At 38.3% G+C, this 72,089-nt stretch overlaps 1 protein-coding gene and 1 long non-coding RNA gene across 4 annotated transcripts; both read right to left on the reverse strand.

Annotated features, from left to right (window-relative positions):
• Positions 1 to 30,491: 30,491 nt before the first annotated feature.
• On the reverse strand, positions 30,492 to 53,906 carry LOC104212917 (uncharacterized). Its single transcript, XR_011405096.1, has 4 exons — positions 53,690 to 53,906; positions 52,809 to 52,856; positions 52,338 to 52,414; positions 30,492 to 31,015 (listed from the first exon to the last, which is right to left on the reverse strand). It is a non-coding gene; the product is annotated as an uncharacterized lncRNA (long non-coding RNA).
• A 7,453-nt stretch (positions 53,907 to 61,359) lies between these two features.
• On the reverse strand, positions 61,360 to 71,013 carry LOC104212918 (nucleolar complex-associated protein 2). 3 transcript variants are annotated; one of them, XR_707476.2, is made up of 14 exons: positions 70,906 to 71,013; positions 70,691 to 70,815; positions 69,371 to 69,442; positions 68,724 to 69,287; positions 67,709 to 68,017; positions 67,315 to 67,371; positions 66,125 to 66,454; positions 65,821 to 66,027; positions 65,515 to 65,601; positions 64,257 to 64,351; positions 64,034 to 64,171; positions 63,549 to 63,885; positions 62,486 to 62,665; positions 61,360 to 61,661 (listed from the first exon to the last, which is right to left on the reverse strand). XR_707476.2 is itself a non-coding variant. In XM_009762289.2 (12 exons), the coding sequence occupies exons 1-12, from the start codon at positions 70,922 to 70,924 to the stop codon at positions 63,621 to 63,623; spliced, it is 2,268 nt and encodes a 755-aa protein (XP_009760591.1). In that variant the 5' UTR covers positions 70,925 to 71,013; the 3' UTR covers positions 63,245 to 63,620. The 3 variants fall into 3 exon arrangements, 1 of the variants encoding a protein (XP_009760591.1); XR_707475.2 differs by lacking the exons at positions 61,360 to 61,661; positions 62,486 to 62,665 and adding an exon at positions 63,245 to 63,449; XM_009762289.2 differs by lacking the exons at positions 61,360 to 61,661; positions 62,486 to 62,665 and having other exon boundaries at positions 63,245 to 63,885.
• Between the last annotated feature and the right edge of the window lie 1,076 nt (positions 71,014 to 72,089).

The raw sequence follows: 72,089 nt of genomic DNA on the forward strand, positions 1-72,089 counted from the left end.
GGTCCATCCCGCAGTCTAAGCAATTTTAAAGCAAATATTTACTGAGGGTCCCGCAATTTTGTATTTTTTATTCGGTGAGGCTCATCTCATTCTTATTTTTGTTTCAAAAGGAATTTGCAACGTCATGGGCACGCATCTCGAACCACGTCACAATCAATGTACCTGTGATTAGTGACACATTTCGACTCCGCTGAGATTTGGATTTGGGTCACATAAATGTGCACCCGAGTTTAAGAGAGTAAGATTAATTAAGACGCGTCCTAAAGAAACTAGCGTGTTGTTATTTTGGGTAAGGCCGTGGAGTTTGCTAAGCGGCCTATCCAGAATTCTAAGTACTTAATACATACATTTTTGTGAGGGCCCCGCAATCTGTGCGTTTTATTTGACGAGGCTCATCTCATTTTTAAAAGGATAAACCTATAGTGACTATGTTTTTTTATTAAGTTTGTCTCTAATAGTGAAAGAAGAAGAACGGTCCAACTTTATTTACATGCTTACTACCTGGTTACACTATCCTACATACATTCGGCATTTGAGAGGCAGAAAGGTAAAAATGAGAACATATAATTGAACATATTATCGCGAGTTAGATTAGGTGGTTCGATGATTGAGCTAGCTTAAATTGTCCAGCAGTTAATTACCTAAGGCCTGTCGTGCTTTTGAGACTGATTGTCTAATAAGCAAATCGAAGTAACAATACGTTAAGGAACACACCATCAATCCCTTCCTTTAACTATAAACAAAACATGGAGTTCATCAACTAAACGACATGTATAAATGTTCAACTACACCATAGCTAACTATACGGTCTAGGAGAGAAAGCGGACTACCCTACAGGCAACCAATTTTCAGTACATTTTTAAAGCTAATTCGAAATAACTTCAACTCTTCAAATTTTCTTTGTATTCATGCTTCAAATTTCAGCTTACATTGACAGTGTATCAGTTGTGTACCTGGTATAGGAAAGCAAAAGAAGAAAAGGAATGATCAGTGGAAAGCAGTAGCTTGCACAGCAACACAACAAGCAGGAAAGCAGCAACACAACCCCAGCAGTCAGATTTTTGTTACCAACAGCAAACCCAGCAAAACAAAATCCAATAATACCCAGTAGGAGAAACCAGCAACAGATTTAAACCAAGCAGAAGACCAGTGAACTCTCAAACCAACAGAAAACCAAGAACACTCAACTGAAACAGTGTTCAACAAGTAAAGGACCCAGTTTGCAGCCCAGCGGCATCAAAACAAATACAGGCTAAGCAGGGAAGGAAACAGATGCAGAAAAGAAGTAGCTTCTGATTGTTATGTTCAAAAATCCAACACACTCTTAACTCTCTATTACTCTGAAACAGACTATCCTCTAAAGGTTGGAAGACCAGCCTTGTTTTTTCTTTTCTTTTCTCTTTCTCTGAACTTCTCCTCTTTGCCCTTAACTCTAAATCAGCCTATTTATAAGCCAGAAATGGCAAGCCCCCAGGCTGCCTTGATCCCTTCAGCCTTTATTCTGCCCATACCCCTTAATCCCCCATGCCTAAATATCTTTTCTTGATGCCCACTATATTGTTCCTCATGCTTGTCTTATTTGTTTTAATCAAGAGTTATGGGTTTATTATAATATTCACTTAATTCCCATGCTTGTTGTTTTGTTCCCCATTGTCATTAAATAAGTTTAACAAATGACCCCTAGGCAGACCCCAACTTTAACAGCCTGTTAACATGCTACTAAACTCCCAAAATTACCCCTTAACCCTTTGCATATTACTGCGTTACCCTAACCCTTAATAGTCAGTATATAAACCCCTCTAAATTCAACTAATCACTGATTACTAGCTAATCAGCTTAAGCCTAACACTGATTTCAGGTTGATTTGTTAAACTTCTACAGTTATGCCCAATTCTCAACCAAAGTTCAACCAATGATTCAAACTTCATCAAACAAAGGTGCCAATCAAACGGTATGAGTTGGCCATATTGAGAGCCAATCCTGAAGAACTCAGAGCCAAAAATGCAAAAGACAACAACCAACAGGCTAAGATCGAGGCAGTAATGAATAATGAACAGGCTTTTATGAAGATCATGAGGTTACTGAATGAGGGAGTAGTCTAGTTCAACGACAAAACTAAACATATTTAACAGGTTCATTATAAGTTAGTATATAGACGTGGTGCTGGCAAACATACATGGAGGACATTACTGAGCTACGGTCCTGTTTCCTCTAATTTCAAACAAATTGATTGACGACACTTATTTAAATGACTATACAAGCTATAATATACAGCATGTAATCATTAAAACACCAAAACAAACTAAACATTACCTCAGGATTCACAGAGTTTGACAGGAAATCAGAAATAAACCAAACTAAACATAAAAACAAATAGAATTCATAGGAGGACAAAAGAAAAGGGAAAAATTACCTCAGGGATTTGAAAAATCAAAACTGACTCAGGTTTGAACTCGTACTCGACCATTTTTGGGGTCGAATGGACCTTAATCGAGTGTTCTCAACTGAGAACACTTCGACTAAGGTCGATTATACCCCACGTCGTCTTTCAATTCGGACAGACCTCAACTTTTGGCCTTTTTAGGGTTCTTGGTGGTCTGATTTGGGATTCGTTCAGTTCTGGTCAGATTCGAACGGAACCAACAGCGTTTAGGGTGTGAGGGAGGTCAGGAGGTGTTGTGGTATGAGTTTGGGGTCGGTGGGTGTAGATATGGTTTTTGCTCGAATCTTCGATTGAAGATTCGAGAAGCTGTAAGGTGATTCGAGGTAAATGGTTAACGGATTCGTGTTCAGGGTGGTTGGGTGCATCAGGGGTGTTATTTTGGTAGTCATAGGAGTCGTGGTTGCCGGGTTTACGGTGGGGGAATCCTAAGGCGGCTAGGGTTTGAGAGGGGAGGGGGAGGTTCTGGGACGAAGATGAACAGTAGGCGAGTGGGGGTTTGGTTTGGGGCGTGGGGTTATGGATTGGGTCTTATATACGGGGTGGGTGGTTTAATCCTGGCCGCTGGATCAATCAAGATCGATGGCCAGGATTAGGGGAGTTAACCAACATGGCGTCGTTTGGTTAAGGGGGGGGGGTCGGTTCGAACCAGGAAACAGGTTGGGTTCAGGTAACGGGTAAGGGCTCATGGCCATTGGATTGATTTAATCCAACGGTTCCGATTAAAAGGAGCCAATACGACGCCGTTTGAGGCGTCTCGAAGCTTGACCAAATTGGACCGGGTATGGGGTTGTTTTGGACCTGGATTTGGGTCCACTTAGGGTGGCCCAATCCCGATTTCCTTTTATTTTCACCCATTTTCCTTCTTTCTTTTATTTATCAAAATTAAACAAAAATCCTAAATAAATTATAAAATCAAAATATAATTACACACATATTATTTAACACCTATAATAATTAATACACAATATTAAAAAATAAAATCACACAATTACAAGAAATACACGTGCATATTTTTTGTGATTTTCTTTTAACTAAATTATGGTTCATTAATTCGTAAATGCACCACTAATTCCTAAATGCATGCAACATGTATTTTTTTATTTTTAACTATAGCAAGGCGAACATTTACGGATAGACAATTATCAAAATATTACGCAAATTCTCAAAATTGTACCCGAAGGTAAATTGTTTTATTTCTTTTTCGATTTCTTTTGGAGTAGTTTCCGTGAAGCAAAAATCACGTGCTCACAGCTGCCCCTCTTTGACCGAAAACACAAAGAGCTTTCGTGCAATGATGAAGTGAGCGGATACGAGCGATTTTTGCCCGGTTGGAGTACTCCTTGTGAAGCATTTTTGAGAAGAAGATTTAACCGAACCTTTGCTTCAAAGGTTTCCTACATATCCCTAGCTAAAGGGAAATCAGGTTAATGTAGTTCGGGAAGTGTTGGTAGCTGGGACTACCATGGGACTGCGATTTGCTGTTACTTCTGCTGCATGTTGTTACTACTGCTTACCGATCTCCTTATTACATCGTGCTTAAAAGAAAAATCAAGAAGCTAGGCTAGATAACGGATTACAAGATCCCATCTATCCTCCATTTGTTCTTGACGCCTTGCTTTCTTGTCGGCTTGCGTCTATTCCAGTGCTTCTTTCTTCCGAGAAACTGACGGGGACGATACCGGCCTTTTGCTTCTCTGAATACCAATTTTCACTGTCTGGTTCTGTCCGCTGGGGATACGGCTTCCTTCATTAAGCTTTTGCTATGCTGGGAATAATTTGATGTTCAAAAGCCGCTCTCCTCGAGATTTGTCTTATCTCCCTTTTGGCTCAAGCGCTTGAATTTGCGCTGGGATCTCTAGTTGCAACCTTCTGTTTTCTGGTGAGTTGCTGGTTTCAAGGCCTGAAAATGCAAAGACTGAAAAATATTCCTCTTGTTATACAGGTGGGCGCCTATTTATCTAAGACATAAAACTATTCCTCTCATTATACAGGTGGGCGCCTATTTATCTAAGACATGAAAATATTCCTCTCATTGTACATGTGGGCGCCTATTTAACTAAGAAATGAAAATATTCCTCTCATTATACAGGTGGGCGCCTATTTAACTAAGACATGAAAATATTCCTCTCATTATACAGGTGGACGTCTATTTAACTAAGACATAAAGATATTCCTCTCATTATACAGGTGGGCGCCTATTTAACTAAGACATGAAAATATTCCTCTCATTATACAGGTGGGCACCTATTTAACTAAGACATGAAAATATTCCTCTCATTATACAGGTGGGCGCCTATTTAACTAAGACATGAAAATATTCCTCTCATTATACAGGTGGGCGTCTATCTATCTAAAGCATAAAAATATTCCTCTCATTATACAGGTGGGCGCCTATTTAACTAAGACATGAAAATATTTCTCTCATTATACAGGTGGGCGCCTATTTAACTAAGACATAAAAGTATTCCTCTCATTATACAGGTGAGCACCTATTTAACTAAGACATGAAAATATTCCTCTCATTATACAGGTGGGCGCCTATCTATCTAAAGTATAAAAATATTCCTCTCATTATACAGGTGAGTGCCTATTTAACTAAGACATGAAAATATTCATCTCATTATACAGGTGGGCGCCTATCTATCTAAAGCATAAAAATATTCCTCTCATTATACAGGTGGGCGCCTATCTATCTAAAGCATAAAAATATTTCTCTCATTATACAGGTGGGCGCCTATTTATCTAAGACATGAAAGTATTTGAATTTGTTTCCTCGTTCCTCCGAGAAAATTTTCGACAACGGCAGAAAATATTCTGCCCCGGTTTTGGTGACCTTCCTTGTGGCGTGTCTTTCTGCCATCATCAACCTTTATTTTCCTGTAGCAATCAAAGAAAATTTTGTTAGTTTTAACATGGTGAGTGGCTGTGTCACTCCTGCTGGGGGATGATTTTTCCTTTCCCTTTCCCTTGCTCTGTGCTCCCAAAACTGGTTGGGGATAAAGTTGCTTGCTGGGGAGGATATGTCTGTTGGGGATGGTATTTCTGCTGGGGATGATTTTCCATTTAACCCTTCCCCGCTCTTTTGTTTCAAAACATGCTGTGGGAGTCCTCTTCAACTCCAAAACTACTCCCTTAAAAGTTTATTTTCTCCCAGCACTGCAGGGCATAAAATGTTATCACCTGGAGATAACGTTATTGAGGTTAGGACTGTTGGGGTTATCTTGCTGCGAATTAATTCTCTCTTCCTCCTTCCCCCTTTCTGTGGTGTCTGACCACCTTGGACCTTGGTCCGTGATCTATCGAAGTTCTGTTGGGAATCTTCTTGGGACTTGGTCCATAAGTCCCTCAACCGTCGTTTTCCGCTTTTCTTCATGTTCCCCTTAACTTTCTAGGCCAGTTTGTCATTTGGTTTTGCAACAAACGCCTTTTGTCTTATTGCCTTGGCTTTGGCCTGTCCCCTTCGCATTTTGCTTTGTACCATTTTATCCCCTGGTAGTAAACTCTGAAAAATCCTTCTCAAAACAAATTTCTGGAAAAAGTCTTTTTAGACAAAAGAAATGAAAAAGATAGAAAAAGAGAAAAATATTTCTGAACAAATGCTGGGGGAGAAGAAAAGGAAAGAACTTATCTGGACGGTATAATTGGTCCAATGATCATGTCGTGCATTATGGATTAATCGACCCAGTTTATTTGTATCAATCAATCTTCCTGATGGCCTCGCTTGCTGGGGATAAATAGGTGCCCACCTCTTTGCAAATGCGGATCCTTTTTGCCAATATATCTTGTCGCCTTATAGTGCCCTTAGAGGGGTTTTCACTAATAAGACTCCCTCCTTTCTCTCAGCTCCCGTTGCCTTATGGTGCCTGTAAAGGTTTTCACCGAAAAGACTCTCTCATTTTATTTTTTCAGCGGGGGATTGGAGTGCTGCCGATATGACTCTCTCTTCTGGAGATTCTTTTCGGCTATCAATTCATTTCCAGTTTATGATCCTCTTCTTTGCTGGGGATCAGTGCATTATTCTTGGCTTTCATTTGCCTGATTTGGCACCTCTCGGATATTGATCGGGAGGTCTTTTTTGGACATCGATGTTGGTTTTGGCGTGGGGTTAAAAGAAAAGGCTAGCAAAAATTTAGAAATAATTTTGATGGGTAAAACATTACAACTCTTGGAATCAAACCCTTTTTTGAAACTTTAAAACATAACTTCTGCCCCAGTTTCTTTGCTTGGGGGATTTTATTTTCGTTACACTATGTTGAACTATGCACACTATGCACACTATGGTGCACTATGACCGAGCCGTGAGGCGCCTACGTATCCTCTTTGAGGAATCAGGTCAAACGTAGTTCCCACAGTTCCTCTGTTTTTCTTATGACCTTTATCTTGTTTTCATTTTTCTTTTTCTTTTTCTTTTTTTCCATATATTTTTCATTAGCGACTCCAAAAGAGGGGTATGAAAGAATAAATAAGGCTCAAAGGGGGAAGCGAAGGTTAAAAGTGTTTGGATAGAAGAAAGAATTGCCTCCGTCATTTCATTATCCAATAAGTACCAAGTACAAACAAACGAACCAATAACTATCATAATCAAAGAAATTACGCATAATATCTTTTGACTGCATCAGAATTGATAGCCATGTCGACGCATCTTCCTTCGATATCTGTTAGACATAAAGCGCCGTTGGACAACACTCTGGTCACGACATAAGGCCCTTGCCAATTTGGGGAGAAATTGCCTTTTGCTTCGATCTGATGCGGGAGGATCCGTTTCAATACTTGCTGCCCTACTTCAAATTTTCTGGGGCGTACCTTCTTATTGTATGCCCTTGCCATTCTCTTCTGATACAACTGGACATGACACACTGCTGCCAATCTTTTTTCATCTATTAAGTTCAACTGCTCCCGTTGGGTTTTGACCCATTCATCGTCGTCAATCCCGGCTTCAGCGACAATTCGGAGGGACGGAATTTCGACCTCTGCCGGTATTACTGCTTCAAATCCGTATACCAATAAATAAGGAGTTGCACCTACGGAAGTCCGGACTGTAGTGCGATAACCCAACAAGGCAAAGGGTAATTTCTCATGCCATTGTCTAGATCCTTCTACCATCTTCCTCAGTATCTTCTTGATGTTCTTATTGGCTGCTTCAACTGCTCCATTCGCCTTGGGACGATATGGGGTGGAATTGCGTTGTGTAATCTTAAACTGTTGGCATACCTCCCTCATCAAATTGCTGTTAAGATTTGCACCATTATCCGTGATGATCACTTTTGGGACCCCAAATCTGTAGATGATATGGGAGTGAACAAAATCCACTACTGCCTTCTTGGTTACCGACTTGAAAGTTTTAGCTTCCACCCACTTGGTGAAGTAATCGATGGTCACCAGGATGAACTTATGGCCGTTGGTCGCTGCCGGCTCAATAGGCCCAATGACATCCATGCCCCATGCAACGAATGGCCATGGTGCTGACATTGTATGCAATTCTGTCGGCGGAGAATGAATCAGATCTCCGTGTATTTGATATTGATGGCATTTCCTCACGAAATTGATACAATCATGCTTCATAGTGAGCCAATAGTACCCTGCTCGAAGAATCTTCTTTGCCAATACATATCCGCTCATATGTGGCCCACAGACTCCATCATGCACCTCTGCCATAACTGTCGTGGCTTGATCGGCGTCTATACATCTTAGCAATCCCAAATCTGGGGTTCTTCTGTACAACACTCCTCCACTGAGGAAGAAACCATTTGACAAATGCCGAATGGCTCTTTTTTGGTCTCCGGTGGCCTGCTCCGGATATATCCCCATCTTGAGGTACTCCTTTATGTCATAAAACTATGGCTCGCCATCCACTTCCTCCTCTACCACGTAGCAATAAGTATGATGATCACGAACCTGAATGTGCAATGGGTCAACATACATTTTGTCGGGGTGGTGTAACATTGATGCTAAGGTGGCCAATGCATCGACAACTCATTATGAACTCTTGGGATGTGTCTGAATTCCACTGATTGAAATCGCTTGCTTAGATCGTGCAAACATTCTCTATATGGTATGAGTTTCAAATCCCGTGTTTCCCACTCACCCTGAATCTGATGCACCAGGAGGTCCGAGTCTCCCAAGACCAGAACGTCCTAGACATCCATGTCTGCAGCTAGTCGCAGACCCAAAATGCTTGCTTCATACTCGGCCATGTTGTTGGTACAATAGAAACGTAGCTGAGCTGTAACATGATAGTGACGTCCTGTTACAGAAATGAGTATCGCTCCTATCCCAACCCATTTCACGTTTGTGGCTCCATCAAAGAAAAGCTTCCAGCTTGGTTCCTCGGGTAATTCCAGCTCACCTGTATGCAATACTTCCTCGTCTGGAAAATACATCCTCAAAGGCTCGTATTCTTCATCAACGGGATTCTCAGCCAAGTGGTCGGCCAGCGCTTGGGCTTTCATGGCCGTCCTCGTCACATAGACGATGTCAAACTCTGTGAGCAAAATTTGCCATTTTGCTAATCTCCCTGTAGGCATAGGTTTCTGAAAAATGTACTTTAATGGATCCAAACGGGAAATGAGATAAGTAGTATATGAGGACAAATAGTGCTTCAACTTCTGATCCACCCAAGTTAGGGCGCAACATGTCCTCTCGAGTTGAGTGTACTTGACCTCATATACTGTGTAAGCATGTGATTTTTGCTCTATATGAGAATTACTCCCAAAAATTCAAAATAAAATGATTTTTCTTGGGGTACAAATTTTGAGAATATGCGTGACATTTTGATAATCGTTCTGTCCGCAAACAAAAATACAAAAATACATGTTGCATGCATTCAGGAATTAATGGTACATTCAAAAATTAATTAACCATAATTTGGTTTAAAGAAAATCAAAAAAATATGTGCATGCGTGTTTCTTGTCATTGAGTGATTTTATTTAAATTTATGTGCTAATTATTATAGGTGTTAAATAATATGAGTGTAATTTTATTATTGATTTTACAATTTTTTAGATTTTTGTTTAATTTTGGTAATCCTAAATGGGTAGAATATCAAAGGAAACCTGGTTTGGGCCAGGTAGAACAAAATTTTCAGGCCCAAACCAACCACATGGATCCAGTCCAAATCCAGGCTGCCCAGGCACGGCCCCAAATGACACTGTATCAGTGTCCCTGTCTTGAACCATTGATTTGATTCAAATGAACGGTCCCGATCATGCCACTCATTTAACCTCAACGATGCCCTTTCAGGCAAGTTGATCTGAGCCGTCCAACCTCATTGATCCAATGGATCCAGGCTTTCCTCTAGACCCGTTAACTTGACCCGACCCACTCCCACACCCGGCCTCACCCACCACTACGCCCAAACGACGTCGTCCCCCTCCTGTGAATAGATCCTGGCCATCAATCTCACCCGATCCAACGGCCAGGATCTAAACCCCTAATTCGTATATAAACCTAACCCTTTTACCCCGCCCCTATCCAAGCACCCCACCCTGTTCCTTCGTCTCCCTCAGAAAGGATCCCAAACCCCCCGAAACCCTAGCAGCTGCCCAGGTTCCCTTTCAACATAAACCCGGCGGCAAGGACACCGGTGACTACCATAGTTACACCACTGGACCTACAAGTCACCCTGAAAACAAATCTTTGGCCACTTAACTTCGAATCACCTCCAGGGTGCTCGAATCTTCAATCAAAGATTCGAGCCAAAACCCTAAGTCACCGGATGAGTTCCAAACTTACACCACAACACCCCCTGGCCTCCCTCATACCCCAGATGCCTTTGGTTCCGATCGAATATAGGTAGAACTCTTCGAACCCCAAATCTGAGCTCAAGAACCCTAAAAGCCAGGCCTGGTTCGTTTTGATGTAAGTTTCCGATGTAATCTTCTTTTCTTTCCTTCTGTTTATGTGTTATTCATATGTTCGTAGATTTGTTCTGGATTTTTGATTATTTTTCTGTCAATCCCCCCATCTTCAAAGACCCTTTTGTTTGGTCGATTTCTTTTTCTTCAGTGTTAAGTGTGTGTTATAAGATGTCTATTCGCTTCGATTGATGTTGTCGACTAGTTAAGTTTCGTAAACTCCATGTTAAATGTCCCGAGTATTGAAATAATTTGGTGCCCTGTTTAGTCGTTGTTGTTTGTCGATTGATTGTTCATATAATGGTATGTATAGTCGACTTGAGTAACGTCGTCGTACGCTAATTAGTCGCTAAATCAACTAGGATCAACTTAACTCTTACTGTCTGACTTTGGTTGAATAGGTTATTGTTTGTTAGCTGTGGGGGGTTCGAACTAGGTTCCACCTAGTTATAACTGGCAGATTCAACAGAATGAAAGGGTGGGGGCAGGGCAATAATGATCAGGGGTTTTGTTGGATAATTTTGGTGTCAAAGACTGACAAATTTAGGATTAATGGGCTGTCAATTGGTTAATCAAAAATACTATTAATCTAGTATTAGTGTGGACAAAACATAAGAGCATGGGAGTTTAAAATGAATACTTTATTGAACCCATGACTCTTGAATGAATCAATATGACAAGCATGCTATAGTGGGGAACCAAATGACTTGCATCAAGAAGATGCTTAGGCGTGGGAAGCTAAAGGGTATGGGGAGGAAGTCTGGAATAAGGGGCAGTCCTGTGAAGGTCTTTTAGGCCTATAAATGAGCTCATTCTTTTAGCAAGAAGGGGTCGGAAAATTGAAAGAAAAAAAAATAGAAAGAAAATTTCAGAAAAACTGTGAACTAAATATTGTCTGAAACTGCATAAAAGACTAAGGTGGTCAAGCTACTTTTGCCAAGTCAGTTCTTCTAGTTGGGGCTGCCACTATTTCATTAGGGTATTCTGATCTCTCTGCGGGATTACTACTGTATTCTGGGCTTCTGTATGCTGCTGACTGATTCTGGTCTTATTGCTATTGAAGTTGTTGTTGGCTATTTGCCGAGTTGCTGTGGTTATTGAACTGTTGTTGCTATTGCATTGAATATTCTGGGTTTTTCTGCTGGTTTACTACTCTGTTTCTGGGATTGTTGTTTGGTGCTCGACCACCGGTGGGTTTAGTGTTGTTGAAACTGATGTTGGTTGTTCGTGAACTAGTGGTTACATTGTTGCTGTTTGTTACTGCTGTATTACTGCTTCTTGGCTGCTTGCTGCTGATATTCTTCCTCTTCTTATTGTTCTTGTTGTCTGAATCCAGGTACACATCCTAAGTCGATGTAATTCCATGTTTGAAGTTGACATTTGAAGCATGAATACACACTTGAAGAAGTTGAAGTTATAAACTGAATTTAGTTTTCTTTATTAATTGTACTTAAGCCATTTTATTTATCACTGATATGTAGACTCCTGCCAAAGAGCTGTACAATTGGACCATTTTTATATATGCAGTCATTTAGCTTATGAACTCCCTATGTAGGTCCTTAGCTAAAAGAAGGATATGATGCTGAAATGCGCCCTGCTTACTTCAGTTTGTTTGTAAAGATGCATGTCAAACTAGAATTAGGTAAATGGACTTCTAATTGTCATGACAGCCTAATTTCAGTATGCAAATGGTCTGAATTAGGATTAAAACTAGATCTTAAAGTCCTTTCATGCCAACAGATCGCCTATTTTAAACTTACAACAAACTGTTAAATGAAGTAGTATCAGTTTATCTTTCAGCTTTGCAAACTCACGAATAGGCGTAGAAACAAGCAATTAGGCTCATAACGGAATGAGGACAACCCAAGTCCCGTATAATACCATATGCATTGGACCCCAGCCCACGATTTGGCAAACGGATGACCCATACGTGCCCTTGCATTTGGAATTTCATAAAAAATTTCTTTTTGTTTGGAGTTCGACCATAACAATTTTAAGTATGTAATGGGATTAGGATCATTTTCCCTCTTTCATTTTAGAGACGGACAAAAATAGAAGAATGTAATCGCTTTAGGATATCCTTTTAAAATAAAAATGAGACGAGCCTCGCCAAATAAAGCGCACAAGCTGCGGGGCCCTCGTTAAATGTATATATTAAAATACTTAGTTTGCGTGACAGGCCGTTTAGCGAATTTCACGGCCTTCCCAAAATAACAACGCGATAGTCACTTTAGGCGCGTGTCTAATAGTTTACCTTCTTAAGCTTGGGTGTGCATTTCATGCGACCCGAATCCAAATCCCAAAACATCAAATAAAATGTGTTCCGGATTGTGGGTGCATTTCATGTGACGTAGTCCAAAGACGTGTTTTAAGCGATGTTCACATTCTTTTGAAAATCATAATAATAAAGTGGTAAAAAGTTAAAATTGGCACATTGGTTCATAATTGTATTAAAATCAGATAAATAAGCCGAATATAACAGTTGAGCGACCGTGCTAGAACCACGGAACTCGGGAATGCCTAACACCTTCTCCCGGGTTAATAGAATTCCTTATCCGGATTTCTAGTACGCAGACTGTAATATGGAGTCATTCTTTTCCTCGATTCGGGATTAAAATTGGTGACTTGGGACACCCCGAATCTCCCAAGTGGCGACTCTGAAATAAATAAATAAATCCCATTTCGATTGTCCTTTAATGGGAAAAAAACTCCTACGCCCCTCGCGGGACGGAAAAAGGAGGTGTGACATACTATAAACTTCTTGCTAAGATAATAAATGGCCTGCTCCTTCCTTCCTGTAATGTCGTGTTTCCCCAACACGCAGCCAAACGAATTCTCCAGGACCGTCAGATAAAGAATTAATGGTCTCCCCGGCTCAGGTGGAACTAACACAGGTGGATTGGACAAATACCCTTTGATCTGGTCGAAGGCCTCTTGACACTCTGCCGTCTAGTCTACCGCAGCATCTTTCTTCAGCAGCCGAAGTATGGGTTCACAAGTCACTGTGAGTTGAGCGACGAACCTGCTGATATAATTTAGTCTTCCCAACAGACTCATTACCTCCGTTTTGTTCTTTGGCAGTGGCAAATCTTTGATGGATTTGATCTTGGATGGGTCCAACTCAATACCCCGTCGACTGAGGATGAATCCTAACAGCTTTCCTGAAGGAACCTCGAAGGCACATTTGGCCGGGTTGAGCTTGATATCATACCTTCGAAGTCTTTGAAAGAACCTCCTTAGGTCTGCTACATGATCTTCCTGACGCCAAGACTTTATGATCACATCATCTACGTACACTTCAATTTCTTTGTGTATCATGTCATGAAACACAGTAGTCATTGCTCTCATGTACGTTGCCCCAGCATTCTTCAATCCGAATGGCATTACCCGGTAGCAGTAAGTTCCCCATGGCGTAATGAAAGCCGTCTTTTCCGCATCTTCTTCGTCCATAAGATCTGATGATATCCTGCATAGCAGTCCACAAAGGATCCGATCTCGCGCCCAGTGCAATTATCGATCAAGATATGGATGTTGGGCAATGGAAAATATTCCTTAGGGCTTGCCTTGTTGAGATTGCTGTAGTCGACACATACCCTGATTTTCCCATCCTTCTTCGGCACTGGTACCACATTGGCCAACCAATCGGGATATCGAGTGACCCGAATAACTTTTGCCTGCAGCTGCTTGGTCACTTCTTCTTTGATCTTCACACTCATATCCGTTTTAAACTTCCTCAGTTTTTGCTTGACCGGAGGGTATGCCGGGTCAGTGGGCAATTTTTGAACCACTAGATCAGTGCTTAATCCCGGCATATCATCATATGACCATGCAAAAACATCTTTGAACTCAATGAGGGCTTTGATTAATTCCTCCCTGATGTTTGGCTCAATGTGGATGCTGATTTTGGTTTCTTTGACGTTATTTGCATCCCCTAGATTTACAGCTTCGGTGTCATTCAGATTAGGCTTGGGTTTCTCTTCGAATTGGCACAATTCTCGGTCTATTTCTTCGAAGGCTTCATCCTCGTCATATTCGGACTCATCATCATAACCGATCTCTTGTATAATTAAGTCGGAGTCAGATTGATTTATTAGACTAGGCCGAAGATCCGTTGTGCATGCCATGTCATTAGAACCAGCAAAAAGCGAACTGTTCATAAAGAGAAAAGAACAAAACAAAATTAAAATGAGACAAAAAAAGAGAATTTTATTAAAAATGCGGGATAACAGGGTTCACACTTTACAAAATAAAATGAGATTTGGATTACACCCTGGAATAATCCGAAAAACAAGAAAGAAAAATCAAAGCCTACTACCAGGACTCCCCCCGGGTAGGAAGAGGAGTAACCGTCCAATTGTTGGTATTGGCCTTAGGCCCCACAAACTGTATGCCTGCTCTGCTGGAACCCTTTCCAAATTCTATCACATGGACATCAGCAAACAGCGTTTTAAAGCTCTGATTCAAATCCCCGTCCATCCCAATCAATGGTCCGAGAATTTTTGGGACAGGCGATCCCATGGCACTCGCTCTAACAATGGATCTGGAGAGACGCGGAACTGGTTTGGGAAGAAACCAAACTCTCTTCTTCATTTTCCGCGCTTGCTTTACATCTGCCGCAGTAGGTTTGAACCCCAATCCAAAGGTCTCTAAATTCTTAGGCAAGGAGACATGTTGAACAATCCCCTGAAGCCCAGCCCCCAGGCCTTTTCCTGGCACAAACCCATTACCCAGCATCTCTAAAACCATCATGACAGTTGCGAAAGCTACCCTGGGGTGTGGAATGCTTTCACCCTCGGGAATCTTGTTTGCTGATACTGCATCAAAAATCTGGTAAACCCAGGGACCTTTGTCACCGTTGGTTTCTATGAAGGGCACAATGGCGCCCCCCATGGTGCACGCAGTGTCTTCCCCATGCAGCACGACATCTTGTCTGTCCCATTCGAATTTGACCATTTGATGCAAGGTGGATGGCACCGCTTTGGCCGCGTGGATCCACGGTCGTCCCAACAAAAGGTTATAAGATACCGCGGCATCCAATACCTGGAACTCCATAGTAAACTTAACCGGGCCGATGGTCAACTCGAGTACAATATCCCCCACGGTGGTCGTTCCACTTCCGTCAAATCCTCGAACGCAAATGTTGTTCTTGCGGATTCTACCATGGTCAATCTTCAACTAGTTCAGGGTGGATAATGGACAAATATTGGCACTTGAGCCGTTATCCACCAACGCCCGAGTGACTGCCGAATCTTCACATTTGACAGTCAAGTAGAGAGCTTTATTATGTTCCGTACCTTCCACTGGCAGATCATCGTCAGAGAACGTTACCCTGTTTACCTCAAAAATTTTGTTGGCAATCGTTTCAAGGTGGTTTACTGAAATTTCATTGGGCACATGAGCTTCATTCAGTATCTTCATCAGGGCCCGGTGATGCTCATCCGAATGGATCAATAATGATAACAACGAGATCTGGGCCGGTGTTTTCTTCAATTGTTCGACCATGGAGTAATCCTGCACTTTCATCTTTTTCAAAAACTCTTCCGCCTCTTCTTCTGACACGGGTTTCTTTGTTACTGCTGGGTTGGACCTTCTCAACTCCACGGGAGCAAAACACCGTCCCGACCGAGTTAGTCCCTGCGCCTCACAACTATCCTCTTCCACTTGCTTTCCCTTGTATATTACCACTGCCTTTTCATACTTCCAAGGCACAGCCCTGCTATCAATCACTGGCAATTGGACCACCTGCTTTATAATGGCCGGTTCCCTGCAGACCCCTTTCACAACAACTACGGGTGTGGATGACGTTCCTGATACCACCAATTTGGCTGGCCCTGGTTTCTTTATTGCGGTGGACGGATTCTTCCCTAATATCACCACTGGTTTGACATCTTCCCCCTTCAACTGTACCCCTGCTTCCCCACCGGTCGATTCTTCGTTCGGAGCGGCATGGATCATCATCACTGTCGGTGAGGGTTTCCTCGGTTCTCCTCCCTTGTACACCAACTCGATCATGTGAGCTTCGTGGTGTACTGGCAATGGGTTCTGGTTGATGTTGGGTGCCTCCGGCGTCTGGACCTCGATCTTTTTGGCATCAATAAGATCTTATATTGCATACCTCAACCTCCAACATTTTTCGGTATTATGCCCTAGCATTCCTGAGCAGTACTCACAGCTTATCGATCGGTCCAAATCTTGGGGTGTGGAGTTTGGCCCCCTAGGCTCGATAGGACTCACCAAACCTAGCTGCCTTAATTAGCGGAACAAGGCGGTATAGGTCTCTCCCAACTCAGTAAAAGCTCTCTATCTCTGTAGCCTATCATTTCTAGCAGCTTGACTTCCTCGAAAACCTGCACCTGGAGGGTTCCTATATGCCCTTGGTGGAGGATAGGCGTTTTGGGGTGGAGGGTATGTGTTCTGTGGAGGTGCATACGCGTTTTGGGGAGCCGGCGCGCACCATTGCGGGCGAACCGGAGGCTGAGTATATGTTTGGGCTTGGTGCACGGAGAAGTGTGGTTCTCGAGGTGGATAGTAGTGTTGCGGCGGGCTGTACGGGTAATTTGGATTGTGGGGTCTGGGTTGGTTGTAGTATGGTTTGCCGGACTTGGACCAACTGCCTGCCTCAACCGTGGCGACTTCTTCTTTCTTCTTCCTTCCCAGCGCACCTCACGTGCCGCTCTGAATAGCCTGGGTCATTGCCTTGAGCACTGAGTAATTCAGGATTTTATCGGACCTCAGTCCCTCCTCTATCATGACCCCTATCTTTACTACTTCATTGAAGGATTTTCCAACCGTCGTCACCAAGTGACCAAAGTAAGTTGGATCCAGCGTTTGCAGGAAGTAGTCTACCATTTCTCCCTCTCTCATGGGAGGATCAACCCTGACTGCCTCTCTCCAGCGGAAACCAAACTCGCGAAAGCTTTCCCCAAGCTTCTTTCCGGTCCTCAGTAATGTGAGACGGTCAGGGACTATCTCGAGATTGTATTGAAAGTGACCCGCGAAAGCCTGCGCTAGATCATCCCAAGTGTACCATCTGCTGGGATCTTGTCTGGTATACCATTCCAATGCCGATTCACTTAAGCTTTGACCAAAGTAAGCCATCAGTAGCTCATCTTTGCCGCCTGCTCCTCTCATTTTGCTACAAAACCCCGCAAATGTTCCATAGGATCACCATGCCCTTCGTATAAGTCAAACTTGGGCATTTTGAACCCTGGCGGGAGTTGGACGTCCGAGAAAGGGCATAGATCCTTGTAGGCCACGCTGACCTGGTTTCCCAATCCATGCATGCTCCTGAAGGATTGCTCCAGGCTTTTGAACTTCCTCGTTACCTCATCCTGCTCTGGCACCTTAACCGGCTTTTCAATCTCCGCCGGGACCTCCAAGTGTGTATTATAGGTATGGGGTTCTGGTGCATTGAATGTGGGTTCAGGGGGATAATAATGCGCATTGTGAGCCTGAAACAACGGCTCACTAGTTGATCTTTGCAGCGTGGCTGGCGTGGGTCCCATAAAAGTGGGAACATTTGGTGGGGGGAAAGGTTGATGGGGTGGTGGAGCTTGGGAATCATAGGTGCTTCTCTCCTGATAATAGCGGTGATTCGGGGGGCTTGTTGATGGGCCAGAGTGAGGGTATTCCGGCATATGCCCTAGTGGCTCAGGGCTCTTTTGTACTTTAGCCAAGGCTAACTGCATCGCATTCATCTCCAATCCCATCCTCTCTATCTTCTCCATTGTCTATTTCAGCAACTGGCTTACTGGCCTTTCTTTCTCCTCACTATTTTTTGAAGTAGTCATGATTATTGGTACATGTCCCTTGGATCTGGTTTGATAAGGATGTGTTGCCAGAACGCTTTAACAACTAATTGTCTGGTATTTGGGTCAAACAACAAACTTGTTAGCGTTAGAGTTTAACAGATTTGGTAATAGCACGTTGGGGATGCAATGTTCCTAAGCAGTTAACCATTTCTAACATGTTTTTGCTTCAACCACATGCGTCATCCCGGCTTGCTTTATTTATGCCTTTAAAGTGTTTTGGGAAACCCCCGTTTTTCTCTCTATTATTCTTTTCTTCTTTTTCTCTCTCTTTTTCCTTTTTCTTTCTTTCTTCTTTTCTTTTTCTTTCTTTTTAGTGGTGGTCGAATCTTATGTGGATTGCCTACGTATCACGTCCCCGCGTGAATCAGCCGGGCGTAGTTCTGCCACAAAGTAATGACACAAAATTCTTTTGGAATCATTCAATTCATCACCAAAATTTGCTATTACAAACTACTTATAAAGAACAGCAATAGTACAGATTCCAAAATTCTTAACCTAACTCGATGAAAGGAAAAAAAACAACATATGGGAAGATAACGGACCCATAAAGTCAACGAACAAGACTCGAACTAGGGATACATTAAGGATTTCAACTTAGGCGCTCGCGAGGCATCGTTCGACCTTTCCGCGGGCTTTGGTGTGAGACCCATTTGTATGCTTTTCAACTCATTCATGATCCGGTGAACGTAGCTCATGACGGAGGTGAGTAGGGTATCACGAGGTATCCGCTCACATGCCAAGCATCTCATGTAAACGTAGTGCCCAATCTCGTCAATCCTACCCCGGATGTTGTCCCTTTCCCTGAATAATTGCTCTATTCGCCGGTTTTTCAATCCCAGTGCTTGATCATTGTCGGCGAGTCGATCCTGGAACCTCTCCATTTGTTTTTCCATTCTAGCCATCACATCATAACAGCACCTTCTGTCAGCTTGGGCATCTCGGGCTTGTTTAAGGATCCGCTCCTGAAGAGTGGAGCTTGTTTCTCTTAGCAGTCCGGTGCTTATTTCAGAATCCCTTATGACTTGTTGCAGATGCTTCCTCCGAGCCATTGTACCTTTTTCCCATCTGACCAGCATTCTTGTTATGCAAGCTTCAGATCTCTCCAAATCCTCTCGGCTTTTGTTGATCTGACTCCTCAGCTCTGCTATCAACCTCTCATTGGACCGATTTTTCTGTTGGTCACCGGCATTCTTTCTGTCTTGGCGGATTCGGGCTCTCAGGGCCTTGTTTTCTTGAGTCAACTTGCTTTTCTCTCCTGCATCATCATCAATTTGCAAGCTACTTTGGTATTTTAGCCCCTCAATTCACTGTTTTAGCTTGCCAATCTCGTCCCGATATTCTTTCTCTTTTGCTAGCCAACCCCACTGTGCTTGCGACGATTCTATAAAGTCTTGGACGTGAGCTCTCTTAGTTGGTCTCTGGTGCTCAAGCTCTCTTCTGTACCATGCGAGGTATTTTGGCGACACTTCGCCCTTGGCCCGATCTTGTACACAAGTGTCTACTTTCAGGGTTTGACATTCATTCCAGACTCTCCGAACGACTGCTTCAGGGAACTGCCCACCAGGCCCGATTTCAACCACCTGGCTACTGAGATCCTCTTCCTTTGGGACTATTTGACATCGCCCCAACTGCCTCAATACTCTGTATGGCACATAGGGCTGGATACTTTGGAGACCCATCAACAACAAGTGAGATTCGACGGCTGACATGTGTATGATCTCATCTATGGGTAGCCACCCAAATGCCCATTCTATCTGGCTTGCTGAGACGGAATGCAACAGAGTGACCCATTCAGTGACCCCTTCTAGCAGGATGAACCCGTCGACCCTTGTGGAAAACTCTTCGATACAAGTCTTTTGTGATGACCCATATTTCAGAAACTGAGGGCGATGACATAGGTGTTCTATCATCCACATTTGTAGTAGTATATTGCAACCCTCAAAGAAACCTCCTCCGATTTTGCAAACAGTGAGCGCGGAAGATGTCTGCTATTATCATCGGTGCCAGAGTGCTGTTGTCTTGTTTGAGCAAAGTGCTGACGACCCCAGCGATTTGTATGTTAATTTTCCCATCCTTTCTAGGGAATACCAGGAAACCTAGAAAGGCTACCATAAAAGCAATACACCTATGTCTTTCCCATTTCAGCCGGCTTTCCCCGCTGCAGATCTTACTCTCGGGATTGTTGAACCCTCCAAGATGACCGTACCTGTCGTACAGGAATGCCAAACTACAAAAGCCTTCTGATAACTCTGGGTTGTGTACAGTTCTGCGGATCTTCACGGTGTCTAGGAACCTGTGTATGGTCACGTTCCTTGGTGCAATAAGATAATGTTCTCTCATAGGGATTTTAGGACATCCGATGTACCCTGCCAGTTCCTCTAGCGTCGGTGTGAGCTCAAAGTCTGAGAAATGAAATACATTGTGTGCTGGGTCCCAGAATGAAATTAAAGCCCTTATAATGTCCCCTCGAGGATCGATGTCCAGTAATCCAACCAAGTTTCCTAAGTATATCTTGATTGTACCTTGCCCTAATTCTTCCAAGTCGTTCCACCACATGCGTAAGCCCAAAGGGACTCTGTTTATAATGGCCCCAGATGAACTCTTACTCGTGCTCATTCTGCACATTTATTAAGGTGATTTAGACAAAAGCAAAATCTTTATTTGGACTCAAAAACTATTTTTCCCATTTTCCTTAATTTTGAGAAAAGAAAGACTGATTTTCCAAATACGGCCTTTCAGCTCTTCAGGGATGAAGATTTTAAGGCTGTGGGGATTTAACCGGCCAAAAGGTAAGAAAAAATGGCCAAAGGCGGCTGTTTGTGCAAAGACAGCCTTCCGGCATCCCTTTTAGGAACATTCGACTATTTTCACAAAAAATGGCATCATCTGACTCTTTTATGAAAGTAGCAATATTTGTCATTTTTCCTGATCGTTTTCTCTTCTTTTTTTTTCCTTTTTTTTGTTTTTTTTTTGTTTTTTGTAAAAATAGGAAGTTGGACCCGATAAGAGTTTCCTACGTATCTCACATCCGGTGAGAATCAAACCGACGTAGTTCGGGTAAGAAAAATCAATTAAATCACGAATCCAATTTTCTTTCTTCAAAAATCAAATTTTGGCGGAGTTCTCACATTGTTTGGACATTGGTTTTTTCTTAAATGAGCTGCTCTCACTTTTTTTCAAAATTCCCGTTTTCACCCACCGGTCAACATGCAAATTCGAAGCAAATTAACTGCGCCAACAAAAAAGATGCAGCAGGATGGTCTTTTTGTTCCAGGTTGCTTTTCCTAGACGGGCCCAACCCCTGTATTGAGCCCCCTAAGTCAAATGCAACGTGATGCAAATAGACGTTTCCTACTAGGGATCCGGCATGAAGTCATGTTTTACTAAGTTTCAAAACTGGGTTTTGTTCTATACCTGGCTTACCCGAGCGGACAACTCGAGTAGAGGAGGGGGCTATGTACCGGGGACCCGCGGGATCGTCCGGCTTTGTAACTTATCCGAGCCTCTTTCTACTTGGGTATGACACTAACAGAACAGGGAGTCTCAAACCAGTGAGCAGTATCCCCGAAGGTAAGAAAAGAAGGGTTCAGCACAGTTTATATATACAATCAATAATATCAAATCGATAACACATAGCATCGGCATATGAAGCACATATCTCATGATAATATCAGATAATAAACAAAGTCAAAAATAACAATTATTCTAAGCTCAAATTTCTAACCCTGAACCAGTGGTTCTGGGTGTGTATCCCCAGCAGAGTCGCCAGAGCTGTCACACCTCTTTTTTCCGCCCCCGCGAGGGGTGAAGGAGTTTTTTCCAATTAAAGGACAATCGAAACGGGATTTGTTTATTTATTTCAGAGTCGCCACTCGGGAGTTTTAGGGTGTCCCAAGTCACCAATTTAATCCCGAATCGAGGTAAAGAATGACTCTGTATTACAGTCCGCGAACCAGAAATCCGGATAAGGAATTCTGTTAACCCGGGAGAAGGTGTTAGGCATTCCTGAGTTCCGTGGTTCTAGCACTGTCGCTCAACTATCATATTCGGCTTGTTTATCTGATTTTATACAAGTATGAACTTATGTGTAGATTTAAACTCTTTACTGCTTTCATTATTATTATTATTATTATTATTATTATTTTACAGGGAATTGCAACGTTGTGAAAATGTATCTCGAACCGTGTCACAATCAATGTACCCGTGGTCGTCGACACACTTTGACTCCGTTGAGATTTGGATTTGGGTCACATAAATGTGCACCCGAGTTTAAGAAAATTAAATTATTAAAGGCGCGCCTAAAGCGACTAGCGTATCATTTACTTTGGGTAGGGTCGTGAAATTTTGCTAAACGGTCCATCCCGCAGTCTAAGCAATTTTAAAGCAAATATTTACTGAGGGCCCCGCAAATTTGTATTTTTTATTCGGCGAGGCTCATATCATTCTTATTTTTTTTCAAAAGGAATTTGCAACGTCATGGGCACGCATCTCGAACCACATCACAATCAATGTACCCGTGATTAGAGATACATTTCGACTCCGCTGAGATTTGGATTTGGGTCACATAAATGTGCACCCGAGATTAAGAGAGTAAGATTAATTAAGACGCGTCCTAAAGAAACTAGCGTGTTGTTATTTTGGGTAAGGCCGTGGAGTTTGCTAAGCGGCCTATCCAGAATTCTAAGTACTTAATACATACATTTTTGTGAGGGCCCCGCAATCTGTGCGTTTTATTTGACGAGGCTCATCTCATTTTTAAAAGGATAAACCTATAGTGACTATGTTTTTTTATTAAGTTTGTCTCTAATAGTGAAAGAAGAAGAACGGTCCAACTTTATTTACATGCTTACTACCTGGTTACACTATCCTACATACATTCGTCATTTGAGAGGCAGAAAGGTAAAAATGAGAACATATAATTGAACATATTATCGCGAGTTAGATTAGGCGGTTCGATGATTGAGCTAGCTTAAATTGTCCAGCAGTTAATTACCTAAGGCCTGTCGTGCTTTTGAGACCGATTGTCTAATAAGCAAATCGAAGTAACAATACGTTAAGGAACACACCATCAATCCCTTCATTTAACTATAAACAAAACATGGAGTTCATCAACTAAACGACATGTATAAATGTTCAACTACACCATAGCTAACTATACGGTCTAGGAGAGAAAGCGGACTACCCTACAGGCAACCAATTTTCAGTACATTTTTAAAGCTAATTCGAAATAACTTCAACTCTTCAAATTTTCTTTGTATTCATGCTTCAAATTTTAGCTTACATTGACAGTGTATCAGTTGTGTACCTGGTATAGGAAAGCAAAAGAAGAAAAGGAATGATCAGTGGAAAGTAGTAGCTTGCACAACAACACAGCAAGCAGGAAAGCAGCAACACAACCCCAGCAGTCAGATTTTTGTTACCAACAGCAAACCCAGCAAAACAAAATCCAATAATACCCAGTAGGAGAAACCAACAACAGATTTAAAGCAAGCAGAAGACCAGTGAACTCTCAAACCAACAGAAAACCAAGAACACTCAACTGAAACAGTGTTCAACAAGTAAAAGACCCAGTTTGCAGCCCAGCGGCATCAAAACAAATACAGGCTAAGCAGGGAAGGAAACAGATGCAGAAAAGCAGTAGCTTCTGATTGTTATGTTCAAAAATCCAGCACACTCTTAACTCTCTATTACTCTGGAACAGACTATCCTCTAAAGGTTGGAAGACCAGCCTTGTTTTTTCTTTTCTTTTCTCTTTCTCTGAACTTCTCCTCTTTGCCCTTAACTCTAAATCAGCCTATTTATAAGCCAGAAATGGCAAGCCCCCAGGCTGCCTTGATCCCTTCAACCTTTATTCTGCCCATACCCCTTAATCCCCAAGCCTAAATGTCTTTTCTTGATGCCCACTATATTGTTCCTCATGCTTGTCTTATTTGTTTTAATCAAGAGTTATGGGTTTATTATAATATTCACTTAATTCCCATGCTTGTTGTTTTGTTCCCCATTGTCATTAAAATAAGTTTAACAAATGACCCCTAGGCAGACCCCAGCTTTAACAGCCTGTTAACATGCTACTAAACTCCCAAAATTACCCCTTAACCCTTTGCATATTACTGCGTTACCCTAACCCTTAATAGTTAGTATATAAACCCCTCTAAATTCAACTAATCACTGATTACTAGCTAATCAACTTAAGCCTAACACTGATTTCAGGTTGATTTGTTAAACTTCTACAGTTATGCCCAATTCTCAACCTAAGTTCAACTAATGATTCAAACTTCATCAAACAAAGGTGTCAATCAAATGGTATGAGTTGGTCATATTGGGAGCCAATCCTGACCAACTCAGAGCCAAAAATGCAAAAGACAACAACCAACAGGTTAAGATCGAGGCAGTAATGAATAATGAACAGGCTTTTATGAAGATCATGAGGTTACTGAATGAGGGAGTAGTCTAGTTCAACGACAAAACTAAACATATTTAACAGGTTCATTATAAGTTAGCATATAGACGTGGTGCTGGAAAACATACATGGAGGACATTACTGAGCTACGGTCCTATTTCCTCTAATTTCAAACAAATTGATTGACGACACTTATTTAAACGACTATACAAGCTATAATATACAGCAGGTAATCATTAAAACACCAAAACAAACTAAACATTACCTCAGGTTTCACAGAGTTTGACAGGAAATCAGAAACAAACCAAACTAAACATAAAAAACAAATAGAATTCATAGGAGGACAAAAGAAAAGGGAAAAATTACCTCAGGGATTTGAAAAATCAAAACTGACTCAGGTTTGAACTCGGACTCGACCATTTTTGGGGTCGAATGGACCTTAATCGAGTGTTCTCAACTGAGAACACTTTGACTAAGGTCGATTAGACCCCACATCGTCTTTCAATTCGGACAAACCTCAACTTTTGGCCTTTTTAGGGTTCTTGGTGGTCTGATTTGGGATTCGTTCAGTTCTGGTCAGATTCGAACGGAACCAACAACGTTTTGGGTGTGAGGGAGGTCAGGAGGTGTTGTGGTATGAGTTTGGGGTCGGTGGGTATAGATCTGGTTTTTGCTCGAATCTTCGATTGAAGATTCGAGAAGCTGTAGGGTGATTCGAGGTAAATGGTTAACGGATTCGTGTTCAGGGTGGTTGGGTGCATCAGGGGTGTTATTTTGGTAGTCACAGGAGTCGTGGTTGCCGGGTTTACGGTGGGGGAATCCTAAGGCGGCTAGGGTTTGAGGGGGGGTTCTGGGACGAAGATGAACAGTAGGCGAGTGGGGGTTTGGTTTGGGGCGTGGGGTGATGGATTGGGTCTTATATACGGGGTGGGTGGTTTAATTCTGGCCGCTGGATCAATCAAGATCGGTGGCCAGGATTAGGGGAGTTAACCAACACGGCGTCGTTTGGTTAGGGGGGTCAGTTCGAACCAGGAAACGGGTTGGGTTCAGGTAACGGGTAAGGGCTCCTGGCCATTGGATTGATTTAATCCAACGGTTCCGATTAAAAGGAGCCAATACGACGCCATTTGAGGCGTCTCGAAGCTTGACCAAATTGGACCGGGTATGGGGTTGTTTTGGGCCTGGATTTGGGTCCACTTAGGGTGGCCCAATCCCGATTTCCTTTTATTTTCACCCATTTTCCTTCTTTCTTTTAATTATCAAAATTAAACAAAAATCCTAAATAAATTATAAAATCAAAATAAAATTACACACATATTATTTAACACCTATAATAATTAACACACAATATTAAAAAATAAAATCATATAATGACAAGAAATACACGTGCATATTTTTTGTGATTTTCTTTTTAACTAAATTATGGTTCATTAATTCGTAAATGCACCACTAATTCCTAAATGCATGCAACATGTATTTTTGTATTTTTAACTATTACAAGGCGAACATTTACGGATAGAAAATTATCAAAATATTTCGCAAATTCTCAAAATTGTACCCGAAGGTAACTTGTTTTATTTCTTTTTCGATTTCTTTTGGAGTAGTTTCTGTGACCCTCGAATAGGATATTTTGGGTTCATCCGCCCTCGAATAGGATATTTTGGGTTCATCCGCCCTCGAATAGGATATTTTGGGTTCATCCGCCCTCGAATAGGATATTTTTGGGTTCATCCGCCCTCGAATAGGATATTTTGGGTTCATCCGCCCTCGAATAGGATATTTTGGGTTCATCCGCCCTCGAATAGGATATTTTGGGTTCATCCGCCCTCGAATAGGATATTTTGGGTTCATCCGCCCTCGAATAGGATATTTTTGGGTTCATCCGCCCTCGAATAGGATATTTTGGGTTCATCCGCACTCGAATAGGATATTTTGGGTTCATCCGCCCTCGAATAGGATATTTTGGGTTCATCCGCCCTCGAATAGGATATTTTTGGGTTCATCCGCCCTCGAATAGGATATTTTGGGTTCATCCGCCCTCGAATAGGATATTTTGGGTTCGTCCGCCCTCGAATAGGATATTTTGGGTTCGTCCGCCATCGAATAGGATATTTTTGGGTTCATCCGCCCTCGAAAAGGATATGATGGGTCTATCCGCCCTCGAATAGGATATGATGGGTCTATCCGCCCTCGAATAGGATATGATGGGTCTATCCGCCCTCGAATAGGATATGATGGGTCTGTCTGCCCTCGAATAGGATATGATGGGTTTAACCTACTATTATTTTAGCTTTATTACACTTTTTATTATAGGATAAAAATACCAAAAAAAATTAAAAGGTGAATTATCACTATTAATATTTTTTTTATTTTTTATTTTTTTTATATAATAAAATCCGAAAATATTTATTTTATTTTGTTTTTTTTTCAAAAAAAAATAATAATTTCGGGAATGATTTAAAAAATAAGAAAAAGGGAGGTATTGAATAAAAAAATATAAAAGTAATAATAGGTGGAATTCTCTTTTAAAAAAAGTAAAAGAATGTAGAAAATTTAAAAAAATAAAAAGTTTTGTGAAAATTTTAAAAAAATTAAAAAGTAAAAGAAGGTTGGAATTAAAAATAAATATAAAGGTATCGGAAAATTTAAAAAAATTAAAAGTAATTGAAAGTACCATTTTTAAAAGAAAAAGAAAAGATAGTGGTTTGTTTTTTTAAAGAAAAGTTAAATAAAGTGAGATTCTCTTTTAAAAATATAAAAAGTGAGATTTTAAATAAGATAAAAGTAATTAAAGTTGGAATTTTAAAAATAAAAGTAAATAAAGGTGGGATTTCTTTTTCTAAAAAAATAAAAGCAATTTGTAAGTGGGATTTATTTTAATTAAAAAATAAAAATAAAAAAACAAATCTGAAAATTTCAAAAAATTTGCTATAAATAGAAAAGAAAATTTAGGAAGAAGGGGGTTCAAAAAAGAGAAAAGACTAGATAGAGAGAAGAAAAAAAGAGGGGGCGGAGAGAGCGGTATACACTCGATATACACTCTGGATACACTGGATATACAGGGACAGAATTCATTTTGGAGAGAGTAAAAAAGATAGAACCAAATTTTCTGAAATATTGAGAGTGGAAGAACACCATAGAGAGTTCAAAGCTAGAAATAAAAAACAAAGAAAGATTTCCGGACTATTTTTCTTCTCCATTTTTACTAGTTTTCTCCGTGTTGCTGGGATTTCTGGATTGAGGTGTTGAAGCTACTGTGTTGGGCTTTCTGCTGTTGTATGTTGTTGTGTTACATACTACTTTGTTGACCTTCTTCTTCTTGTATTGACAATACCAGGTACACAACTGTAACTTTGGCATATTGTAAGCTGAAATGTGAAAGCATGAATACATATGAAGAATTGAACTTTGAAGTTTTAATTTAGCTTTTTCTTTGTTTCTTTTACTAATTGTATTTAGGCTATTTCATGTATTATTATTCTGTAAATTTCTGTCGCTTTGCATAACTAGGCATCTTGTAGTGATGTATTAAATAATACTTTGCTTTAACTTGATTATTAGGTAGTATATATTTAAGCATGCTCATTACTGTCAAACTGTTTAATAATTGGAATAAGAGGAAAATAACATAAGTTGGTCTTTAGTGAATCGGCTTGGCAAAACTGATTAAGTTCACTGGCTATGAAGGTTTTAATATTGTCAACATTAGGTTAATCGTGAACATGTAGCTAAATTTAGTTAAAGCATGAATTTAAATTAATTTCGCGAATTAGGCATTATGGCATGATTTGAGTTCAAACAAGACGAGTTAATGTTTAAATTTAATAAACTTTCGAATATGCATTAGTAATTAAGATTGATTCTAGTTTCAAATAGTTGTAAATAATTAATTCCAACGGTTCAAGTCATCTAACAATGCGAGTTTAATCTAGTTATAGGATAATTAGTTTCTTTTGAATATATTATTTGTCGATTCTGTATTTTATTTATAATTTCAATTTTAGTAATATTCCTTTCCGTTAACATTTGTCTTAATCTAGCATATAAAATCTCGACGGATTCGAAATGCCTCTCTAATCACGGGTACATTGACTGTGACGTGGTTCGAGATGCATGTCCATGACGTTGCAAATTCATTAGAAATAAAGAACGAGGTGAGCCTCGCCAAATAAAAATACAAATTGCGGGGCCCTCAATAAATATTGCTTTAAAAATTGTTTAGGCTTCGGGATGGACCGTTTAGTAAAATTCCACGGTCCTACCCAAAATAAATACGCTAGTCGCTTTAGGCGCGCCTTTAATAATTTAATTTCCTTAAACTCGGGTGCACATTGATGTGACCCAAATCCAAATCTCAACGGAGTCAAAGTGTGTCGACGACCACGGGTACATTGATTGTAACGCGGTTCGAGATACATTTTCACAACGTTGCAATTCTTGATAAAAACAGTAAATGATAAAAGCGGTTAAAAGTTAAATTTTGCACATAAGTTCACACTTGTATAAAATCAGATAATCAAGCCGAATATAACAGTTGAGCGACCGTGCTAGAACCACGGAACTCGGGAATGCCTAACACCTTCTCCCGGGTTAACAGAATTCCTTATCCGGATTTCTGGTGCGCAGACTGTTAAACAGAGTCATTCTTTTCCTCGATTCGGGATTAAAACCGGTGACTTGGGACACCATAAATCTCCCAAGTGGCGACTCTGAAACAAATAAATAAATTCCGTTTCGATTGTCCTTTAATTGGAAAAAACTCCCTTTCGAGCCCCTTTGTGGCGGCGCGGGTGAAAAAGGAGGTGTGACACTCACTAAAGTAGCTTCTTCGGGCTCGACCACAGAAACAATACGAGGAGGAGGAGTAACTTCGTCATCCGAAATGACACGTCTTCTAGCCCGCGTCTTACGAACTAATGAGCTTCCATCCCGCTCCTCTTCATCTTCAGAATCTTGTGGTCTATCAGCCTTTCTTTTCGATGAAGAACTCAAGATTATTTCCTAAAGCTCTTTCTAGAGAGAGCCTTGAAGCCGTGATTGATTCAGCACTCACACTCCGAATTGGAAACCCTGATAAAAACAAGGGTTAATAAGTTCTAAAGTAAGAACAAAGAAAAAGGAGAAAGTGGAAGAGAAAGTTACCGTGAGTCTTAACCTTCCAACCAAATCTATTTAAAAGATACTTCAAAGACCTTACTTCCATGGGAGAAATTGTCAACAATTTTTCTACCCAACCACGGAAACTGAAAATTTCCTCAACAGTTTCCATGGTTGCTGAAAAGGAAAAGCAAAACAGTTACAGAAAGTATATGCTCTATACAAAAAAGAGAGAAAAAGTAAAAATTGCAAGGAAAAATTACGTGCAAAGTTCCACTTCTCAGGGAATGACATTTTCTCTTCACCTACTAACCCACTTGTAGGAGCAACAACAAATCGGGCGTACCAGCCACAATATTTATCGTCCTAAGGGATGACTAAAACTCTCTTACGCCTCTCCACGAGAGTAAAAATCTCATGACGGAATAACTTGGAAGAGTAGAGACACTACAACAAAATGGTCTTTAGCGGCAATAGATTTTAGCTTCAGCGGCAATAAAAATTGGCACTAAAATTTTTACCGGCAATTAATTATTTGCCGTTGTATCCAACGTCGCTAAAGGTTTTAGCGGCAATTATGTCGAGTGCTGGTAAAGACACCCATTATTGCTGCTAAAAGTTATTTACTTTTAGTGGCCGTTTTTACTGGCAATTACAATTGCCACAACAACTCCTTAAGAAATGTGCTAGATCATATGTTAGCGGTTTCTATTATTGCCGACAAAAAATCATTAATTGCTGGTAAAAGTTACCTCTTTAAAGGGGAATTGTAATATCTATTAAAACTACTCCTCAAATCGCTTTTTTTTTTGTCTTCTATAGTTGACAAAGATTTATTTTTCTCGCAATCCTAATGCCAAGAACTGTTTGCATATTTTTCATTCAAGTTGATCCAAACATTATCAATATGATAATACCTTAAAAAGATTTAAATAAATATATACAAAAGCTTTTAATGGAACAATCTAGTATCCATTCTTAAAAACACTATTTGTTTCATGAAATCCAAATCGAACAAAAACTTCTAATACATAATGTCAGCAACATAAGAGAATATACCACTTGAATCCAATGTAATTTCAAGTCTAACAAGTATCTCTTGATCATAATGAAAGTCTTCCATAAGAAATTCCAGCTTGAACATCCATTTGTGCACCAAAATGATAAGATAACCAACTCACAACTCGATCTTTTATAGCTCTGAACCAACCTACCTTTGAGGAGCTACACCAGGCTAAAATTATACCCCCAAAAACTCTCAACCAGTTGTCCGCATGCACCAAGCATGTTTGAAACTCAGTTCCAAAAACATCCATAGCCTTGACGAAAGCAACATCCATGATTCATTTATAAGGTACAGATGTAGTGAATCCCTCTTTAAAGGAAGGAAGCCACCAACGAATCTTTAAACCTTCACATAATAAAAAAAACTCCTCTTAGTAACTCAAAGCACATTACATTTATATAAACTAATATCCATTTAACTAAGCAGGACGACGGAACTTTAAATTGAGAAAGCTAAACATATGGCTTCTATACATGGAAAAATTTGCTTGAAGAAGAAGAAGAAGAAGAAGAAGAAGAAGATGACAATTGTATATTTAGTAATAATATACATGTTGATACAAATTTTAAGCTCGCTGTCAATGAGTCTATGTGTGATGACCCAAAATGTTATCTTCAAATTAAATACCCATCTTAGTGTTTTAAGACCTTGAACAGCACTATTAATTATTTCTCTACTTGCGTGTAGTCCGTATAATTTTCTGGAAGGTTTTTATGTAAAAAATAGATTAAATTGTGAATTAGAACTTTAAAACTCAACTGAGTTGACTTCGGTCAACATTTTGAGAAAACGAACCTGGATTCGAGTTTTTAACCATTCCGGTAGCACCGTATCGTGATTTGGGACTTGATCATATGCCCGAAATCGAATTCGGAGGTCCCTAGATCAAATTATCGTCATTTAACGGAATCTAAAAATCTAAGGCTAAAGCTTTTTTAAGTTTGACTGGAGATTTGACTTTTGAGCAAATGACTCCAGAATGGATTTATGATAATATCAATAGCTCTATATGGTGATTTTGAGCTTAGAAGTGTGTCCGGATATTTATTTCGAGGTCCGTAACTAAAATAGACTTGAAATGGCGAAAATAAGAAATTTAAGTTTGGAAGTTTGACTGGGGGATTGACTTTTTGATATCGGGGTCGGAATCCAGTTATGAAAATTTTCATAGCTTCGTTATGTCATTTATGACTTGTATGCAAAATTGGTAGTCATTCGGACTTGATTTGATAGGTTTTTGCATCGAATATAGATTTTGGACGTCCTTAGATTCATTAGGCTTGAATTGGGGTGTGATGCACGATTTTAGCCTTTTATGATGTGATTTGAGGTTTTGACTAAGTTTGTATGATGTTTTAGGACTTTTTTGTGTATTTTGTTGAGGTCCCGAGGGCCTCGGGTGGATTTCGGAAGGTTAACGGATCAATTCGGACTTGTATTTATCTGCTGAAATTTTCTGGGCAGTTTCTGCATTTTTCGCACGTGTGAATAGTGACTGCACTTGCATGAACAGTATCCGTGTACAGAAACCGTAAACAGTATTCGTGAATAGTAACACGCGTGAACAGTACCACAAAAAATTCTGGACAGTGCATAACGAGCAATCCGAGTTTTCTTTCATTTTTGGTCTCCCAAGCTCAGTTTGGGCGATTTTCAGAGGCAAAGTTCACCACAAAACTTGGGATAAGTGTTCTTGACCCCCTTGTGATTATATTTCATGAATAAATCTTTTTTTTTGGCGTTAGATTATTGATATTTGAAGAGAAATGGAGGAATTTTCTAAAATTCCATAAAGATGAATTTTTAAGATTTGAAAGTCAATCCGATGTCGGATTTTGGTAAAATTTGTATAGTTGGACTCGTGGTTGGATGGGGGTTAATATTCCGTAACTTTTGTCGTATTCCGAGTCGCGGGCCCCACTGACAATTTTTGGGTTAATTTCGGATTTTGTTGAAAAATTAGTATTTTCATATGGAATTAATTCCTATAATATGTATTGAATGAATCGAGTTAGTTGTGACTAGATTCGAGACGTTTGGAGGCCGATTTGAGCGACAACAGCATTTTGGAGTAGGATTTTTGCTCGGATTGAGATAAGTAACGGTTATAAATCTGGTCCTGAGGGTATGAAACCCCAAACATTGTGTCGTATGACTATTTTGGAGGTGACACACATGCTAGGTGACGGACGTGTGGGTGTGCACCATAGAAATTTTGACTTGGTCCGTCCCGCGAGACTGTGGAATCAATTGGCCTACTGTTTAATACATGTTCCCTCTGTTTTCATAGAAATTGGTTGTACTTCATGTTAGAAATTATGTTTAGGCCTTATGTGATCACTGTTGAGACCTGAGAGGTCGTGTACTTGCTGAATTAGCTGCTAAATTACTGTTTGTACTCAGTCATAACTTTTCTTGCTTATTATGCCTTTGTCTCTTACTATTTATTATTGATACATGATATTACTTCTGTTTGGGCTGTTTATATGATTTCTGAGAGTCCGAGAGACTTAAGAGATTGATGATTGAGTAAGGTCGATGTCCTAGTTGTGAGATATTGATACTATAGCATGTGAGTTGTCCGTGCAGCACGTGAGTTGCCCGTGCAGATCCAGATATTGATACTATAGCATGTGAGTTGTCCGTGCAACACGTGAGTTGTCCGTGCAACACGTGAGTTGTCCGTGCGGATCCAGATATTATATTATAGCATGTGAGTTGTCCGCGCAGATTATAGCGCTTGTGCTGAAGGAGCCCCTCCAGAAGTCTGCACACCCCCAGTGAGCACATGTATATGATAACATGTGAGTTGTTCGTGCAGTTTATAGCGCTTAGGTTGAAGGAGCTCCTCCATAGTCTGCACACCCCCAGTGAGCGCATGTACCTATTGAGTATGATTATTGAGGGCTGAGAGCCGAGTGATTAAGCTGTTGAGATGAGCTGAGTGACTGTTGCCTTGAGAGGCCATATTTGTTTTCAGTTAATTGCTATACTTAGTTGCTATTTGTCCCTGTCGTACATATTTCTGGAATATTTGATATCTGGTTTATTTGAGTAAGTTGCTATTTGTCCCTGTCGTACATATTTCTGGAATATTTGATATCTGGTTTATTTGAGTATGCACTGATGAGACTTAAACTATTAAATTGAAAGCATGACTACTCTTATTTGAAAGTTATTGAGATAACTGTATTTGCATAGCTCGTCACTACTTCTCAGTTCTTTATTTATTTCTGTTACTTACTGAATTAGTGTACTCACGTTACCCTACGTACCTCGTGTACAGATCCAGGCACTTCTGGTCACGGCAGTTGCTGATTGAGGAGTCAGACTCAAGAGACTATTGAGGTAGCTGCATGGCGTTCGCTGACCTTGACACTCCTTTCCTTTCATATTCTACTGTTCTATATTTTCAGACAGTGTTTTATCAGTCGGATGTTGTTATCATTTAGATGCTCATGCACTCAGTGACATCGGGTTTTGGGGATGGATTGTTTAGTACTTTTGGAGTTATATTCTATTCTTAAATGTTTTATTTAATATTAATTACTTCTGCCTTTATTTAAAAGTTCTACTGTGTTGAGATGTTGAGTTGAGGCTTGCCTAATACCACGATAGGAGCCATCACGATAGGTGAGATTTTGGATCGTGACAAGTTGGTATCAGAGCACTAGGTTACATAGGTCTCATGAGTCATGAGCAGGTTTAGCAGAGTCTTGCGGATCGGTACGGAGACGTCTGTACTTATCGTCGAGAGGCTGCAAAACCCTTTAGGAAATTCCACATTCTTGAATTCTTATCGTGCGACATTGATTAAACTTGAAGCGTAATTCCTTGAATTCCTTCCACTCATTTGTGTGCGCATATGAGCGCTCGGTATCTGCTGTGTATTGATAGCTTGTGATTCCCAGGATGAGGTGCGAGATGTGATTTCTGTGTATGATGTTGGGTCAGTTTGGAGGACTTGAGGCCAGGTTTTGTCTGTGGCTTGATTACTGAGATTTCGATTGTATGAGCACGTGCATTTAGGACTTATATGTCCATTTATGTCCTTACTGGTAGGATTTATGACTGGATGACTAGGGGTGAGTATGATTCGATTGTATAAGCACGTGCATTTAGGACTTATATGTCCATTTATGTCCTTACTGGTAGGATTTATGACTGGATGACTAGGGGTGAGTATGATTCGATTGCGAGATGTGTTCAAATTTTTCGAAAGTGACGGGAAGAGTTTGCTGAGGATGTAGCAAGGATTATTGGGTGTGTGACTTCTGTCTTGAGTTGGCATATGGCCTCGAGCTATGGGTGTATTAAAGGACCTCTCGTGTAGTTAGTTGTGGAGTGGAGTAAATCTTCATATTGTGTTATGAGTTCAGACTCAGAGGGGGATAAAGTGATTGTGTAATAGTTATGATTATGGAAGAGTATAGAGAGATATCAGTTTGAGGTTAAGCAAGTGGATTATCTTCTGCTGGATGTTCTGAAGTTTGTGTGATCCTTCTGTTGTTGGTTGGCAGTCCTCTTTTACCAGTGAAATATACGTATTGCAATTTGAGTTTGGATCGCTTATAAGAGTGGGCTTGACTGTTACGAGGGTGAATGCAATATTTGCAAATGGTTTGGGGAATTAGATGGGTTGTGTTACATGAGCTTATGAAGGATTTAGCTTAATCTCATCCAGTTGGGGCAACTCAATCAGTTATTGTGGCATAGGCTGATGATAGGCATGTCTTGTCTTTTGAGGCTTTGCTGAGATTGGATAAGTTTACCTAGCTATTTCCAGTCCATTTCAGTGGTACACCTTCTGAGGACCCATAAGATTTTCTAAACCGCTGCCATGAAGTATTGCAGAATATGGGAATAGTTGAAAGAAATAGGGTTTGATTTTACTGTGTTTCAGATGACGGGTTCCGCCAAGAGGTGGTGGAAAGATTAGGTATTTACTAGACCCGTTATAGTTCCGTTTGAACATGCAGACGTATTGAGAAGATCACCCAGTGAATCATGTAAGGGTGCAATGGACCTTGACGTCTGGTTGATTTATATGAGTTACAAATGTCAACATTGTGGATTATCGGACGTTGTGACCCATGACTTCGCGCCAAATGCGGATGTATACTCTCAATGAATGGATCGAATGGTCATGTGTTATATCAGTTTTGACCTGAAATGTATATATATATATATATATATGGTACTAAAAGGCTCCCCAATAATTTACACATATTTAATGCCTGAGACATGCAGGGGATAAGGTTGGGACTTGCGGTATGTCTGCCTCTTTAATTATCCACTACTTCAGTATCAAAGGAGTTAGAAAAACAATCTTAAATTTATTGAAGGTATGCTTAGTGTGGAAGTCAAGGTTGCAGATTTTGGGGTGCTTCAGAGGAAGTACAGTGTTGACGATCTTCTGGACTATGTAGTTCGTGCCAAGATTTATCTTGATGGAGCTATACTTTTGTGATTATTGTACATAATTAGGGGAAAGAATTACCCCAAAGAAGAATCGAAGATTATATGAATAAATAGGTTAGCTCAGCAGTGTTGAGTCAACATAGCAAAGGAAGAAATTAGCCGCCGGTGTTTGTGGCAAGCCTATGAAGAGGGCAGACGAGCCAATGCAACACCACCTACTCAGCTCAGTTCTTAGAAATGTTTTTGAAAGAGTTTGTCTCCCGGATTCTCTGTAATATGTGGTATATATGGTCTGAACGGTTGTGTCAGGCCACCATGACAGTGCCAGAATATGTCATCACATTCAATAAGTTAGTCGTCATACTCCTACTTTGGTTCCTAAGCTAGAGAGAGTCCACAAACTCATTAAAGGACTCAATTATGATCTTGAAATTTAGTAAAACCAGGGAAACTACAGGTTGATGCTTCATTTCGGCTAGTGGTAGAAATTGCCAAAATGTTAGAATGTGTTCTGGATGAGGAAAAGAGGAAGCTAAGAAGACCAAGAGGTCTCGAGGTTTCAAAGGATTCAACGGATTCTACTCTGCAACTACTAATTATTATGACAGGGGCTCGGGCAGCCGGCCAGCCCAATTAATATATCTGATTACTCGGGGTGCTCCAGTGAGTTCTTTTAATGCACTATCGACACAAGGTTAATATAATAGTTATTCCATTTATCGAGCATAGATTCAGTATGAGCAACTGAACACTCAAAGGGATTGTTATGAATGTGGTAGTACTACGCACATCATGGGAAAATTGTCCTAGACTTGGGAGAAACATAATTTTTAAAAGCACTCAGGCTACGCGCCCCATTGCAGTTACTACTCCACTTAAATGATGAGCCAGAGGTAGGGGTCAGGATGTTAGAGGTGGAGGTGAGACTCCTATATATGAAGACCCAGCCCGTTGATATATTTTCTATGGTATGGCTGAGGTCGCAACACCAGATGGTGTCGTTACAAGTACGGTCTTGAATTATTACAAGGTAATAATTTTCTTAACTTGATTCGGTTCTGAGTATCGAGGCAAGTCCTCCTATTGTGCTCCCCTTATGAGTAAGCTTCATAATTCTAAAATCTGCTTATGTGAATACTCCTGTTGGGAGATTCGATGGAGATAGTTATGCCTATCATTATGTGTTGTGATTTTGTTAAACGGAAAATATTTGAAAGAAGAAAATGAAATGTTTCGCTTGGCACGAGGTGCATAATACTTGTGATTCAGAACTGAGTACGAGATCCTCGCATTTTAATATAATGAGAAATATTTAAACCGGTCTACAAGCTGCGGTAGATGTTATATGAGGACGAGGTCCTTGTGGTGAAAGAAATTTTTTTTATGTGTTTAAATGTTCCCTTTGTGAAATTAAAATTTTTACTATAGTACTTATAGGAAGCCATGTCTATTAGACTTATTTGAAAATTCTTGTATGGATATCTTTGTGCATAATTTGCCAGATCTGTATTATAACTATTGAGTTTTAGACTACGAGGTGAGTGCACGGGGGATGTAAATTGTTACTCGTTAATTCGGATAAGTAATTATAAGATCTTCGTGCCTCGTTGTTAGTAAACTGGAGGTTTGAAACGAGATTTTATTAACATGAGGTTAATTGGCGATGTTGTAATCTATTATGAACAACTATTAAGACTAGAGATGTGGTTATGGTCATACATATGATGCATTTTATGTCAAGACATCATTGGGATAATGTCGTTCTTGTAATGCGGAGGTTAGTGTTATTGATATATACCTTGTGGTGCTTTGTTGGGTTGCGGACGTGTTGTTAGGAGTTGTTTTGGTGTTACTCTCACAGGTGGATAGACCCAATTACAGGGGAGACTCTGCCGAAATTTCTGAAAAATTTGGGAGTTAGAAAAATTTGGGATATTGAGATGTGCAAACAAAGAGATAAGTTACATTATGTGTTTGAGGACGGACTCTACTTCTCATTTGAGGACGAAGGACCCTAAGTGGGGGAGAATGTAATACCCCATATTTGATGGGTGCATAGGCACGAGTTGCTATAGCCAGTCAAGACTGATATCGTGTGTTGACGTAAAAAATCGGACCTTTCTGAAAATGATTGGAGTGTAAGAAATTTGGTCTTCAAGTTTACAAATATGGATAAAGGAAATAATCTCAATGGAAATGGTGTTGTCGAACTTATGTTGAATGCAGAAATGTGGGATCAACCGCGAGTATATGTGTAAAAGTAAAATCATCAATTTGGAAACCTCAAAATAATTCTTAGTACGTTCGAGGACGAATGCTTGTTTTAGAGGTGGAGAATGTGATTACCCAAAATGTCATCTTTAAATTAAATATTCATCTCGGTGTTTTAAGACCTTGAAAAGTGCTATTAATTATTTCTCGACTTGTGCGCACAGTCCGTATAATTTTCTAGAAGGTTTTTATGTGAAAAATGGATTAAATTGTGAATTAGAGCTTTAAAACTCAACTAAGTTGACTTCGGTCAATATTTTGAGCAAACGAACCTGGATTCGAGTTTTTGACCATTCCGGTAGCACTGTATCGTGATTTGGGACTTGGTCATATGCCCGAAATCGAATTCGGAGGTCCCTAGATCAAATTATCGTCATTTAACGGAATCTAAAAAATCTAAGGCTAAAGATTTTTTAAGTTTGACTGGAGATTTGACTTTTCAGCAAATGACTCTGGAATAGATTTTTGATAATATCAATAGCTCCGTATGGTGATTTTGGGCTTAGGAGTGTGTCCGAATATTTATTTCGAGGTTCGTAGCTAAAATAGACTTGAAATGGCGAAAATAAGAAATTTAAGTTTGGAATTTTAATCGGGGGGTTGACTTTTTGATATCGGGGTCGTAATCCAGTTATGAAAATTTTCATAGCTTCGTTATGTCATTTATGACTTGTATGCATAATTGGAAGTCATTCGGACTTGATTTGATAGGTTTTTGCATCGAATATAGAAGTTGGACGTCCTTAGATTCATTAGGCTTGAATTGGGATGTGATGCACCGTTTTAGCCTTTTATGATGTGATTTGAGGTTTCGACTAAGTTCGTATGATGTTTTAGGACTTGTTGGTGTATTTTGTTTAGGTCCCGAGGGCCTCAGGTGGATTTCGGAAGGTTAACGGATCAATTCGGACTTGTATTTATCTGCTGAAATTTTCTGGGCAGTTTCTGCATTTTTTGCACGTGTGAACAGTGACCGCACCTGCGTGAACAGTATCTGTGTACAGTAGCCATGTACAGCAACCGTAAACAGTATCCGTAAATAGTACATACGTGAACAGTGCCGCGAAAAATTCTGGATAGTGCATAACGAGCAATCCGAGTTTTCTTTCACTTTTGGACTCCCAAGCTCGGTTTGAGCGATTTTCAGAGGCAAAGTTCACCACAAAACTTGGGATAAGTGTTCTTGACTCCCTTGTAATTATATTTCATGAATAAATCTTCATTTTTGGCGTTAGATTATTGATATTTGAAGAGAAATGGAGGAATTTTCTAAAATTCCATAAAGATGAATTTTTAAGATTTGAAAGCCAATCCGATGTCGGATTTTGGTAAAATTTGTATGGTTGAACTCGTGGTTGGATGGGGGTTCATATTCCGTAACTTTTGTCGTATTCCGAGATGCAGGCCCCACTGGCGATTTTTGGTTTAATTTCAGATTTTGTTGAAAAATTAGTATTTCCATATGGAATTAATTCCTATAATATGTATTGAATGAATCGAGTTAATTGTGACTAGATTCAGGACGTTTGGAGGCCGATTTGAGCGGCAAAGGCATTTTAGAGTAGGATTTTTGCACGGATTGAGGCAAGTAACTGTTATAAATCTGGTGCTGAGGGTATGAAACCCCGGACATTGTGTCGTATGACTATTTTGGAGGTGACACACATACTAGGTGACGGGCGTGTGGGCGTGCACCATAGGAATTGTGACTTGGTCTATCCTGCAAGACTGTGGAATCAATTGGCCTACTATTTAATACATTCCCTCTGTTTTCATAGAAATTGATTGTACTTCATGTTAGAAATCATGTTTAGGCCTTATGTGATCACTGTTGAAACCTGAGAGGTCGTGTACTTGCTGAATTAGCTGCTAAATTACTGTTTGTACTCAGTCATAGCTTTTCTTGCTTATTATGCCTTTGTGTCTTACTGTTTGTTGTTGATACATGATATTAATTCTGTTTGGGTTGTTTATATGTTTTCTAAGAGTCCGAGAGACTGAAGAGATTGATGACTAAGTAAGGCCGATGGCCTAGTTGTAAAATATTGATACTATAGCACGTGAGTTGTCCGTGCAGCACGTGAGTTGCCCGGGCAGATCCAGATATTGATACTATAGCACGTGAGTTGCCCGTGCGGATCCAGATATTGATATTATAGCACGTGAGTTGTCTGTGCGACACGTGAGTTGTCTGTGCGACACGTGAGTTGTCCGTGCGGATCTAGATATTATATTATAGCACGTGAGTTGTCCGTGCAGATTATAGTGCTTGGGCTGAAGGAGCCCCTCCAAGAGTCTGCACACCCCCAGTGAGCACATGTATATGATAGCATGTGAGTTGTCTGTGCAGCATGTGAGTTGCCCGTGCAGTTTATAGTGCTTGGGCTGAAGGAGTTCCTCCGGAGTCTGCACACCCCCAGTGAGTGCAGGTACCTATTGAGTATGATTATTGAGGGCTGAGAGTTGAGTGATTAAGCTGTTGAGATGAGCTGAGTGATTGTTGCCTTGAGAGGCCATATTTGTTTTCAGTTAATTGCTACACTTAGTTGCTATTTGTCCCTGTCGTACATATTCTGGAATATTTGATATCTGGTTTATTTGAGTATGCACTGATGAGACTTAAACTATTAAATTGAAAGCATGACTACTCTTATTTGAAAGTTATTGAGATAACTATATTTGCATAGCTCGTCACTATTTCTCAGTTCCTTATTTATTTCTATTACTTACTGAATTAGTGTACTCACGTTACCCCACGACCTCGTGTACAGATCCAGGCACTTCTGGTCACGGCGGTTGCTGATTGAGGAGTCAGACTCAAGAGACTATTGAATAAGTTGCATGGCGTTCGCTGACCTTGACTCTCCTTTCCTTTCATATTCTACTGTTCTATATTTTTAGATTGTTTTATCAGTCGGATGTTGTTATCATTTAGATGCCCATGTACTCAGTGACATCGGGTTTTGGGGATGGATTGTTTAGTACTTTTGGAGTAATATTCTATTATTAAAGGTTTTATTTAATATTAATTGCTTCTGCCTTTATTTAAAAGTTCTACTGTGTTGAGAGGTTAAGTTGAGGCTTGCCTAATACCACGATAGGCGCCATCACGACAGGTGAGATTTCACGGTGACACTATGATGTATAGGAAGAACTAGTCCCTTTGTGTATGGCCAATTACAGAAGATTGACATACTGAATCAAATATGAAATTATGTAATTAATGTAACACCCCATAAAATTTGGCTTAGGTATGAATGAGTTAAAGGAGTAGTAAGGATATATTTTGAACATGTGAAGTCCCATCGGGATGATTATGGGTGAAAATAGTTGTTTCAAAATCAAGATGGAAAGTGAGGTGCATAAGATTTGACAAAATTGACTAAGTTTACAGAAGGTCTTATCTTCCAGCAGGATTTAGTGAAAGTGTGTAAGTAATTTGGAAAAACTTAAAGCACAAAAGTTGTAGGCCTTTGAAATATCTTTCCAACTATATATTGTGGAGCCCAAACGGAGCTCTGTGCAAAATGTTATGCCCGCTTTACAGAATGGTGTGTAACCATCGCGGTTCTGCCGCGTTTTTACCGTGAATGCGGTGGTGAGGCAGTGTCCCAGCGATTTACTGAGGTCCCGCGCCAACTGGGACGCGGTGGACGACTTGGGAAGTTCGTTTTTTAGCCCTATTTCGTCTCCCACAGCCCCAAAACATAAAAACTTGCTCTAGAAAGGAAAGCTCTCAAAAACCTAACTCCTTAAGGGTCCTTCCACCACCCAAGGTAAGTTTTAATGGTGATTCTAAGTTACTTTCAATTTCCCAACATCTTATTAACATGGGTAAACCCTCCATATCATTAGATATTCGATGGGACATCATTGTTGAGAGAAGGAAGCCTAGAACTCGAATTCAAAGGGTTTGAACTTCAAAAAGGTAATGTCTTCACCCTCTAATTGATTCTAGCATTTGTTTAATGATTATAAACCCTAGTTCATGAGATATAAGTTGATGGGTTTGATAGAAAAGTATGAATGATTATAGGGTTGGGGTGTTGATTGTTGATTATTGGCTAAAGGTGTTGTTTACCTTATGGGTGATGAAGAATAATATTGATTATAATTATTTGAGACTTTAGAATTTATCTAGGAACAAGAGAATGGGTTGTTGGGTGTAGAGACACCATTAATAGAGACTATGAAGCTTTATTCTCACCAAGTGTTTGATAGGATGCTTAAGTGACCAAAACATGAGCAACATAGCTAATATCTCTTTGACTTGTATTGTTGTAGATTAAAGTTGAGAGGGTTGACAAACATTGTATTACGCTCAAGGGCAGGAAGTTAAGGTATGTAAGGCTAAATAATTACGTTGAGAATGTCTATTATTCTCCCTACGTCCCATTCATTATGACCATTACCAGTTTCCTCAGAAAGTAACTATGCCTTAGTTCCCTGAATAGTAGTAGAACTTCTATTCTTTAGCTGAATAGTAGTAGAACTTCTATTCTCTAGATGGCATAGTCTCATAATCATTCGATATTCTATGAGTTTCAGTTATGACAAATTAACTTATTATGAATACCCATCTCAGTCTAATCCTATTCACTATTCCAGTATCATGTAACTCGGTATGGCTCATTATTTCAGTATCACGTATTGTAATATGATTCTCAGTTCCTGATTTTATATTCTTGAATGTTGAACACCTGTATTTGGGCCTGAGACCGCAGTTTATGCTTTATGCATCTTTGGGCCTGAGGCCGCAGTTATGTATACATATACTTGGGCCCGAGGCCGCAATTATGCGTGCACACACACACACACACACACACACACATACACATATATATATATATATATATATATATATATATATATATATATATATATTGGGCATGACCCCACAGTTTAATATTCAGTTAAACAGGTTGTTCATCATTCAGAAGAGGGGGTATTCATATCCTTACTTCCTTGTTCAGTTATCAGTTTATCAGCTAGCAGTTCAGTTTCAGTATTTACAGTTCTTTTCTTCAGCTGTTTTACATGCCATAGCAATTCAAATGTACCGAAGTCCCTTTTGTCGGGGCTTGCATCTCGCGATGCAGGTAACGATTTTCAGGTTGACGACTCTGCTTGTTAGGACATCTCGTATCAGCTATTAGTGAGCCCCAGTCTTTCGGGGCCTTATCTCACTTTTGTTTTAGTAATTATAGTATTTCAGTTAATAAGGTATACTGGGGACCTTGTCCCGGTAAACAGTTAGCATTTTCAATGTTCTTTAGAGGCTTCGTAGACTATAACCCAGTCAGTCTGATATTAGCAGGCTTTCATGTGTTAGCCTTGTCGGCTACTTATTTATACTTGCAGACCTTTTTAGTATTTTCCGCATCTATAATATTTCAGTCAGACTCTTTAGTAGATTCTCATGTTTATATTTACCTCTAGCTCATAGTTATACCACATGTTGATCCAGCCATGCAGTTGGTTCGCTCGGTCACATATAGTCAGGCACCGAGTGTCGTGTTACGCCCAGACCATGGTCCGGGGCGTGACAAAACTTGGTATCAGAGATCTAGTTTCAAGAGTCCTAGGGAGTCTATGAAGCCATGTCTAGTGGGGTCTCTTTTATGTATGTGTGCGCGCCACCCATGTAAACAGTTGACTACCAAGACATCTAGGATTGTTCCGTTTCCTTCATACTCTAGATCGTGCAGTTAGAGCTATGCTTTCAGGAATCTTTCTAACCCGTGCGAATTGCATATTTGAGAAAAATGCCTGCAAAAAGAAAGTACACCAGGAGGGCCTCAGCTACTAGCCAATAGGCCACAACTAACGCTGCTCAGGAGGACATCCGGCCTAAGGGGTTGCACCGGGCTTAGTGCGCAGTGCTTCAGACATGGATGTCAGGGGAGCTATCCAGTTGCTCACCCAGATCATTGCTACTCAAACTCAAAGGCAAGGAATGATGTTCATGGGACGGGTAGTTCAAGGTCTAGGGAATTCCTCAACATGAAACCTCCCGTCTTCACAGGGTCCAAACGGGATGAGGATCCGCAAAACTTCATTGATGAGGTTCAGAAGATATTTCGAGTGATGCATGCTACAGACATTGAGGCAGCAGATCTTGTTGCGTACCAGCTGAAGGATGTTTCCAACACTTGGTATGAAACCTGGGAAGAGTCCTGAGGGGAGGATGCGGATCCTGCGACTTAGAAGGAGTTTGCAGATGCGTTCCTTGAGCACTTTCTACCCATTGAGGTCTTGGAAGCTAAGGCTTTAGAGTTTGAGAGACTCAGACAGAATGATATGAGTGTGAATGAGTACTACCTCAAATTCGTCTCTCTGGCCAAGTATGCTTCGGAAATGGTACGTGATACGAGGGACAGAGTTAGGCGATTTGTGTTGGGGCTTTCAGATGATTTGTTTGCTGATGCTAATATAGCTGCTCAGAATAATGACATGACCATCACTAAGATGGTTGCCTTTGTTCAAGGGAACGAAGACAGGTTGAAGGAAGAAGAGTGGCTACGGAGAGAGAAGGAGAGGGAATTCAACAAGAGAGCTAAGTCTGCAGGAAATTTCAACCATGAGGGATCTCAAATAGGAGGCAATCGCCAGTTTTTCAAGAAATCAAAATCAGGACCTGCTCCATCTTCAGCTAGTGCACCGGTTCAGAGGTCAAATTTTAACAAGAAAAACCAGAATTTCAGAACAGCAGACTCACAGTCACAGGCTAGTGTGGGCTACAGAGTCCATGGTTACCCTATTTGCAATAGGTGTGGTAAGAGGCACCCAGGGTTGTGGCGTTTGGGCACAAATGGTTGCTTTGGGTGCAGTCAGCAGGGCTACTTCTTGAGGGATTGCCCATCGGCAAAGCAGAATAATGGAGGCAATGCAGCTCAGTCCACTAATTCAGCAGCCCATCATAACTCTTAGGCCCAACAAAGGCGCGGTGCAGTAAAGTCTAATAATGCAGGTGGTGGTCAAAACCATTTGTATAAACTGGCAGACCGTCAGGATGCAGTGGCTCGTGGAGATGTTGTCACGGGTATGCTAACAATATTCACTTTGATGTTTATGCTCTTATAGATCCGGGGTCCACCTTATCTTATGTAACCCCATATATTGCAAAGAAATTTGGGATGGAACCAGAAAAGTTGTGTGAACCCTTTGAAGTGTCCACTCCAGTTGGAGAATCAGTTATAGCAAGGTGTATCTATAGGGGATGTCCAGTCAAAGTGCATCATCGTCTTACTATATCAGACTTGGTAGAATTGGAGATGTTATACTTCGATGTGATCATGGGCATGGATAGGTTAGAGTCATATTATGCCACAGTGGGTTGTAGAACCAAAATAGTAAGTTTTGAATTTCCCGGTGAACCAGTCTTAGAATGGAAGGGTGATGCAGTAACACCTAGGGGTAGGTTTATTTCCTATCTTAAAGCCAGAAAGATGATCTCCAAGGATATATTTATCACCTGGTTCGAGTTAAGGATGTAGATGTTCAGATCCCCACTCTCCAGTCGGTACCAATTGTAAATGGGTTTCCAAAAGTATTTCCCGAAAATCTCCCTGGAATCCCACCCGATAAAGAGATTGACTTTGGAATTTATCTACTTCCAAGCACTAAACGATATCTATTACGCCTTACAGAATGGCTCCAGCAGAGTTGAAAGAGTTAAAAGTCCAGTTGAAAGATCTTCTAGATAAGGGATTTATAAGGCCAAGTGTCTCACCTTGGGGCACACCGGTCTTGTTTGTACGAAAGAAGGATGGGTCTTTACGTATGTGCATTGATTATCGTCAGTTGAATAAAGTCACCATCAAGAACAAGTACCCTCTTCCCAGAATAGATGATTTATTTGATCAACTTCAGGGTACCCAGTGTTATTCCAAGATTGACCTCAAATCGGGAACCATCAGTTGAAGGTTAAGGAAGTTGATATTCCAAAAACAGCTTTTAGGACTTGATATGGGCATTTCGAATTTTTGGTAATGTCATTCGGTTCAACGAATACACCAGCAGCTTTCATGGACCTTATGAATAGGGTCTTCAAGCCTTATCTTGATTTGTTTGTTATCGTGTTTATTGATGACATCTTGATTTATTCCCGTAGCGATACTGACCATGCCGAACATCTCAGAATTGTGTTGCAAACATTGCAGGATCACAAGCTATATGCAAAATTTTCTAAGTGTTAATTCTGGTTGAAATCAGTAGCGTTTTTGGGCCATGTCATCCCAGAGGAAGGCGTGAAGGTGGACTCTCAGAAAATAGAGGCAGTGAAGAATTAGCCTAGACCCACCTCAGTATTCGATATAAGAATTTTCTTGGGTCTAGCAGGCTATTATAGGCGTTTCGCAGAGGGATTTTCTTCCATCTTATCCCCTTTGACTAGATTAACTCAGAAGAAAGTCAAGTTTCAATGGTCGGATGCGTGCGAGAAAAGTTTTGAGGAGTTAAAGAAGAGGTTGACTTCAGCTCTTGTCCTAACACTACCGGAAGGAACCGAAGGGTTCGTTGTTTATTGTGACGCTTCAGGGGTTGGTCTTGGGTGTGTATTAATGCAGCATGGTAAAGTCATAGCCTACGCATCGAGGCAACTCAAGGCTCACGAGAAGAATTATCCGACTCATGATCTTAATTTAGCAGTTGTGGTGTTTGCGCTTATGATCTGGCGTCATTATTTGTATGGGGTACATGTTGACATTTTTACAGGTCATAAGAGTCTCCAATACATCTTCAAGCAACGAGAATTAAATCTACGTCAGAGGAGGTGGCTCGAATTACTTAAAGATTATGATGTTGATATCCTCTATCATTCGGGGAAGGCAAATGTTGTAGTTGATGCTCTCAGTCGGCATTCTATGGGAAGCTTAGCTCATGTTGAGGCAGACAAGCGAACTACGATGAAGGAAGTCCACCGCTTAGCAAGTCTAGGAGTTTGACTTTTGGACTTCGAAGATGGTGGCGTTGTTCTCCATAACAGGGCTGAATCCTCCTTAGTAGCCGAAGTAAAAAGAAAAACAGTTAAGTGATCCGTACTTATTGCAGCTGAAGGAAGGAATTCACAAACACAAGACTATGGCTTTTGAATAAGGGGGAGATGATGGTACTATGAGATATAGAGGCAGACTATGCGTTCCAGACGTAAATGGGTTCAGAGAGCGGATTATGTCAGAAGCCCACAATTCCAGGTATTTTATTCACCCAGGTCCCACAAAGATGTATCATGATCTTAAGGAGGTTTATTGGTGGAACGATATGAAAAAGAATATAGCATACTTCGTGGATAAGTGTCCAAATTGTCAGCAGGTGAAAATCGAACACCAGAGACCTAGCGGCTTAACTCAGAATATAGAAATTCCCGTTTGGAAATGGGAAATGATAAATATGGACTTCATAACAGGTCTACCTCGCTCGTTCCGGAAGCATGATTCGATTTGGGTGATTGTAGACCAACTTACCAAGTCAGCTCACTTCTTGCCAGTGAAGACTACAGATTCGGCCGAAGATTATGCCAAGTTGTATATCAAAGAAATTGTCTGATTGCATGGGACTCCTTTGTCCATTATCTCAGATCGTGGTGCTCAATTCACAACAAACTTTTAGAAATCCTTCAGAAGGTATTGGGCACAAGGGTGAACCTCAACACCGATTTTCATCCTCAGACAGATGGCCAAGCGGAGCGCACCATTCAGACTCTTGAGGATATGTTGAGGGCGTGTGTTATTGATTTGAAAGGTAATTGGGACGATTATCTACCTCTCATTGAGTTTGCTTATAATAACAGTTATCACTCCAGTATCAAGATGGAACCGTACGAAGCTCTATATAGGCGAAGGTGTAAATCACCAATTGGGTGGTTCGAAGTCAGAGAAGTGGAGTTATTAGGACCCGATTTGGTCTATCAGGCTATGGAGAAAGTCAACTCGATTCAAAGGCATTTGAAGACGGCTAAAAGTTGCCAAAAGTCCTATTTAAACGTGCGGCGTAGAGACTTAGAGTTCCAAGTTGATGATTGGGTGTTTCTGAAAGTATCACCCATGAAAGGCGTTATGAGATTTGGGAAGAAGGGGAAACTTAGTCCCCGCTATATTGGTCCATATAGAATCCTGGGAAGGATCAGACAGGTGGCTTATGAGTTAGAATTGCCACAAGAACTAGCTGTTGTACACCCAGTGTTTCATGTGTCCATGTTGAAGAAATTCATGGGAGACCCATCACTTGTGGTTCCTACAGAGGTTATAGGGGTTAAAGACAGCCTGTCTTACGAAGAAATTCCAGTGGCTATTCTTGATCGTCAAATCCGCAAGCTTAGAACTAAGGAAATTGGTTCAGTAAAAGTGCTTTGGAGGGATCAAAAGGTTGAAGAGGCTACATGGGAAGCCGAAGAGGACATGAAGTCCAGATATCCCCATCTTTTTGAAGAGCAAAAGGAAAATGTGGAAAGTAATTAACCTTTCCATTCAGGTCTTATATTATAATCTCCATGTCCTTCAGTATTTACTCAGCTTAGTATTTAGTGATCACGTGCTCGTCCAGTTTGATATACATGTATTCATGATATTTCAGTATTCTCATATCTCCATCACACCCGTTTAATGTCCATAGATAGTCGTAGTCGCAGCCAAGACCATCATTCGAGGACGAATGATTCCAAGGGGGAGATAATGTAACACCCGGTAAAATTCGGCTTAGGTATGAATGAGTTAAAGGAGTAGTAAGGATATATTTTGAACATATAAAGTCCCATCGGGATGATTATGGGTGAAAATAGTTGTTTCAAAATCAAGATGGAAAGTGAGGTGCATAAGATTTGACAAAATTGACTAAGCTTGCAGAAGGTCTATCTTCTAGCAGGGTTTAGTGAAAATGTGTAAGGAATTTGGAAAAACTCAAAGAATAAAAGTTGTAGGCCTTTGAAATAGCTTTCCAACAATATATTGTGGATCCCAAATGGATCTTTGTGAAAAATGTTATGTCCATTTTACAGAATAGTGTGTAACCACCATGGTTATGCTGCGTTTTTACTTCGACCGCGGTGGTGAGGCAGTGTCCCAGTGATTTACCGCGGTCGGGACCGTGGTCGCGCCAACTGGGACGCGGTGGATGACTTGGGAAGTCATTGTTTTAGCCCTATTTCATCCCCCACAACCCCAAAACATAATAACTTGATCTAGAAAGGAAAGCTCTCAAAAACCTAACTCCTTAAGGGTCCTTCCACCACCCAAGGTAAGTTTTAATGGTGATTCTAAGTTACTTTCAATTTCCCAACATCTTATTAACATGGGTAAACCCTCCATACAACAACAATCCAGTATAATCCCACTAGTGGGATCTGGGAAGGGTAGTGTGTACGCAGACCTTACCCCTACCCTGGGGTAGAGAGGCTGTTTCCAAATAAACCCTCGGCATCCTTCCCTCCAAGAATTCCCCACCTTGCTCTTGGGGTGACTCGAACTCACAACCTCTTGGTTGGAAGTGGAGGTTTCTTACCATCAGAGCAACCCCTCTTGGGGTAAACCCTCCATAACATTAGATATTCGATTGGGACATCATTGTTGAGAGAAGGAAGCCTAGAACTCGAATTCAAAGGGTTTGAACTTCAAAAAGGTAATGTCTTCACCCCATAATTGATTATAGCATTTGTTTAATGATTATAAACCCTAGTTCATGAGATATGAGTTGATGGGTTTGAAAGAAAAGCATGAACGATTATAGGGTTGGGGTGTTGGTTGTTGATTATTGGCTAAAAGTGTTGTTTACCTTATGAGTGATGAAGAATAATGTTGATTATAATCATTTGAGACTTTAGAATTTATCTAGGAACAAGAGAATGGGTTGTTGGGTGTAGAGACACCATTAATAAGGACCATGAAGCTTTATTCTCACCAAGTGTTTGATAGGATGCTTAAGTGACCAAAACATGAGCATCATAGCTAATATGGAATCTCTTTGACTTGTATTGCTGTAGATTAAAGTTGAGAGGGTTGACAAACGTTGTATTACGCTCAAGGGCAGGAAGTTAAGGTATGTAAGGCTAACTCTTTACGTTGGGAATGTCTATGATTCTCCCTACGTCCCATTCATTATGACTATTACCAGTTTCCTCAGAAAGTAACTATGCCTTAGTTCCCTGAATAGTAGTAGAACTTCTATTCTCTAGATGGCATAGTCTCATAATCATTCGATATTCTATGAGCTTCAGTTATGACAAATTAACTTATTATGAATATTCATCTCAGTCTAATCCTATTCACTATTCCAGTATCATGTAACTCGGTATGGCTCATTATTTCAGTATCATGTATTGTAATATGATTCTTAGTTCCTAATTTTATATTCTTGAATGTTGAACACCTGTATTTGGGCCTGAGACCGCAGTTTATGCTTTATGCATCTTTGGGCCTGAGGTTGCAGTTATGTATACGTATATTTGGGCCCGAGGTCGCAGTTGTGCGCACACACACACACACACACAGATATATATATATATATATATATATATATATATGGGCCTGAGGCCGCAGTTTAATATTCAGTTAAACAGGTTGTTCATCATTCAGAAGAAGGGGTATTCATATCCTTACTTCCTTGTTCAGTTATCAGTTTATCAGCTAGCAGTTCAGTTTCAATTTCAATATTTACAGTTCTTTTCTTCAGCTGTTTTACATACCATTGCAATTCAAATGTACTAACGTCCCTTTTGCCTGGGGCCTGCATCTCGCGATGCAGGTAACGATTTTCAGATTGACGATTCTGCTTGCTAGGACATCTCGTATCAGCTATTTGTGAGCCTCAGTCTTTCGGGGCCTTATCTCACTTTTGTTTAAGTCATTATAGTATTTCAGTTAATAAGGTATACCGGGGACCTTGTCCCGACAAACAATTAGCATTTTCAGTGTTCTTTAGAGACTTCGTAGACTATAACTCAGTCAGTCAGATATTAGCAGGCTTTCATGTGTTAGCCTTGTCTGCTACTTGTTTGTACTTGCAGACCTTTTTAGTATTTTCCGCATCTATGATATTTCAGCCAAACTCTTTGGTAGATTTTCATGTTTATATTTACCTCTAGCTCATAGTTATACCACATGTTGATCCAGCCAAGCAGTTGGTTCGCTTGGTCACATGTAGTCAGGCACTGAGTGTCGTGTTACACCCAGACCATGGTTCGGGGAGTGACAATTAATTTCTCTGCTTTAGAGTTCCAAGTCATGTGTCAACTAGGGGAAAACAATTAAGTTAAAAAATAGAAGTTTCTAATACTTGTAGATGGTCCAATTCTAGAGGTAGTGGCCATCACAAATACGGAGATACGTAGATAAATTTAAGTGCTTTCTTCTTTTTCTTCTTTCCAAACAACCCACATAAGCTTAACCTTAGCAAATTGTGTATTTCGCTGTTTGAGAGCATCAACTTTATTAAGATGCCAGAGGAAAATGTTCTTAGTTCAATTTATTATGTAAATTTGCATTAAAAAAAATTTGGTTTATTAGTAGGAAAAGAACTTTGTTTAAATTATAGAATGATCAAATGCTGGAAAAGTTTACTTAAAAGATTGAAACATATAGAGCGAGCTCAAATTAGGGATTTAATCACTAGCAATGGGTTCAATAAAATTTATTGCTTTCGACTCGAACCATGCGAGCGTGTATATACACATAAATAAAGTAAAGATAGCCTACACTAATAGATTCAAACTGCTCCAACGTCATCTTGAACTTAAAATGGTAGACAATATTGTCAAATTAAAAAGTGATAACAGACTAAAAGAAAACAAGTACATATTTACTCGATAAATAACAATGGATATTAAAGAACAAAAACACATAATGTATTAATTGATTATGAGAGTCTACTAATAGTAGTATTCCCAAATGATAATGCTGAAAGCCCATCTTTTCATGTCAATACTGAAAATTTATTTAGAGAGCATATATATGACGCTAATACGAGAGCAGAAAAAGGAACTTACAGGTACAAAATCTTTTGTATAATCTAGTTGATGAACACTCTAATACAGCTATGCAGAATTCTTCAAAGTCCATCCTTCTATATTGAAGTCCATATCAAACAGTTATTCAATATGAGAAATTGCATTTCTGAATTGTCTGCGTGAAAGAGGTTAGGAAATAAAAGAATGAAAAATGAACTGTTAAGGAGACTATTCAAGATTTTCATACAACACCATAAGATATCCGGGTCAATTTTCTATGTCTTTTATTGGCAGTTTCTATAAGCTCAAGATTATAAGAACTAGAACGAAATGATAAAATGTATCTATGTATGCAGGTTCTGCACATTGCCAATCAACAGATTGATGAAAAACTAGAATCGACTTATTTCAAAATCTAACAGTTGATGCCGCTGATAACATATATATTAGAAAGCTTATAATGTGGATAAAATCTATATACAAAATGCACAGAGGTTTTGAACGACATACCTTTTCTATTATGTAGAAATGATAAAACATAACATCCAAGGTTGAGACCTAAGGGTCATTAAATCAAATTTATATACATTAGTGAAAGTTTAAAAATCACAACATCAAAAAGACAATTCCAGCAATAAGAAGATAAAATATCAAAGTATTAAACAGATGAAATAAATAATTTCAGTTTTTTATAGAGGAAATGGAGTTTTCTCTGATATGTCACAAGCAATATACCATATAGCCTTTAATGACACTACCAATTTAACAAATGATTCATAGATGAGGAGTTTTGTAACCTTAATGTGACGAAAAAAGATAAATGCATAGGTGTGTCACTCTAACTTCATCCTAAATATGCAATACCTAATGATCAGCTTAATGAGTTCTCATATTTACCATAAAATTTTATATACCCATAATATGATAAGAAAAGATAATTTAAATTATTCTACTGAAGGAGCATATGTAAGAGCATAATCACTCCAAAAATTATATGGTGAATTTTAGCTAGAGACAAACAACAAAATTAGTTTAAATAGCTTAAACCTATTTCAAACCTAAGATCAACAGATAGAAAATAACTAAATGGTAATATTATCACTGTCAGGACAGGATACAGCCGGTTTTATTCCAACAAACAATATACACTCCCTTAAAGCAGATATTGAGATTTTGGGTCCTAAATAACCTGAAAATTGAAATTTCTAACCCAATATCCTAACTAACTTTGAGCCTGCGAAAGAATCAAGAAGAATTACATATAGAACCCAATGAAATTGCATAAGCATCAAGTTCATATCACAGACGAGATCAAGAGATGTTAATATCACGAAATACTCTACTAATTACATCAAGAAAGAGTAGGAGGATAGTTAATAAAGAAAACTTACCGGTCATCTTCTACGAAGAAATAGACGGCAACATTGATGGAGAAAGAGTTTATGTCGGTTAGACCTTGGGCGGAAGGAATTGATTAGCTTGCTAGGGCCGAATCTTATTCGGCTGAAAATTTTTCCCTAATCATGGTCTTTGGCGAGAGGAAGAACCAAGTAAATCGATTCCAAAGAGAAATAAAATATTCTTTGGAGGGAACATATATTTAGGAAAAAAATGGAGGGAAGATCTAAATTAATAGGAGTACTAAAACAATATACTATTATTAGTGGCTGTTCTTTTTGGTTGCCAGTAAAAACTTATTTATTCCCTGCAAATATATAATTGCCTCTAACATTGAGCTTCATTAAATGAATTACCGGCAATTAGTATATTGCCACTAAATAATTGCCGCTAAAAGTCTATTTTAGTGTAGTGAGATGGATTAGATGATAAAAGGTGAAGGGTAGTTGAGCCAGGTTAGCCAAATACCTAAGACATGCTACAACCCTCCATACAATAGAGTCAATCTGTCCTAAACACACATCAAAGAAACGGCAAAATTCAATAATGATTGGGTCAATATGAGGCCTAAAACCTAATGTGAAGGGATACGTATACACAAAAGAAAAGCCATATTTAAAAGAAGTGATCCTTTGGTTTTTTTTGGGAACCAGAATTGGAAAATCAAATTTCCAATGACAGTCTCTACAAACAACAGAAATCAAACCCTCAGTAATCTGGGACGGATAAACATCAGCGCGATCATGAGAAGTCATAGAGGTGACTTGATTCCTAATCGATTCTCTATCGGAATAAAAAGTGAGTTCAGCAGGGATAATCTCATCAACGGTAGGTTCGCGAATTGGCTCGCTGGAATCCCTATTTCTAGCAGAAGACCTATGTGAAAACAAGCCCTAGTTCTAGAAGACGATGGAGGAAAGAACTAGGTTAAGAAGAAGAACCTCGTATAGAAACTGACCCTAAACTACGCAACCTACCACCTCTCCTACTTCTGGTAGGAGCAAGGGGAAGTTCATCTACAATAAGAACTTTTTGAGGATCAGGGTTTGGAGAAGACATATTTGTATGGAGAAGTAGAATGTATTGAATGGCAAGATGAGAAAAACTCTTTCGTGAAAGAAAAGACAAAGGATATATTTATACTTGGAAGCAACCGTCATACAAAAAGGTAATAATGGAAACATCATTATGAAAAATGTCATTTCGTGATTGATGCAACTGTAAAAAATGCCCTAGAAAGTGCTGAAGAGTTGTAGAACCATCCATAGGCCACCACGTGTCACATGCATTAAATAGAAGTGACATACACTGCGTCAATTCAGAAGAAGCTAAAATGATATGTGGAAATGGCATAAAAAATTCCCTCTTTAATGAGATCCACTTCCTAAATATTCAATTGCTAAATAATTGGCAAGTGGGGGGACTATCCTGAATATACTTATTTACTTTGCTTTATATCGATTGTTTTGTTATTTCTCATTCTAATTTTATTTTTCCATTGCAAAAATATCCTTTCATTTGATTATTAGTAACCCGAGTACTTCTTAAAATAAGCTTTAACCGAAATTCCTATTTTCTAGTTAAACAAAGACATTGTCATGTAGTATGAGAACATTGGATGTCGGATGGGGGCGGAGTTAGAAATTTTAATAAGGGAACTAAAAAACATACTATAAGAATATCACACTTGAGATTTCAATTTGTACGCTAAAGTAAATTTTGGATAATCTTTATTAATGTACTAGATGTTCCCTTTATGTTGACAGTGGTTCGAGTGATTCAGGTTTCACTGATGCGTTGAAGGTGGCGGCTCACTTCAAAGGGAAAGGCAAAGATATAACCTAGTTTGCTATTCAATATTAGGGTATTATATCTAGAAGCTTCCAAGGATATTTATGTCATTATACACATTAGTTAGTGGAGTAGTTAGGTCGGTTACTAGCTTATTAGCATACACTCTATATATAAAATCACAATTTGTGCATTTCTCTCAATTCCCTCGTTTCTAACACTTTATGTCAAGGATTCACCGATTTGTGTGTAGACGATCTGTTTCTTTTTTTTTCTTTTTGTGTAGCGTAAGTTTCCCATTATGTAGCTCCGCCCCTTGTGTCAAATATGGAAGTTAAGGTAGTACTTGGGATTGCAAGATGTACTAGTAATATTTAGTCATACTGATCCCGAGATTTACCTGAATGTATATATGAGAGAATGGAGAATACACTTAGCTAGCATTTAATTTGGATATAGATTTGGTTAAAACTTGAAAAATGAATTTTTAAAGTTGCGTTGAAAAATAATTTTTTGAAGTTAAAGTTGTGTTTGGACGTGCATTTTACTTAAAAAATAGCTTAGGTTTTGTGAATGGACGAAAAAATTACAGCCAAAAACTGCCTAGACCAGTTTTTGGAAATTGAAATTTTTTTTCCAAAAACTGATCAACTTTCATGAACAAACAATATTTAAAAAAATTTGAAAAAATAGCCAAAAATCTATATCCAAACGGGAGCTTAGTAGACATCTTTTAGCATTCTCAAATTGTTGGAAAAGAAAAAATTATCCACACTCGTGCGCTTCACAATCGGAAAGAGAGACATTTGCAAATCCAGTTTCGAGGATTCCTTTTTTCTGAAATTAGAATTTTCTGTTGATTATTCACTGTAGAATGTAGATTCATGAGTGATGAGTCAAGTTAGTCGCATTTACATTTACTAGTTTTAGTGTACGTGTGTTGCACGTGTACATTGCGTCAACCAATATAAAGCGTATACAAGACGAACATATTATTGGAAAATAGTAGTGACATTAAACTAAATGGAATATTTGTCTAAATGATGCAAATGAATGTTATTACATTGAACAATAGCTAAATTCAATATTTTCTGATTGATGTTAGTTGAGTTAGTTATATTTGTAGTTATAAATATCTTACTATATAAGATACAAACATGCTATGTGTTGCATCTTACCTAACCTCTCATTATGAAATTTATTTTTGCAACTTAAGTATTTTTATGTGCTCATTAAAAGTTCATCAACATAATAGGTTATAAGCTAAGTGGACATTTTCTTGAGTGAAAAAAACGAAGATGCCTATATTCATGTCTAGTACTTATAGGTGCAAGTAAGGGTGTTCATGGTTCGGTTTGGATCGGTTTTTCCCTAAAAAGAAATCAAACAAAGTAAATCGGTTTTTCAAATATTAAAACCAAATCAAACCAATTAAGTTGTTTTTTTCTCGATTCGGTTTATGTCGTTTTTTCGATTTTTCGGTTATTTGTCGGTTTTTTCTTAAATATAACACATACACTACCAAACACACATTTTGGCGACCACGTTTTCAACTTAACACTATCAAATCAATTGCCCTTTGAGAAATCTATTATTTACCAAGATATATTGATGATAATTGAATCAAATAGTGATGAATAATTTAAGGACTCAATTAAAAATATATTATTTTTAACATGAAATAGATTCTTACACTTAACAAAAGAAAACTACCAACTAAACTAGAATGTAAAGGAAAAGAACTGTACTAAAAGTGCAAACGATTAATATTTAGTATAAAAATTTTAAAACTTTGTATAAAAGTATACATATATATAGGTGTAATAATAAATTTAAAAATAGCTACTCCTATATTCGGTTTGGTTCGGTTTTTTTTTATTAAAACCAAAACCGAACCAAATTTGATCGGTTTTTAAATTTCAAAACCAAAACCAAACCAAACCAAAAAGTATCTATTTTTTTGATCGGTTTGGTTTGGTTTTCGGTTTGATTCGGATTTTCGAATTTTTATGAACAACCCTAGGTGCAAGTTAGTCTCTTCAAGTGGAAGCCATGGTTTAAATCAAAATTAAATTCCCTTGTTGACAGGTTCAAGAGTTCTAGTGAGGACTTTGAAATTTCAAGAGTTCACAATTCTAAGGATAATTTTTCAAATTATGGGAAAAAATAAATTTATATTTATTTAACAGTTTCAAATAAATTATTAATTTATTTTTTTGGTTAAAAAGGATTGATTTTATTAATAAAATAAATTGTTAAATTAGATACATCATAGGGGTAACGTAGTTACAATTTTACATAGTATTAATGTAGCTGAATTTATTTTTTAAATTAATATGGCCATGTTAGTTGAAACTTTTATTGATACTTAAATCAAATCAAACTCTTAAAAAACTAAAAGAAAAATGAACATTGTGTTGATGTATCATGATTTGTAGGTAATCAGTTATTGGTAATACTTGGAGAGAAAAGTATTATTCATATACGTTACAGGCTAAGAATAAGAAAAATTTCATAGCCACGTATTTAACTACAAAAGCACTTCTGAAGTTCATATGCTCCGTAAAAGTTGGTCAAATAAGGAAATTTTATACAAAATAAAATTTTAGTTGAATTTGGATTCCTAAAATCCAAATTATTAGGACATTCTATTTAGTTCAAATAAGGAAATCTTAATTAATTTGGAATTTTAAATATTATGAAAATAATTAAATAATTATTTTATCTAATGTAAAATCTATTTTTAAAGGGTAAAAAAAAAAGCGAACGACATTTCACTAAGGGCCTTTGTGCTTAGGTATATGTGCTGCCTTGATATGAATGGGTTTTCCACGAAAAAATATATAACATACGTCTTATATTAAGATGGAGATTCCTAAACTTCTCGAGCTCAACTTCTACATGAATTAAGGCTTGAATCGGCAAAGAGAGTTTGTTGTTTTTGACTAATAGAAAACGTCCTTATTCACAAAGTAATTTTATACATTTCATGGGTTGAATAAGGAAAGGATGCATAAGAGATAAAAGTTTGATTGATTTTAAAGTCCTAAATATTATGACACAATTAAAAATTTTAGTTGATTTTGAAGTCCTAAATATTAGAAAAATAATCAAATGACTATTTTATCTAGTATGAACTCTAGTTTCAAAAGGGTAAAAAAGGCGAATGACATTTCACTAATGGCCTTCGTGCTTTTAATATAGTACTAGTCTCTATAAACGTGCCTCACACGTTATTGCCCATCAATTATTGTAGACAAATCTTTAGGTAATAACAAAATAGATAAGATTTCTAGAAGCATATGCAAAGACTTGTTATCAAACCATAATAAGACCTTGCCGAAAGATCCTGAAATGTGACGATTTTTATGCAAATTTGTTTTGATACTTGCTTCATGTTGTGACTTCTTACTAAACGAAGGAGAAGAAATTTTTTGGATTATCTACACGTGTTACTTTTAATATTCTTCTTATTAATTGATCTTCGCTCTTTTTTTGTACTTTTTCTCCTTTATATGATACTTAAGATTCGAGTTTTGGCATGTTATATTATTATATTATGTTCTCAATGAAATCGATGCTCAATGGTTTGTCTCAATTAATTAATTCACCATAAGAATTTATTTCACCTCGAGAAACTATATAGATGTTATTCTTATGATCATAGAACTTGATGTTCCGTATCCAGCAACTTTAAGCATTTGGGGTCTCCTAACTTTGTTTATTTTTTAATTTAAAATCTATATGATATTAGCTGGTTATCCAAAATAGATAAAAAAAATGCATTACCAATATATATGACTTAAATCCTATTCAAAATCCTTAAGGTAAAAAAACCACATTAATAATAGTCTGTTTGACCAAGTTTCTAAAACAAATTTATTTTGAAAAGTTTTTAAAATAAAATTACTTTTGGTGAAAAACAGTTTGTGTTGACTAATTAATTTGAATAGCACTTTTGAGTAGCAATTGATGTTTGGCCAAATTATTTAAAAAGTGCTTCTAAATGAATTTTTTTTCTCAAAAGTGTTTTTAAAAAAAATACTTTTGGGAAGAAGTTACTTTTTGTGCTTCTCAAAAACTACTTCTACTTCAACAAAAGTACTTTTTAACATCTTAACTTTGGGAAAAAATACTTTTGGCCGAAGGCTATTAATAAGTCCCATGAATTTGCCGTTTTTAGGCTATTTATCTTTCTAAACTTGACTACAATTGTAATTGGAACTTGCCTGCGTTAAGAAAATCATGTTTTCATAAACTATATATAGAATTAAAAAGTTTTTAAATACTTATTTTTCTATTTTGTGTATTAGTACACGACGTTAGTCTCAATTAAAAAAAGTTTCTTAACATAAATTAAAGTTTTTTCTCCCAACAAATTAAAGTCACGTTCTTTGCTTCTTTAATCTTTATGGAAATTTTTTTGAGTAGCTAAAAGATAGTAGTTTCCATGAATATAAAATTCTAATTGAAGTCAAATTCCTAAATGTTTGAAAAGTTATAAATATTACAATTTTATCCAATATGTTTAGAAAAATTGTTCAATATTTTATGGGAAAGAAAATAATATGGATTCCCGTATATCTATATGTTATTATCCTACTTGAATCTCGGAGTGCATATAAATGTGCTAATAAAAATTATACCAAGTAACTATGTACACCTGAAAGTAATTTAAACCAAAATATGAGAGTACTCAGAGTGCAGAAGATTATAATTATAAATGTTGGGAAATATTCTACCTTATAGACGCTGCAAAATTTTCATATGATGGTGGAAGAAGTCGAAGCAACACATAAATATCACACAATTTAATTTATATCAATGATATAAGCACCGCCCAATTCAGTTGTCCAAGGACATAATCCAAATCAATATTAACAGAAAAAAGAAAGACACAAAATATTCTATAATATAGCATGCAAGCATTTTATTATTCAAAAGGAGAGGATACTTTATCAAATTTAGAGAAAGCAGGACTAAATTGAATTCAACTTTAAACTGCATTAAATTTATTTAAATTTGATAGATTTATTTCTTTAAATTCAGAAGTAGAATTTATTTAGAAATCTATTTTTATTATGTTTACCAAAATATCGTATAGATTTATATTAAGAATAGTGTAAGTAACATTTAACTTTCGTGCTCTTTTATAACCGAGTTTTCATATCCTTCTGTAGTGAGAATTTTGATAATTTTAGAATTCGCTACCATATATCGGCTTTCACGCTTCAAAGCTCCAATTTAAAAATAAAAACATCTTTGCATGTAAAACCAATAGACACTGACGTATTATATGGTACAAACTTAAAGTTTTTGGCACTCTTCTTGAAGAAATTTATTGTGTAATAAAAAACAAACAACATTCTTGGCATTGGCAAAAATTCAAAGTAATACTAAAAAATTTAATTGCAATATTCATAATAATAATTTGCATAAGAATATAATTAAGCTAATTGAAGAATTAACTTAATTTTAGAGAAAAATAAGCTAAAAATAAAAATTCTAGGAGCATCATAATGCGGGTCATGTTTTAATCTTTAGAAGAAAAAGATTCTCTTCCACTTCCCTCGTCTAGTAAAATACTGCATCATAATGTTAATTATGTTTTATTCTTGTGGATTTTTGAAAAAATCCTAATATGTTTGGTTAAAGGGTGCAGAAGTCGGTATACATGTAGTATCTCAAACAGCCGAGAAACTGAATTTGATTAATATTAGAAGTCCATGAAATCGGAGTATTAAGCATAGCTTAAAATATCAGATTTACCCTACATGGTATTATTCGTCAATTAATATCCTAAGGATATTTTCGTAAACTAATATTATATTCATGCTTTTATAATAATATAGATATAGATAGATAAAGAACGTTTTTAATGACGGTGCTCTTCGAACCAGCTTGCGTGCATTTTGACGATTTCATGGATACCTATTACCTCTTACTAGTACAGGCAGCAGATAACTTTATCCATCAATACTTGGAGAGATAGAAAGAAATCACCTACTAATATTTTTTGTCTCCGCTGGAATTTAAACTTGAGACCTCGTTAGCTCTCTCACATCAATGAATACTAGGCCACATCGCTGATGTTGAATCAATCAGATAATGCACTTATTTTAACTCTTAACATCCTGTTTATCAGACAACCTCTAAAAAGAGGTAGATAGAAGTCTGTACTTTAGTTAGCATCATGAAGAAGAAGAAGAAGAAGAAGAAGAAAAAGGGGTAAAGCAAACAAGATTTGGAACCTTTTTTTCTTTTGGTTTTTCACTTGGCTGTATTTTATTTGGGCCAGCTAATGAATTTGCGCCAGAAAATCGCACTTTAGGCAATAAAATACTCCCTAATAAATATAACTTCATACTTAAAGACTCTAACCTTACACTTTTGTTTAGGAATGAAGTAGTACTTAGTACTCCACTGTAACCCTTGTTAATAACAATATTTTTGAACTTATCCTTGAACATATCCTAATATATAATCTTTGATTAAAATTTGTAATCACAACTTTTTTATTTTAGTTTTACTTTGAGAAAAATCAAAAAAAATCTTATTTTTAAAATACTCTTTGACTATCAAAATTTAAGTGTGATTGGTTAAGTCTTAAATTTGTCAAATTAATACTCAATAAACGAAAAGTGAGAAATAAATCAAGAATACACATTAGCAGCATAAGTAATTCTCAAAGACAAAAGTTCTTAAGAGGGGCGCATTCAGCAAGTTATGAGGTTATTTTGCTATCTTTGGACAAAGCAGCCAAAATAGAACTTGAATCAAAATGCCGAGGCTTTCTGTATCAACTCATTTTAACAGTTACTTTGTTCATAGTTGTGCATATTAAACCATTCTTGTATAATTCGTAGCTGTCAATTTAATCAATAACTTTCATATGGAACGGAAATCTATGCTTTTACCCAAAAGAAGGAAGAAATAGAAAAGGCAAACTTCGGAGGTCAAGTTGAAAACAAAGAGAGTCAAATACATAAACTCTTTACCTTAAACGGGGATAACGGATTCATCTGGCGAGTACAGGTGAAGAACACCAGCAAAGCGAAGTTGGAGGTCGGGCATTGATACAATCATCAAAAGACGGATACAAACTGGTAAGAAGGCCGACGACCACATGGGAAGGTTCAGAGCCAAAACATCTTTTGACATATCCACGAGCAACGCCTCTTGCATGATGATAGACATGCATTGATCCATTAGTAGCAAAGACATCAAAGAATCGAGTGAATGACTCACGTTTTAGAGGTACCATTTTGCTAGAGCTAAACAATAACAGTACAGTTTAGAAACTAAACAGAAAAATATTACTAGTATAAGTTCAGACATACTTTCCTTTGAAAATAATAGTGTGTCAATCAACTAACTCAGTTAGCGCTAAAAAATGAGAACCAATCTTTCTAAAACAGTTAAAAGAGTATATCTTGAAAGCAAAACAGAGCAAGCCCACCAATTTGGTAAAACTTCTATCCTACTGCATAATTGATATATTTCCTCCATTTTAGGTAGGATCATAAAGTTCAAAATATGAGAATCATAAAGTTCAAAATATGAGAATCAGCGTATCCAATTTTCAATGTTGATACGAACATCTATTTCGAATTTATTTTCAGAAGCAGTTTAACTACATAAAAAGTATTACAAGTTACAGTTTTATAAAAATTTAACAAAAATTGTTAAGGAGAAAAAAATAGCAGCTACTTGAACAGAAAGCAACATTCTTTTCGGGAAGGAGCAGGAAAACAAAATTGAAAGTCAACAGACGTTACTTTATTCTACAGCAATGGGATGAAATACAATGAAGAAGGAAAAAAGGGAGACAAAAGGGTATAAAAAAGAACAGGCAAACAGACCTGTATAAGCGCCACCAAAGAAATGGATCAATCACTCAATTACATCTCAATCCCCAACTAGTTGAGATTAGTTATACGAATTGTCTATACGCAGTCTTTCCTATTGGGCACGGGAAAAAAGGATAAAAAAACAAAATTGATATGCTGACTTTTACAGGATAAATAATTTATGCTTATAGCAGACATGCAGCAAACTTACACTGGACAAATTGGCTCATTGCAAAACTGTTCTTGTTCATTCTTCAAGATCAGTTTAGCACTACAAGAATCATTAGACAGCAGATGCTACTCCTTTGGATCGCTTCCTTTTCCTGTTCTTCTTCCCATGAGATTTCCCTTTCTTCTTTGAAGGCTCTACAAATGACTTCTGTTTTATGCTTACTTCTTCGTCCGAGGGGGCGTCACTCATGGAATCCTCCTCCTCATCAGAACTGAGGATAAAATCCTCTACAATGTCTTCACCAAAAGCAGTCTCATCTTGCAGCTCCTTCCTTCTCTTCTTTTTCTTCTGCTTCTCCTCTGTAGACTGCTCGGCCCTGCAACATATCATATCAGTGAAATACGTTCATATACCAACTACATAATAAAGATAGCGTTTTGACCCCCGCTTCAGGTCTAAAGGGTTCTTTTCCTCTTCAGCAGTTAGTAGGGCTAGGAAAGTGGCTAAGAAGAATGTAAACATACTTGGTATTGCCTGCAGGTAGCCAAGAAGAACTGAAGACAGCATCTCCTTTGCTATCTTTACCATCATCATCGTCATCATCTTCGTCACTTTCAGTTATCTTAGTCCCAAAGATGGCTGAGTTTTGACCAACAAGTACACTGCAGATTACAAGTTCATTACTATATGATTCACGAAAAGATAATCATCAGATACAATTTTAAGAAAAATAGAGTATTGTGAAACCTGGATTCCTTTAATGAATCATTTCTCTGTTGTGCTCTCTGTCGGAGCATGGCGACATATTTTGATAGAGGACTCACTCCTGCATTCTTATCATCCTAAGGATGAATTTGAAGGTAAGAATTGTTTCCAGGAAACCAAGTCAAAAAAGATGCTTAATAACTTATCAGTAAAAGACTGAACATCGTGAACCTCTATGACGTTGCAAGCTTAAGAGACAATACTTCGGGAAACCGTGATCTAAACAAGATTTATAGCCTCGGGAAGCCAAAAGCATTTTTTCTGAAAAATGCACTCTTGGGAGATTTGAGATGTTTGGCCAAACACCCAGAATGCTTTTGAGTAGCAGCAGCAGCAGATTTATGCTGTGGGAAGAAGCTAAAAAATTTTGCGAAGCATAAGCAGAAAATTATTTTTTCCAAGACAAATATCCTCGCCAAAAATTTATATTTACAAAACTATCTCATTAATTTAACCCATGCATCTCAAACATAAATACAATCCTCTTTTCCTCTTCCCATTTTTGGTTTAACTATATTTATATTGATTTAAAACCTTCATATATATATATATATATATATATATGACACACACAACAATAACAACAACAACAACCCAGTATAATCCCACAAATGGAGTCTGGGGAAGGTAGAGTGTACACAGTCTGTTTCCCTAGGCTTTATGTTTTAAATTTTAACTAAATAAAATAAACACTTATTAAAGTATTTCATAAAAACTATTTAAAATCATTTCTTTATTTAAATAATATTAACTTCAAAATAAACCCTGATTCGTAATTGACACTAAAGCACTTTTTGGAAAAATAAGCCAAACACAATCTATTTTTCAAATACTGGTAAAACACTTCCTAAATTATTTTTCCAACCACACATGCTTCTCTCCAAAAGTACTTCTGCAAAGTAATTCTCAAAATAAGCAGTTTCTGGAAGCCTGGCCAAACAGTCTATTAAAGAGGTAATGGATTAACTTTAGAAGACCATATCCTCATAGTAACCCAACTATTCATGTCCATCAGAAAGATGCTCTGACAAGTTGTCGACAAAGCTTTCAATGTGTTCTCGACTAACGAAAGAAGATACCAAGTGCAGATTGGTTGACAAACAAAAGCAAGTTGACAGAATTTTACTGGTAAATGGGCAAAGTTTATATCACGACAAGTTAACTTCAACATTTTGCAAGATAAAAAGATGCTTCAAAGGCTACTTCCGCTAAAGCCATTAGAGAATTTCGGTGTTCAAACCTCAAGACAAGATTCTGCCGCTGGGTCATTAGGTAGAAATGAAATTGTCGTACGCTTCTTGTTTGTGTACTCTGAATTGGCTTCAATCTGTACCATTTTACAAGTCAACTTCATTTACTTATAACACAGGCTACATAGCAGAATAAACAAATTGTGCCAGCTAACAAATAGTCTGTAATAGAGATTAAAGAAGCAAACATGGTCTACGGAGAACTATATAGAGTTATTAATGGAGTACTAACATGTGACTTAAGAAAATAATACATGGTCATATCACCAACAGAACCAAGTGTCCAACAAGCATACCTCGCGAATGATTTGCCTAATTTCACGACGGAATCTTTCGACATTGGTGGACTTGCAGAAGTTGCGCAACCTAACAACAGGGACAAACGACAGCTCAAAGAAAGCAACTGAGTAGCTCCATTGAGCAAGATGCTCAGCAAGCTCCTCAACCACAGATAAAACACACGCTTCCTGAAATGCTCTCGTTTTCAACGTAAGTTTGCTAACCTGATACATCAAAAATACAGATTCAGAGAGGTAAGGTAAGTTCTTATAAAGCAGTACACCGATAACCTAAAGAAAATAGAGGCATTTTGAAAAGTACCCTTAAAACAGTACGGAAATCTATGGCTTTTCCAACTCCCCCTGTTGGAGGCCTATGCAATTCTTTTATCTCCAGCATGTCTAAAAGGAGCGTGGAAACAGGAACAAAAGAATTGGTGGAGGCAGCGATTCTGTTGAGCATTTTGATGCATCGCAATCTAAAAGGAAAATAGCGAGCAGTTGGAACCAAACGTGCTGCGCCAGAAATTATTTGTGTCAGTGGATAAGCCAGGGGCCTAAAATCTGGTTCTGAGCTGTAAGCACAGATAGCTGCAGTCCACAGCTCAAGACAATGTATATACTTCCACTGGTAAACCTTCAGAAATGACTCCTGAAAAGGGATTGAAAAAGAAGGAAGTATGATTAGATCCACTAGAAGGCAAACATAACCATCAAATAAAATAAAACATGTCGCGTAAAATACTGAAGCAACATGACACTCTTTTTCTTTTTTTTTGATTAATCAACTTGACACTGAGCTACATGTGTCTTGAAAATTGTAAAATAAGGTGACAAGGCATTTTCCCAAATCAAACACTTAAAGCAGAATATTCTACCAGAATTTAGTCAACTCTAAAAAAGAATATTAAAAAAAAGGAAAAAGGAATGCTGCTTTCAAACCAAAGGATCAAATTCATCCACTACCAGTACCAGACGAGTTTGAAGCCACGGCTCAGCTAATAACTAACAGGAAGAGAAAACCTCTGTATAGGACTACCTCCTAAACCGAAACAAAAAGCAGAATAAGCATACGAAACTCATTCGTAACACTATTCCAAAGATCAGCACTAATGAAATTACCCAATACCAACTTGATCTAAGTTCTTTTCTGTGCTTCCACAGATGATTTGTTAACTTTTCGAGATGATTCTTAATAAAGAGCTCACAAGGGAAGTACCACGATTACCCGCCACTAAAAGGCACGGATAGTGTTCAAAAAGACACAACTAGTCATGGAAATATACTGAAGCAATCTGATAGTCTTTGAGCACTTTTTTCTCATGTGAAGACGTAAGGTACAAAGCAGCTTTGCAACTTTAGACCAATATACAATGTAATCAAGTACCCAAAGAAAAGGCAGTACAAAGTTATCTCTTAACCACCCAGAGAATAAAAATTAAACACACATTTTAGTTACCATAATCCCAAAAAAAAAAAAAAATCCAGCTAAAAATATAAGAGTCGAAGTACCTTGGCCTTAGTATTGTGTGCTTCCTTGGACGATTGGTTAGTCTTTTGAGACGATTTCTGGGAAAGATTTGACAAGGGAAGAGCAATGAGTTTGCAGCCACTAACGGGCAAGGTTAACTTTCAATAGGATACCACCATTCATGTAAAATACTAAGCAACTTGATACTCTTTGAGCGCCTTTTCTCACGTGAAAATGTGAATTTAGGCTAACTTCTATTTTGAAAATCTTAAACCAGAGTATTCTTCAGCTAAAAATTATGGAAAAACATAGAAAACCCCTATACAAGATCCCCTTTTAACCCCAAAAAATTTATAGAATAAGCATATATCAGTGGTTGGTAACAAAAATCCAGACATAAGACATTTACCATTAACAGAAATAACAAACTGATACCTTGGTCTTAGTACCACCACTATGTGCTTCCCGTAAAATCATTGCTAATTGTCGAATGAAAACAAAGGCATGCTGGTATGCATTGGGAAGATCCACCCTAAGTAGTTCAACGAAACAATTACCAAGAAACTGAATATGCTGCAGCTTAGTTGCACTCATGAATTGGCAGTTCAACAAATAAGCTTTATACATTCCTCTAATGCACTCGTCAATGCAATCGGAACCAAGCTGCATACACAGGTCTCTTAGAAACAGAAAAGAGACAACTGGTAGTGCACCTCCGCCTGTACCCCAGAAATGAAGAAGAACCTGAAAAGTTAAATTCTGCTTAAGTTCATTTTCTTTAGAAAGAGAGAAGAATACTTCATACAGAGAATAAAAACTCTTGTGCCTCATGTCTTCTGAAAACAGAAAAGTCTAAAGCTTGAGTTCTTCGCAAGTATTTTTAAACTTAATTTTTATGGGTCATTAACTACCAACCAACAAACTTGAATTTCCCCTTTTTTTTAATAGATATGTTACTATAACAGGATGCTTATATAAGATTCTTTTTTAAGAATTTCAGGACAGATATCAACGAGCTAAATTTTTTCATGACAGTATGGCATAAGCAGCCGGTGGGATTAACCGCATTTTATGTGTTTTGGATCTATTTACTTACTTTTGAATAGCATTTAAACATTCATTTTCGCAGTTTGAAGTGATCAAGGGCCAGATGCCATGTCATTCAACTGTCGAAAATCAAATTCACGTGCCTAATACCGAACATATGTGAAGGACTCCTATGAGAAAACGAAGATACTTAGCTTTTAGCAACAGCTAAAACCTTGAATCCAAAATAGACTAACCTTCCCCCTCTGCCCAAAAGGGGGGGGGGATGAAATGTACAAGTTTCTTGTAAAAAAGAGGTATATTCTTGCAGAAGAAAACTGTTGGTGTGAATTCTATTAACCATTCCTTTGGACAAGAAAAAAGTTCACGTGAATTTTAAGAGTTATATCACTCAATCCCATACCTTCATATATTTCCTTAAAAGGACTGGAAAAGCAGCCAAAAATACAGATGAGAATCTGAGTCTTCGTAATGTAAATGATATCATTTCTGCATCAGTCATCTGGTTTAGAACATGTAGAGCATTTCCGAGATATGATTTCACCAAGTGGTTGTTGCTCTTCCACCGTTTAGTATTGGATATATCCTTTATCATCTGCTTCTGCCCACCAGAAGTTGGCAATTTCAACAGGCCACGAAGAATTCCGTCCATTTCTTTTAGAACAAACAACATTATTTTGTTGAACACACTGCTAGACATGGTACTCCACTTTGACTTAGCGTCTTCACCAGCATCATCACCGTAATGACAAGCTGTTCGAAAAGCTCTCATGAGAGACCTAATAGCCCCCGAACTCCTATTTTCATGAATTGAACCACACCAGGAATCCACCATTGCACTAGTGATGACATTTGTGGATGACTTGACCTCCTTTCCATCTGCATGAACACGTTGTTTAGTGTCAAATTCATCACCTTCGTCAGCTTCTTCTATTTCGTCTCCATCAATTTCAGTCTCGGCATCATCCTTCACAAAATTGAGATAAGATTCTACAAACCATTTCAAATATCATGAGAACAACAAGAAGGAAAGAAATAATAGAGACTTACATCAATATCCTCATCGTCAAATTCAAGGAGCTCTTTGTCATGCTCTTGCAAGAATTGATAAAACTCAGGATCCTACGAAAAAATGTGGCATATATTGGTTAAGACTTAAGAGCAATATCAGCACAAAAAAGTTCTGGAATGGATATTTGCACCATACTACTCTTGCAATGAAAGACTCAAAATGTATGGCAGATTGACATGATTGCACAATGATGCAAGTAGGCCAGACATAAAAATGAGCTACAGATAATGAGCTTAAACTCCATAAGGGAATCTACCAAGGTTAAGGCATGTCTGGTTTTGATATCATACCTAATAAAAATGTGATCGTAATAGGTACCTGTTTCTTCAAAGTTCAAACCTCCCATAAGACCCATATTCTGGCGTTGGCCGGGGAATATCCAGCAATAGTTTCCATAGAATGAATAACGGACCCGGCCACTATAACAGAAACTGAAATAGAAAGCCCCACAGGCACCATGTTCGAGGAGCCCAAAAAATGAAATGAACAAATCCTTTTCTATCTGTTGCAGGTTAAGGGCTCCTTCTAACTCCCTTCTTCAAAATCCAATCCGTATTTTTTATAGAGAAATCCCTAGTGATATACATGATACCGTCCATTCTAGCTATGCTATTGTAAGAATAATTTTTCTTTTATGACCAAGAAATCCATCTTGAGCCAACCCTGAGGAGTGAGGACAAATCCCAGCTTTCAAAACTCAGGATAATGGGCCCATCACTCTACCCTCTCCACTTAAATACCAGGCTTAGTTCGCATAGAAAAGTGCTCGAATCTATGACCTAAGTCACAAGTCCCTCAACCTTTACCACTTGAACTAAGTCCTAGGGGCCTGTGCCTTGTTGTAAGAATAAAATACCTAGTCGATTCCACTCTTCTAGCCAAAAAGTCCTTTCTTTTACCAATTTTTCCATCTTCTCATTCATTCCATACGTGCCCTTCTTCCCCAAATTCTTCCGATTCTACCAGGGATCGGTCTTCATCATAAGCAATATAAAAAACATTTTTTTAACTAACACTTACATCTTTCTCCAATAGGGGTGATTAAATTAGAACTAGTTATTCAACAAGCACTTATATAAATGATCATAATTAGTTTCACACTATATTTTTTTAACAAGGAAAACTTCACCCTAAAATCTAAACAAGCCCTTAAGGAGTGACATAAAAAGGGTACTTCATAGCAAATTTTAAGCCCAAGACAAGTTGAAAACACAAGTAGAATCGTAAAAAATCGATCCAAACGTTAGAATTAGTGCCAGACAGTACTAAATCCAGAATTAAAAGCATAACAATCTCACCTTTTCTTGGAGTCTTTTCAACTGCTCCACATGTGACATCGCATTTTGCTTCGTAGATGATTTAGGCATCACTTCATCTGTATTTTTTTCAACCCCAGAGGATTTTTTGCTCAATTTTTCTGATGCTGACATACCCCACAAAAAAAAAGGAAGTTAACAAAATGGAACATGATGAAAAACAGAAAAACGTGTTGAAAGAATGAGAAAGGAATCACCTTTGTTCTTCGTCCCCATTGATTAAAATTTGTAAGCTTTTTTTTCTGCTTTGCTCCGGGGTTTAGTGTTGTCAAGGGTTTAGCTCTACCGATAAAGCTGCTGTAATAGAAGAAACTCGGACTGGGCTGATTGGACCAAAGATGAAATAGCATGGGATAGCCACTTTTTAACATGTTATTTAGTTTTTATCCAATACTGAGCAAAACTAGCCATAACTATATTAAAATTAATATAAAAATACGTTTTTACCCTTTTTCATGAGTGTTGTGTAAATATTAAGGACATGAGTATTGTGTAAATATCTGTTGATATGAGAATGGGCCAACGAGTAATTAGTAGTTTATTCAAGAAGAGCCTGGTTATGGCTAGACAAGAGGATACATACAAATCAACAGATCGTGCAAGATAAATATAGTGAATCCAGTCTCGCAGATAATGATATCGTGATCCTTGAGAAATATTCAGATATGAGTTGGACTAGTTAAAGATACCATATGAGTGTTACGGAAATAAAAGAGAATCCCACTGGGAAAACAATCAAAACTTCAGTTCAGAAGCAATCGTACGAGTGCATGAGTGTGGCGGTAATTAACTAAGGATAATTACAGGTTGAGTACTTTATGTTATGCCCCATGTTTTCGTACATGAAAGCACGTCATATGTAAATTGATGAAAGCTCGAAAATGAGATGTTATATCCCTTATTTTCGTACGTTAAAGTTTCGTCGTAAGTTAATCGACGTAAGTTCGAGAATGAGATTATTTTGAGATTATAAGTATTATACTATTTCAAACAAGTGATAAGTAAATTCGTGAAGGTGAGAGGGTGAGCGAATCAAAGAAAATGAATTTCGTCGAAGATTGATATTTTGGGATAAAATATGGTCCAAGCTATAATACCCCGTATCTATGGACTAGTACCATATAAGGTACCATATGACCATGATAGTAAGGTGTATAAAGTATGTTAAAAGTGAGTAGTATTTTAAGTAATTTGAGATAATTCTTAATTATGTGGATATTTGGTTAATTATGAATTTTGGTGGAAGATTAACAATGTAATTAAGGAATTTTGGATAAAGATTAAAGGGCCCCAATGTGGCAGCCCATAAAGTCTTGATCAAAGCCTAATAATGTGACTCTTTAAGTGCATAAAATAGGTGACACATTTGGAGGATTTATGT

The sequence above is a fragment of the Nicotiana sylvestris genome, chromosome 2, assembly GCF_000393655.2.
Source record: "Nicotiana sylvestris chromosome 2, ASM39365v2, whole genome shotgun sequence".
Lineage (NCBI taxonomy): Eukaryota > Viridiplantae > Streptophyta > Magnoliopsida > Solanales > Solanaceae > Nicotiana > Nicotiana sylvestris.

Coding starts and splice junctions, on each gene's coding strand:
- LOC104212918 (XM_009762289.2), bottom strand. Junction 69,288..69,370: donor TTGACGATGAGGATATTGAT/GTAAGTCTCTAT, acceptor AATTTTGTGAAG/GATGATGCCGAGACTGAAAT. Junction 68,018..68,723: donor TTTTAAGGAAATATATGAAG/GTATGGGATTGA, acceptor TTAACTTTTCAG/GTTCTTCTTCATTTCTGGGG.